We start from the raw sequence: 72,089 nt of genomic DNA, 5'->3' as shown, positions 1-72,089 counted from the left end.
TCATCCGTGGTAAGTTTTAAGTAGTCACCTTTAGTATATAATTGATAATGCCTTGATATGTATACATTAGATGGATTGTGACCTTTTGGTTCTACTTGAATTAAGTTGTGCGATAAATAATTTATGTATATGACATATAGTTGAATGGTCACTATGGGTTAAGCTTGAATGGTGAAATGGATATGTGATATTTATGTTGACTTTTGAACCGAAATGTAAATGATGATGTTCATATGGAGCTTGTATCCGAATGTAGCAAATGACTACTAATGTGATATGTTGAATGAGATGTGTTAATATATGATTAAATATGCATGATATTTGATGTATATCTGGGTTTATCCCGCAGGCTTCGTGCTGGTATTATATCTGGGTTTTATCTCGTACGCTTCGTGCTGGTATTATATCCGGGTTAAATCCCGCAGGCTTAGTGCTGGTATTATATTCGAGCTTAAAGTCCCGCAAGTTTTGTGCTGGTGACTGGATTCGGGTTTTAAACCTAGTAGACTTATCGCCGGTGATTCAAGTAAGATTATGAATTCGAAAGTTCGAGGTAAACTACTATTGATTATGCATGATACATTATGATAGTCAGGTATGTATTATGTACTCGCATGTGACTTGATTTTTGAGGTGAATTATTAGTATTAAAGAACGATATATATGTGTGAATGATTACTATATCTACAAATAAGAGCATGACCTATTCGGTTGATGTCTGTCATTATATGAAAGTATGTGACTTAAAATTTAATTGTACGAGTGTAACTCCCCAAACCCGGCCTGGAAGTTTGGCTCGAATCTGGCGTGTCATATTGAAGTGTTTTTCGAAAACCATGTTTCCATTAAAAACCCTTCTTAATAATTTAAAACTTATACCCTTTTTAAACCTTGTTAGAAAACCTCAGCTGAATAACATTCTTAACAACTTTGTAAAAATTTTGGTAGTTGCGGAAGCTTAATTTAAAAACAATTGCGGATACGTGATGTTTTGAACAACAGTAGTTGCTTTGGAAAACTGTGTTCTCATACTAGTAATTATAAGAACAATAAATAAAATTCCAAATTTGAAATCCAGAAAATTACAACGGCTTTACTACAACCCACATAAAAACATTTAAAAGTAATAATCAAAACTGTAACATAAACAATATGTGTGGCTTCCTCCGAGCCCCTGCAGCTCCGATCCATCTAAGGCTGGAAATTACCTGAAAGGTTAATAAACGGGGTGAGTTTACGAAAACTCAATGTGAAATCCACTACTATATAAAAGGAACAGTCAGTCATATAAAAGAATTAAAAGTTGGCCCCAGCCCTACTTACAGTTTCAGTATCAATTAGGCCTTAGCCCATTATAACAGACAGTACCAGATAGGCCTTAGCCCATTACAGAATAAGAAACATTATCAGAACTAGGATCAAAATGAGAATCAGAATCAGAATCAGAATCAGAATCAAGTGACAGAATCAAAATCAGAATCAGAATCAGAATTAGTTTACAGAATCAGAATCAGTATCTGGTAACAGAATCAGAATCAGAACCAGAATCAAAATCAGTATCAGGTAACAGAATTAGAATCAGAATGTGAATGCAAACCCAACCCAATCCATCCGTATACACCCCCGTACCAACCTTACACTATGTGAGGAGACAACTCGACCCACCCATCTGCTACACACCACAGAATTTGCAGCGAGGCTGCCAGATATTGTGACGAAGTCACCAGAACAGATATATGTGCCGAGGCCACCAGATTGCAGCGAGGCTGCCAGAACGCTTCCTCCATCAATATATCCCATATCACATGCAACAGATATACATGTCATGGCATACAACATACAGAATCAGAATATCATGTCCATATTTGAATCAAACAATCACAGTCAAGTCATTCATATCACCAACATATATTTACAATCAAATCCGTCAACCACACAGTCCAAGTCAGTCACTTGCCCACAAGGGCAAAATAGTCATTTAACACCCTAGGGGTAAAATAGTAATTATACCCCACAAGGGTATCTCGGTAATTCTACCCTACAGGGGTATTTCAATAATTCTACCCTACAGGGGTATTTCGGTATTTCTACCCTATAAGGGTATTTCGGTAATTCTACCCTACAGGGGTATTTTAGTAATTCTACCCTACAGGGGTATTTCGGTATTTCTACCCTACAGGGGTATTTCGGTATTTCTACCCTACAAGGGTATTTCGGCATTTCTACCTTACAAAAGTATTTCGATAATTTTGTAAATCGAGGGTAAAACGATAATTCTGTAAATCATGGGTACTTTGGTAATTTTACAAGTCGAGGGTATTTCAATAATTTTACAGGTCAACGGTATTTCAGTAATTTTACAAATTAGGGGTATATTGGTAATTTTACAAACTAGGGGTATTTTGATAATTTTACAAACTAGGGGTATTTTGGTAATTTTACAAACTATGGGTATTTTGGTAATTTTATAAACCAAGGGTATTTTAGTAATTTTATAAACTAGGGGTATTTTGGTAATTTTGTAAACCAATGGTATTTTGGTAATTTTACAAGCTAGGGGTATTTTGGTGATTTTTATAAACCAAGGGTATTTTAGCAATTTTACAAACTAGGGGTATTTTGGTAATTTGGTAAACTAAATTATTCTAAACAGGGATAACAATACGAATGGGCCTAAAGCCCTTTCTCAGCCCAAATCGGCCCATACGCTCGTGTGGCCCTTTTAGCCCAAATCTAGCCACAGATATGAGATTCACCTAGCCTAGTCCAATATTTACTACACAATCAAACAACTTATCCAATTGGGCCCGTAGGCCCATTGGGCCCACATGGCCCCTTTCGGCCCATCGCGGCCCGAACTAGCCATCCTACAGCTAAAGTAGTGAGAAATACACACTTGATAGGAGACTGGAGTTAATCCGCGCTCCGAGCACTCTTAGCCGATGTCCAACCCAAACGAGCACGCCATAAAGCGAAAAGGATCAGCCAAGAAATATACCTTTACTCTCCTCACGGTTCTCTCTATTTAAAGCCAGCTTCGCATCCACTCTTATGTTAGCTTCCCGATGTGGGATCCCTCCATCATCAGAGTTTAAATTCAACACCAACTCTTGCCGCCCCCTATTAGCAAAATAAATGCTCTTTGCTTGCCATGGGATTTGAACCCATGCCTCCCCTTAAATGCTCCACACGCTACTTGCCACTAAGCCACAAGGCTTTTTGTGTCACAATTTCTCCAACAATATTCTTAAGGCCTACCTACTACACCCAGGGTTTGATTCACCTTAAACCAAAATTTTTGCTAGAGTCCAGGTTTGAACCCAGGACTTCTCCAACACTTCTCAGCACACTTAACCACTAAAACAAGCCTTCATTAACGAAATTTACATGCACAACAGAATATTATAAGCTGCCTTCAACCGCTCCCATGCTCAAGGCCCAAAACTTCTAGGCCCAAATTTTGGGTGTTACAACTCTACCTCCCTTAAAGAAATTTCATCCCCGAAATTTCCATCTAACAGGTTAGTGTGTAACATCTACCCACTACGCTATTGCTGTGCACTCTGATCCTACTATCACCATCACACTTCAACTAGAACTTTAAACATCTCATACATACAACACTTATTCACAAAAGCAGCCACATATTTATCACACATATATACAATTTCTATATCCAAACATCACATCCACATAAAATAAATACCAAATTTAAATTCAGACCAATATCTAAAAAATCCATAGTATTTCAATTTCTAAACAGACAAAAGTATTCAGAAGACTTACGAATTTGGCACCGGAGACTCGGTGTGCCACACTTTATAAGAGAAATAATTTAAACTGAGCACGTGGTTGAAAACAATTTTCAGAACTACAACCTTTGAAAACCCAATCCACAGCCGAGTTGTTGCAACCCAGCTCTAATACCACTAAATGTAACACCCCAAACCCAGCGTGGAAGTTTGGCTCGAATCTGACGTGTCACATTGAAGTGTTTTTCGAAAACCATGTTTCCATTAAAAACCATTCTTAATAATTAAAAACTTATACCCTTTTTAAACCTTGTTAGAAAACCTTCGCTAAATAACATTCTTAACAACTTTGCAAAAATTTTGGTAGTTGCGGAAGCTTAATTTAAAAACAATTGCGGATACGTGATGTTTTGAACAACAGTAGTTGCTTTGGAAAACCATGTTCTAATACTAGCAATTATAAGAACAATAAATAAAATTCCAAATTTGAAATCCAGAAAATTACAACGGCTTTACTACAACCCACATAAAAACATTTAAAAGTAATAATCAAAATTGTAACATAAACAATGTGTGTGGCTTCCTCCGAGCCCCTCGCAGCTCCGATCCATCTAAGGCTGGAAATTACCTGAAAGGTTAATAAACGGGGTGAGTTTACGAAAACTCAGTGTGAAATCCCCTACTATATAAAAGGAACAGTCAGTCATATAAAAGAATTAAAAGTTGGCCCTAGCCCTACTTACAGTTTCAGTATCAATTAGGCCTTAGCCCATTATAACGATGGTACCAGATGGGCCTTAGCCCATTACAGAATAAGAAACATTATCAGAACTAGAATCAAAATGAGAATCAGAATCAGAATCAGAATCAGGTGACAGAATCAAAATCAAAATCAGAATCAGAATTAGTTAACAGAATCAGAATCAGTATCAGGTAACAGAATCAGAATCAGAATGTGAATGCAAACCCAACCCAATCCATCCGTATACACCCCCGTACCAACCTTACACCATGTGGGGAGACAACTCGACACACCTATCCGCTACACACCACAGAATTTGCAGCGAGGCTGCCAAATATTGTGACGAAGTCACCAGATAAAACTATTGTGGCTAGGCCACCAGAACAGGTATATATATATGTGGCGAAGCCACCAGATTGCAACGAGGCTACCAGATATTGTGACGAAGTCACCAGAACAGATATATGTGCCGAGGCCACCAGATTGCAGCGAGGCTGCCAGAACGCTTCCTCCATTAATATAACCCATATCCCGTGCAACAAATATACATGTCATGGCATACAACATACAGAATCAGAATATCATGTCCTTATTTGAATCAAACAATCACAGTCAAGTCATTCATATCACCAACATATATTCACAATCAAATCCGTCAACCACACAGTCCAAGTCAGTCACTTGCCCACAAGGGCAAAACAGTCATTTAACACCCTAGGGGTAAAATGGTAATTTTACCCCACAAGGGTATCTCGATAATTCTACCCTACAGGGGTATTTCAATAATTCAACCCTACAGGGGTATTTCGGTATTTCTACCCTACAAGGGTATTTTGGTAATTCTACCCTATAGGGGTATTTTAGTAATTCTACCCTACAGGGGTATTTCAATATTTTTACCCTACAGGGGCATTTTGGTATTTCTACCCTACAAGGGTATTTCAGCATTTCTACCCTACAAGGGTATTTCGGTAATTTTGTAAATCGAGGGTAAAATGGTAATTCTGTAAATCAAGGGTAATTTGGTAATTTTACAAGTCGAGGGTATTTCAATAATTTTACAGGTCGAGGGTATTTCAGTAATTTCACAAATCAGGGGTATTTTGTTAATTTTACAAACTAGGGGTATTTTGGTAATTTTACAAACTAAGGGTATTTTGGTAATTTTATAAACAAAGGGTATTTTAGTAATTTTACAAACCAGGGGTATTTTGGTAATTTTGTAGTATTTTGGTGATTTTATAAACCAGGGTATTTTAGTAATTTTACAAACCAGGGGTATTTTGGTAATTTGGTAAACTAAAGTATTCTAAACAGGGATAACAATACGAATGGGCCTAAAGCCTTTTTTCAGCCCAAATCGGCCCACACGCTCGTGTGGCCCTTTTAGCCCAAATCTAGCCACAGATATGAGATTCACCTAGCCTAGTCCAATATTTACTACACAATCAAACAACTTATCCAATTGGGCCCGTAGGCCCATTGGGCCCACATGGTCCCTTTCGGCCCATCGCGACCCGAACTAGCCATCCTACAGCTAGAGTAGTGAGAAATACACACCTGATAGGAGACTGGAGTTACTCCGCGCTCCGAGCACTCTTAGCCGATGTCTAACCCAAACGAGCACGCCATAAAGCGAAAGGGTTTAGCCAAGAAAGGTACCTTTACTCTCCTCATGGTTCTCTCTATTTAAAGCCAGCTTCGCATCCACTCTTATGTTAGCTTCCCGATGTGGGATCCCTCCATCATTAGAGTTTAAATTCAACACCAACTCTTACTGCCCTTTGTTAGCAAAATAAATGCTCTTTGCTTGCCATGGGATTTGAACCCATGCCTCCCCTTAAATGCTCCACACGCTACTTGCCACTAAGCCACAAGGCTTTTTGTGTCACAATTTCTCCAACAATATTCTTAAGGCCTAGCTACTACACCCAGGGTTTGATTCACCTTAAACCAAAATTATTGCTAGAGTCCAAGTTTGAACCCAGGACTTCTCCAACACTTCTCAGCACACTTAACCACTAAAACAAACCATCATTAGCGAAATTTACATGCACAACAGAATATTATAAGCTGCCTTCAACCGGTCCCATGCTCAAGGCCCAAAACTTCTAGGCCCAAATTTAGGGTTTTACAATGAGCTTCCAGAGATATCCGAGTATCCTCTTTGTTTCTGAATGGTTCAACTGGTACTCTGAGAAGTAAATGAATATATAAATGTGCATCCGATTCAGGTATATTGCAATGTTTATGAAATTGAGTAATGAAAGTGAATATGATTATGATCTATGGATATATAATTCAGGTACATGTGTTTCGATTATGAAATTCAGAAATGAAAGGTGATTATGTTTCAAGTGATAATATGTGAAATAAATGACATCAAATGATGTGAATGTATAAATAAATGGTGTTATACATATATGTTTGTTATACGAATTGTGGTCCTATATTTTGAGCATGGGAATTATGAAATGAGAAACATGGTTTTGGGAAACGGAAAGTAATATATATATGTGTAAGATAATATGTGATTTATAAGAAAATAAAATGTGAATATGTGCTCTATATATATATGAAATTGAAATGTAGCCAAATGGATAAGTTAAATATGAAGTGGTTAGTGAACCATTACATGTTTTGGTTATTCATGTAATGATTATGTGCAAACTTGATTTATATGGTTGAGTTAACGGTTGTCTTTTGAATGTGAAAATGTGATATATATATATTCATTGATAAATAAGATAAGAGAAGCTACTTAATGTGGTTATATGAATTTACGAGTACAAGATTGTATAAGTGATTGATGTTTGTTAAATTTGGTTTAATGATAATGATTTGTAAATATCATTGAAATGATTTATTTCCTTATGACTTACTAAGATTTCTAAGCTTACTCTGTGTGTTTTTCCTATGTTCATAGAGTTTCGGAGACTTGCTCGGGTTGGAAGTCATTGGAGACCACATCACACTATCTAGTTATCACTTCGGTAATTAAAAGCTTTAAGTTTTTGGTTATGTGGCATGTATAGGCTAAATTCAATGTGGTTCATTTTGATTTGTATATGTAGCCATGCGAGAATGACTTGTTAATGATGTTAATGTTTATGTATATTCAGGCATGGTATAAGCTTATTTTTGAGAAATATGTCTTCATGGTATGAATGAATGTGCGAAAATTTTATATTGTATGCAAGATTTATCTTTTGAATGTGAATGACTATTAAAATATAAGTCTGGTAATGCCTCGAACCCTATTTCGGCTTCGAATACAGGTAAGGGGTGCTACATTTTATGGTATCAGAGCTATGGTTTAGTCGATTCTAGGACTACCTTACCGTATGTGAGTCTAGCTATACATGCCATGTTTAACCTGTGATAGTGTGATATCTCCCGAATCTGACAAAAAATTTATTTTTATGAGACAGCTATGTTTTCCAACTGAGCAAATTCTGATAGTACTGAAGTAAATACTCAAATGTTTGAGTGAAAATGTGTTGATTATGAGTTGAAACTCACAAAGGTATGGATCAAATTGTATGACATGTTGTTAGTGATAAATGTTATAATTATATGAGAATATGAGTTATGACATTTGAGTGATGATGCTATATGAGAATTTCGATTGTGAATTAGTGATTTGAGTTGGCATAAGAATTACGTGTTAAGAACAAAAGTGATTACAAGCAAATGTTTATTAATTATTTGGGAATGTGAAATCAGTAATGAACTGGCTAATTGTGATAATATGTGTTATGTGCATTTATGTGTGAGTTGAATTAGAGGCTTTATTAACCTCACCCCCCTTATTAGTGAATGTTACAATGAAATCAGTAAGATTTGGGTGGAATAAGCTCATGAGTTTTGAGTTACAGAGATCTGTGTTTGAAAGATTACTAATGTGGTCAGAAAAGAGAATGAATCAGCAAATGAAGGCAGCACTAAAAGAGATATTGGATAGTTTTGAAGACTATTCAGATTATGCAAAGTCATTGTTACAAAAGAAATTAACTCCGATTAATTAACCTATTCAGGTATGTTATCTAAAGAAAATTTTAGCTAGAAGCTTTTCTAAATAGATTTCTATTAGTGAAGGGATAATGTGAAAAAAAATTATGACAGAATTAGACAGTTCAATAATGATTAAATTATAGTGATGGCTAAGTCCAATAATTATAGTCGGGCAGTTACTATGATTCCTTTTGGGCATTCTATGCGTATATTTATCCTTAGAAGTATGTGTGACTGTATAATTTATGAAGGAATTCTTATCGTATGAGAACATTAGCTAAACATATTAATGGACGGAAGCTTCGTTGGTCTGTTTGGGTTATACTCGACATTGTTATGTCTTTCTCTGGAAATTATTTCCTTGTGTGAATATGAAAGTTAACGGTAAAATTTGTATGATTCTAATACTTTATTTCTACTGGCTATTGTTCTGTTGAAAATACGTGAAGATTATATAACTTCTATTACTGTGGATTCCAGTATTTATGAGTGACATTATTCTTTTCAGAACTTATCTAGGATATCATCGGAATTGATATCATTTTATATAAGTTGTAATTTTTTGATATTCTGTGTAGCCTCAGACATTGAAATTTCACTATTTTGGTTTTCTTATGATTCCATGTGATTAACGGCAAGAGATATTTATTTGCCAGAGATGATTATGTCTATTATGACTATAATTTATGACTTGAAATGTGAGAGTATAGTGGTACCGTCATCAGAGTTATAGAAGTTGTGTTTCTGCATTGATTTCTATTTAAACCATATTGAATTCTTTTCTGTGTTTAAATGCATTATTGATAGTCGGTGTGTTATTTATTGTTACGGTTAAGACGTCGATCTTATTATGACATTATAATTTCTTTTTTTTACGGTTGTGGCTTCTGTATAATGATATGTCTGGATTATCTTTTTAGTGGGAAGAAAGGATTTCTTTGAAAAGACTGATTCAATGGTTTTGTTTGATCTGAATTATTCGATTGAAAAGTTAATTGAGTTATATGCGTTTGAATCTATCCACCGGATTGGAAATAAACTTTGAACGTACATGTGTGAATTGAAGGATAGCCTGGAAGAATGATTCGTAATCTTGAGGACTTGATACTGAATTATATATATCAGAACAATTCTATCTGAGAAAGTAGTAATGATGAAATAGAATTTTAATGAACCTTGTATTGGAATTATTTCTTATCATTAAAAAGCTAGATGTTATCTGAATTATTGTTATTTGTCTGAATAAGTCCTTCTGTACGCATAGATTTCTCTTTTGATAAATCAGCTGAGTTATTCGTCTCAGAGGCTGTCAGTTTGCATATGGTGCCAGTAATCATTATTTCAGAGAGAAATCTAAAATTTATATGGTAATTCTGGGAGAAATTACAGTAAGCTGTGAGTACGAAGTTATATAGAAATTCTCGAAATATCTATTTGTCACTGTGTTTTAAAATTTGGAAGCAACTAAGTGAGGCTATTTCTGTTTGATAAGCTATCATGTGTGTATAAAAAAATGACATTGTATGAGGTATCGTATGGTTGCAATTACCAAACTCCGTTGTTTCAGGACCGAGCTTTGTGGGAAAATGATCCACGGGATTAATATCATCAGAGAAATTAAGCAGAGAATGAAAGTAATTTAATACAGTTATAAGAAGATTCAGGTTGGTATGATGTATAGTGGAAGATAGATCATAATCTTATATTCAGGTTGGTATGATGTATAGCGGAAGACAGATCATAATCTTACTCGTGGGATTAAAGAGATAAGAAATTCAATGCTATGAGTGTATTTGAAATATACTGTATGGAAGCAAATCCTTAATCTACTTTCTAGTAAGATTTTCAGGGACGAAAATCCCTAAGGGCGGAGAGTTGTAACAGCCCAGTTTAGACCTTAATCGGAAAGTGGTTTCGGGACAACAAATTCGAGTAAACAAAATATTTTAGTATTATTCTTGGTGTTTATAGTATGTGAGTTAATATGTGTGAAATTTTCGTGTGAAAATTTTATCGTTTGTGAGCTCAATTTTATAAAAGGACTTAATTGCATTAAATGTAAAAGTAGCATGCTATAAGTTAAAAGTGTCTAAAAGCTATGGAACTTAAAAGTTAGGGTCCTCATGTGATAAATGGACCATTAATTAGTTAGTGGAAATGTTGGTTTGGCATTATTGAAATATTGAATTTGAAATAAGGTTATTTGAGTAATTTATGAATATATGTTAATATATTAATAAAATAAAAGTGAAATTATCATCTTTCATGGTTCTTTCAACTGAAAATGAGAAAAGAAAAAGGTTCATGGAAGCCATTAGGGTTCGGCAACTTCAAGCTTTAATTAATCAAGAAAAGAGGAAATCTGAATTGGATCGGAAGAAAAAAAAATCTAAATTTTTCAAATAGCCATCCCGGTTCTTTCGTCTTCGTCCGTGGTAAGTTTTAAGTAGTCACCTTTAGTATATAATTGATGACGCCTTGATATGTATACATTAGATGGATTGTGACCTTTTTGTTCTACTTGAATTAAGTTGTGTGATAAATAATTTATGTATATGACATATAGTTGAATGATCACTATGGGTTAAGCTTGAATGGTGAAATGGATATGTGATATTTATGTATGACTTTTGAACCGAAATGTAAATGATGATGTCCATATGGAGCTTGTATTCGAATGTAGCAAATGGCTACTAATGTGATATGTTGAATAAGATGTGTTAATATATGATTAAATATGCATGATATTTGATGTATATCTGGGTTTATCCCGCAGGCTTCGTGCTGGTATTATATCCAGGTTTTATCCCGCAGGCTTCGCGCTGGTATTATATCCGGGTTAAATCCCGCAGTCTTAGTGCTGCTATTATATTCGAGTTTAAAGTCCCGCAGGTTTTGTGCTGGTGACTGGATTCGGGTTTTAAACCTAGTAGGTTTAACGCCGGTGATTCAAGTAAGATTATGAATTCGAAAGTTCGAGGTAAACTACTATTGATTATGTATGATACATTATGATAGTCAGGTATGTATTATGTACTCGCATGTGAATTGATTTTTAAGGTGAATTATTAGTATCAAAGAATGATATATATGTGTGAATGATTACTATATCTACGAATAAGAGCATGACCTATTTGGTAGATGTCTATCATTATATGAAAGTATGTTTCTTAAAATTTAATTGTACGAGCTTCCAGAGATATTCGAGTATCCTCTTTGTTTCCGAATGGTTCAACTGGTATTCTGAGAAGTAAATGAATATATAAATATGCATCCGGTTCAGGTATATTGCAATGTTTATGAAATTGAGTAATGAAAGTGAATATGATTATGATCTACGGATATATAATTCAGGTACGTGTGTTTCGATTATGAAATTCAGAAATGAAAGGTGATTATGTTTTAAGTGATAATATGTGAAATATATGACATCAAATGATGTGAATGTATAAATAAATGGTGTGATACATATATGCTTGTTATACGAATTGTGGTCCTATATTTTGAGCATGGGAATTATGAAATGAGAAACATGGTTTTTGGAAATGGAAAGTAATATATATATATGTGTCAGATAATATGTGATTTGTAAGAAAATATAATGTGAATATGTGCTCTCTATATAAATGAAATTGAAATGTAGCCAAATGGATAAGTTAAATATGAAGTGGTTAGTGAACCATTACATGTTTTGGTTATTCATGTAATGATTATGTGGAAACTTGATTTATATGATTGAGTTAACGGTTGTCTTTTGAATGTGAAAACGTGATATATATATATTCATTGATAAATAAGATAAGAGAAGGTACTTAATGTGGTTATATGAATTTACGAGTACAAGATTGTATAAGTGATTGATGTTTGTTAAATTTGGTTTAATGATAATGATTTGTAAATATCATTGAAATGATTTATATCCTTATGACTTACTAAGCTTTCTAAGCTTACTCTGTGTGTTTTTCCTATGTTCATAGAGTTTCGGAGACTTGCTCGGGTTGGAAGTCGTTGGAGACCACATCACACTATCTAGTTATCACTTCGGTAATTAAAAGCTTTAAGTTTTTGGTTATGTGGCATGTATAGGCTAAATTCAATGTGGTTCATTTTGATTTGTATATGTTGCCATGCGAAAATGACTTGTTAATGACGTTAATGTTTGTGTATATTCAGGCATGGTATAGGCTTATTTTTGAGAAACATGTCTTCATGGTATGAATGAATGTGTGAAAATTTTAAATTGTATGCAAGATTTATCTTTTGAATGTGAATGAATATTAAAATATAAGTCCGATAATGCCTCGAACCCTATTTCGGCTTCAGATACGGGTAAGGGGTGCTACAATCCCCAAATAAATGAAACTTTAAAATGACCTTATTACATAAAATTTACCCATATAAACTGATTTTACTAATTTCAAAACGAAAACATAATTAGTGGTGTGGCCATCTCTGAGTCCCTCATAGCACCGACCCTCCTAAGGGTTACCTACACAGATAGGCAGAAAAGGTGAGTTTATGAAAACTCAGTGTGTAGTCCATATTTATCAAACAGTCAAACATACAGTGTTGAATAGTCTGGGCCTAGGCCCATATCAGTTGCGATATTAGTGTGGGCCTTAGCCCAATACAGTAACAGTATCAGTGTGGGCTTTACCCCATTTCAGTACAGTATCAAAAATGCCTACAGAGATCCTACCCATCCATCCTCCACACTCTACTCCATCGAGCCCTACACTCCATGTGGGGATAAAATTGACCAACCTATCCCTACACTCCATAATTTAGTACTGGTTCCAGTACTAACAGTAATTGTAGCAGAGCTGCCAGTAATAGGCTTATAGCCTTTCAGTACACTTCCTCCAATATCATGTGTCCCACCCAATGCAACGCAACAAAATATAAATGTACATACAATAAAGATGGCATGCTCAAACGTTCACATATCACATAGGGGTATTTTCATCATTTACCTCACAGGGGTATAACAGTCATAACATAAATTAGTGTCTAAGTGTAGTTATCAACCCAATAGTAGGTCCATAGTTGTCTCGTTTGACCCGTGCAACCTTAACAGTTTAACAGCAAAAATGGGCCCAAGCCCATAATATGACCCATGTGGGCCCCAACGCTAATGTGGCCTAATAAGCCCAAATAATGGCCTTGGTCGCGTACACTATACAGCCAACCCACAAAACTCCACCTATTCGTATGGTTTATCCGTGTGGGCACACGTGCTCATGGGGCTCACTCGGCCCATTTCGGCCCAACGTGGCCCAAGATGACCTATGCCCACAAGATCACTCGCGGTGGTCTCTACAATCACGTGCTCACTCTTATGCATTTAGATGACCACACGGGTACACGCACGCCCGTGTAGCATCGATGGTAATGGTTTTCTGGCTTTTGCCTTTTAACGATTGAAACAGTGTGATTACAAACATGTTATAGAGTTGTAGTCGAAATGCCTCTAAGATTGAGAACCTATGATCAACCACAACCTCTCATTAGTCTAACACCTTCGTTAACACAAAACCATATTGCAATTGAATAAAAATGTTTTAACCAAATCATCACGACTTACCAATCAACAATCGTAGCCCCTCGTATTCTCCCCAACACTTAACCCTTCACAAGAACAGTTAATCGATTCTTGAGAATCTGTAATCTCACACAAACACATCCAGAACTTAACACTTACCAATAAAGGAGTTATCACTTGTAAAGGAAAAGTAATCGGCTCTACACCTTGTTTTAATAGATTGAATCCCTAGCAACATTCATACAAAAAGAGAAGTATTAAGAAGGATATCTTTTGATGACAAAAAGAGGAAAAGTAGCCATTCGGCCTAAGAGGTACATAAGCCTAACCTTTAAGAGAAAAACTGAATAAGGTTCGGTTAAGGAACACTTACCAGTACACAAGGGTATTTCGACAGTCCCACAACAAGAACAGTCAAGCATAGAAAAGAGAAGAAGAGAAGAACAGTATCTAGGCTTTGATAGGGTTCAGCCAAAGTAGAAGCAAAGAGCAATCGATCAACACAAGTTCATAGAGAGCAAGAGAGCGAAGAAGAAAAGAACCGGTTCCCCAAGCAAGGCTCAAAACCAAAGCGAATTTGAGAGAAAAGGGACCAAAGATATTCGGCCAAAAGGGTAAGTTACCCAAAAGAGAAAAAGAATTGATGAACAGAAATCAGTGCACTAGGGTTAAGGAAAAGAGTAGAACCGATGAACCAACAAACCCAAATGCAATTCAAGCAAAGAATGGCTTTAGAAACAAAGGTGAAAAACAAAACAAAAGTTTCCAAAACTGAAAATGAAAAACAGGAGTTCCCCAAACTCAAAGCCAAATTCTCTTCAGTACCAAGAGTCCACCAACGACACTAACACTTCCTCTCACCCATCACTCCTCCTACAAACTCTCCCCACATCCTCAAACTGATTACCATTCAAATTCCCCCTTCATCTCCTAACTTTCGGCTATACACTCCCCTACACACTTCAAACTCCTCAATTGTACCAAGCCATAGAGTTCCATTGACACCCAAATTTCTACATGGCAATAAGCAAAATAAAACACCCTTTTGCATGCAGTAAGACTTGAACTCGAGTCCCTTGACAATAGACATATGCCATTAGCCCCTGGACCAACAGGTTATCAATGCCATGCTTAACCCACACTAATTTAAAAATCACACTAACAGGAGACAGGGTTTATTTAAGCCAAAAATCAAAATTTTGCACAAGCCAAGGCTTGTAAGCCCTTATAAGGGACAATGTGATTGTGTTGAATGATTTATGAGAATAATTGCTTTATGTTTGAAAAATGTATGCTATATGTTGTGAATTGATTGGTAATACCTCGTAACCCTACTCCGGTGATGGAAACGGGTTAGGGGTGTTACAAGACCAATTTGGGGTTAAGATGTTTATGGATAGGCCATACCAAATTTAGGTTAATTCCTACCTTGATGACTTCATAGGGTTGTTAGGCCTAGGGTTTAGGTTCTTCCTTTCCTGAACAACTGATCTGTGAGGAAATCCCTACAAAACAGTTGATTATTCAAACCTTCACTCGCTAATCCCCGGTAAGAGGATTAGTTCCTCATGGAATCAATAAACATCATAAACTTGATGTTGAATATATGCATAAAGAATAAAACAAGAGTAGAGTTTAAAGAATCTTATTTTTATTTGATATATGAAGTGCTGAAATCCTTAAACGTTTGATTGCATCTACAAATAAATTTTTCTGAAGAACATGAACGAAAAGAACTGAAAAGAAGCCTAAACCCTAAAAGAAAGAAAAATAAATTGAAATATAAATTTTTACAAAGGAAATCAATAATATAAAAAGCTATCCTTTAACAAGTGTTTAAGAGCCTATTTATAGAGTTAGGGTTTTCATCATCGTCAACCCTAGTTCAACTGATGCTCTTGTATTTAACCTTTCATTGTGTAAACTAAAACACCCCTAGATCATAAATGTTTCCCATACAGGACCGATTCGTGACACCCCCTAGTGCCTATGTCGCTATGTTGCAACACGGATGACTCGATGTCATAACATAAGCAGTAGAAAGGAGAAAACCTGAGACTACCTTCAATGTCGCGACACAGACTGAGGGTGTCACGACATACCCTTAAAGATAGCTGCAGATGAGTATATTAATTGCTATGTCTCGACACAGGCCCTTATGTGTTGCGACATCGACTCTGTGACGGGAATAAAACACGAAGTAAGGATGTTTTGGTCTACATAATCAAAGATTAAGCTCGAGAATATCAGCTAACTTAGGGTTAAGGATAACAAAAACCTGAAGGCAATAAATAGCCTCATTTGTAACCTATTATAGACACCATTCCATTGGCTAGATTCTCTCCTTAGATTCAGTTTTGTTTTCTTTTTTTCTTAGGTATTTTTAGAGTTTAGTCTTTTTTTTGTTTTCTTTCAAGAGATCTGATTTGTGAAGAAGATCAACTTTTGTGGATTTGTGCTTATTATTAATATCAAATTCTTAAACTCTCTACTTCAATTCATTCACTATGATTAATTTTTCCATCTATTCCATGTTGTTTGTGAAAGCCATGAGGAACTAATCCCTCTCTAGGGGTTAGCTAGTGGATGTATGATCTATTAATTACTTTATTGGTAAGTAAAATTGGTATTGCCCATTTATGAACACCTTTACCCCAAGCCAGTCTAGACAGTGAGGTTGGAAGATAAGTAGTTCTTGCTGACTCGTTATGTTAATGGAAGATCGGAAGATCATGCTAGGTAGTGACTAGTTGATTAACAAGGAACCCAAAGTAATAGTTGATGGGATTACTGAAGTGAGCTAATCACCCTTAATCGAGATTTGATTTACTCTACTCTTCTATGTCTTAATTTTTATTTATTTTATGTTATTTTGTTACTCTAAAAACTTTAAAAACCTTTATTTTATGTTCTCGTAGTATAATCTATTTAAAGTACTAATTATATCTTTTAATGTTTAGGTTAAAATTGATCTAGTGCTCACCTCCATTGGGTACGATTCTCAGAGTACTCACCTACTTCGTTGTAAAACCATATTACAACTCGACCCATATACTTCCGGATATCGCCTTGTTGCTCTATATTTTATTGCAGTATTCACACTCTGGCTGTTCGTACATCTAGAAGCGGTCAATAAGGTTAGGCTATATTCAACATACATCATATTTGTGAGATACTTCCCTCTTAGTTCTTGATTGAACTATCGAACTTATCAAGCCATAAGGTTTGTGGCGCTCACCCTTGTTGTATCACTCCATTAGTCTATCCCAGAGTGTGGCGACTTCACTTCAGGTTTATCCATGTAGGGTTTTATTTTATTAGTTATTCTAGAATAAAATATGTGAGTCAAATAGGGACAGAGAAATTTTGCAATATTGTTCTTGATGGAACGCGAAGAATCGATAAGCATATATGCCGATAGTGATGGCACAAATCCGATCTCAACAAATCGGCGCGAGACCGATGGTGGTTCAGAGGTGAATATCAATGGCAATGCCTGATGATGATGGCAAATAATGGTCTGACAGTGGTTGGTAGTGGTCCAGTAGTGGCTGGTGGTGACAGCAACACGAAATCTACAGTGAAAAGATGGCAATGAAAAAATGTGAATTAGTACCGTCGAAAAAGTCCGTGTTGGAAAACTTGAAAACCTATAGTATGGTTTAGGGTGAATTTAGTAATTTATAATTTATAATTTAATTTTTCTAGGATGGAATCTAAAAGCACAATGAAGCAAACAGAAAATGCCAAGAGGGGGGTGAATTGGCCTTTAAAAAATTTGGTGAAAGTAAAGGCAAGAATGAAACAAAGAACACAAAGAATTTAGAGTGCCTAAGCCTCAATTTTCTACTCTACTACCTTAGCTCTCCACCACTAAATATTTTCCCCAAATTCACTAATTTCTACAACATTTGAGGATAATGTTTAACCTTACAAATTTTGAAGATTTCTATCCCAAATCTTAAGTTTGTTTGCAAATTGAAGCACAAACCCAATGAAATACACTTGAGCAAAATAAGGGAAATAAGGTTCACAAGTGTATGTAAAAAGAATATGAAAATTTAAACTCTAAAATTGTTTGATTGATGATTTTTGCTTGAAGTACTTTTCTTGGATGTTGTATGTTACAACCCGTTTTTAGTCAAATCAAAATAGTAGTTTCGGGACCACAAATTTGAGGTTGAAATTTTATTTTAATATTATTTTAAGTGTTTACAGTATGATAGTATGTATGTGTGAAAGTTTCGTAAAGAAATTTTAATGTTTGAATGGTTAATTCGGTAAAGAGGACTAAATCACATAAAGCGTAAAACTTGAGTTCTATTAGTTAAAGGTATTAAATAGCTATGGATATTTAAATTCAAGGTCCTTATGTTGTAATTAGACCATGGTTAATGTGAGTGGACATATTTGGACACATTATTAATTGATTTTAATGTTTTAATTAAAGGTTAAAAGGGTAAATTAATAAATTAACTTAAGTAAACTATAGAAAACAAAATAGTCATCTTCTTTCATGCATTCATCCACTGAAATTGAAGCAAGAAGAAACCATATTTAGGGTTCCTTGGTTCGGCCACTTAATTGTTAAATTGGTGAGTGATTTTTGTCCCATTTTTAATGATTTCTATGTTTTTGAGATCGTTGCTTCATATTCTGGCTAGCCTATACCCTAGATTTTGAAATTGTTAAAGATTTAACATGTTTCCATTGTTGAATGTTTGAGTAATTTGATGGTCTGTGATAGATTTGGAAGGTTTAATGTTAGATTAATAGTTTTTATAAAGTGATTTTTGACAAAAATGTCAAAACAGGGTTAAATTGAGAAAATGTGAAATGTAGTGGTTACAAGTGTGAATAAATGAAGATTATGGGTTACTAGGGGCATTATGGTAATTCCCCTAGCATGCGCTAGTCTTGAATTTTATTAATTTGTGATTTTGTGAAATAAGGACTAAATTGTAAAAAATGTGAAATTTGTGAGGCAAAAGTGTAAATGTGTTTTAAATTGTATTTTGGACTAAATTGAAAGAATAAATGATTGAATAAGTTAATTTTGAATATAATTAGATCAGGAAAAGCGTAATACAGACTTGGATCAGGAAAAAGATAAAGTTATCAACTAATCGACTCGATTCGCTGTTTTAGCATCCGAGGTAAGTTTGTATGTATTAAGCATTATAATAAATATGCTTTACTGCTTTGATATTGCATAAATTGTATATACGGGACAACAGATATGTTCGACGATAAATCGGTTATTTGTGGCACTTAGTGTGCGATACGACATAGCTTCGGCTATATATGGCACTTAGTGTGCAATTCGACATAGCTTCAGCTATATATGGCACTTAGTGTGCGATTTGAGATAGCTTCGGCTATGTACGGCACTTAGTGTGTGAGATATCGAGTATGACATTTACTGTGTGAGACATTGAGTATTCGGTGCCATTCCGTGTATGTGTAATCTTGTTATGGATTGGTACAGGTATGTACATGTATATTATGAGATTAAAATCAAAGAAGTTACAAAGTTTGTATATAAGCTTATGACTAAGCAGTTGAAAGGTTTGTTAGTAATCATAAAGTACATGATAATTGTTTATATTGATGAATGTTGTATTTGTGATTAGTTAGATTTATATCATACGAACTTACTAGGATATGAAGCTTGCTTTGTGTTATTTTTTCTATGTTTTATAGTGAATCAAGGCTAGCTCAGATCCGGGAGTCATCAGGAATATCATCACACTATCAAACATCTAAGTTGGTACTTTTGGATTGTACATTTTTGGCATATGGCATGTATAGGCTAGATGTGGTATTTTGGTTGTGATTATAGCCATGAGATTTGGCTTGTAAATTGTATATGTTTTGGTTTGTATATATAGCCATGAGTGATGGCTTATTTTGGTATGTTTGGTATGAATGTGGTTATGGTTTTAAGTTGCTCAAATGGTTAATTGATTTGTGGAGTATAAAATGCTTGAGAAATGCCTTGATGAGGTATGATTTTAGATGTTGTGTGGTTATTTATAAGGAAGTTATGTAAGTGTGAATTATGGTAAATGAACTATATAGATTGATATTATTTTGGCATGAATTTGGCTAAGTAAATGGTAGTGATTTGAGATTTGGAATAGATGAAATTATAATGGCATGAATTGTGCATTTGGTTGATGATTTTGGCTACCTAATTGTATGATGAAATGGTACCATTTTGGTTGTTTAGGTGAGCATGAATAAGGGTGGAAAATTGGCCTTGTAAATGACCTATTTTTGTCCACACGGTCAGAGACACGGTCATGTTACACGATTGTGTGTCCCCTGATAATGAAATTGAATTGAAGTCAGTATGCTCTACACAGTCTAACACACGGGCGTGTGACTGGCTATGTGGTACAAGTCAGTATACTCCCTAATTGGCACACGGCCTAGCACACGGGCATGTGAGTTGGCCATCTTGCATAATTTAATATACCCTACAGTTGTGGCACATCCTAGCACACGACCTGGCACAAGGGCGTGTGTGGCCACTTCGAAGGGCACACTGGCTAGACACACGGGCGTGTGGTTGGTCGTGTGACCCAAGTCAGTATGTATGCCCTGTTTCCACATGGCCTAAAACACGGGCGTGTCTGGAGCCGTGTGAGGCACACTACCTGTTCACACGGGCGTGTGACCCCTGTATGATTGAAATTTTTCTAAGTTTCCAAAATTTTCATATATTATCAATTTAGTCCCAAAACACTTCTGAAGCATGTTTAAGGCCTCAGGCCCTTATAAGGGACAATGTGATTATGTTGAATGATTTATGTGAATGAATGCTTTATTCTTGCTAAATGTATGTTGTATGTTGTGAATTGATCGGTAATACCTTGTAACCCTACTCCGGCCACAGATACGGGTTAAGGGTGTTACATTGTAGGACTTTAAAAGATGGTATTTATATCCCGTAATAGATTTCCAGCCGTTGATGATGTTGGAGAAGTTAATATGGCTGTTGGGGATGCAAAACTAGAGGATTTATTTCACCCGCAACTTCGAGTATCGATACCTACAAAAACAGTATTGATATTTATTTTCATAAATGCTAATTCAGTGACCATTGGAATGAAAAAACTGATACTTCAAAAATATTTTATCGATACTTCCTAGAATAGGTATTGATACTGGACCGATATCGAAAACATGGTATCGATAAATTTTAATGTTTTGACAGAGTGCCTTTTTGGTTTGAATTTTACTAAGGGTATCGATTATTTTAAAAACTTATCGATGCTTGGCCAAATGGTATCGATACTTTTTAGCCTAGAGCATTTTTGACTTGTTTTAAAATCATTTTGACACATCAAAATGATTTGACTTAATTAAGGTCATTTTGACTTGGTTAAAAACATTTTCACATGGTTTGAAAATTGTTTCAAAATTTTCTAAGAGTTTATTATAACTATTAAAAAAATTATTTCTTAGAATTTAAATTTAGAAATTATTTTGTCAATTTCAACTTATATTCAAAAACACCTTTAATTTGTTATATCAAAATCTTTTATTAAAAAAAACTTAGTTTAACAATCTCCTCTTTTTTATATAACAAAACATTCGGTAAATTTATTTTTTGAATAATTGCTCCCCCTTAATAAAAGACATTTTAAATTTGAGGCCAAAATAAAATTTGTCATTCATATTGGCATTCATTCTTACAAAAAAACAATTTGGTCATAAAAATTTGCATTTAGTTATGAACAAAGAATAATCTCAATCCATTTACATTTTTTTCTCCCCCTTTTTGTTATATCAAAAGAAAATAAAGCTTAAAGAGAAAAAAAAGTTAGCTCATCAAAAGATAGAAAAAGTGAATTGAGCATCTAAAAAAAATATCGTAAGATACAAAAAAAACAATAAAGTGCAAGAACAAGTTATAGGCATAAGCATAAAAATAAATGTGCTAATGTCATGAAAATGAAATGTATGGCCTAGAGCTAGTCTAATCATCATGATGAGGGGAGAAAGGAGGCATCAAAGGGAAATGAGCTAAGAGAGATGTCATGTGCATCTCCAAGGTCGAGAGACGAGAGTTAACATCTTTCGTAAGACCTCGAATGTTGTTGCTCAAGGAATAAATAGCATCGAGAATAGCACTATTAACCTCGGAGGAGGGTTGAGCAGCATGCGACGAAGAAGGCGGTGGAGTAACGGTATTGATACGTGATATTTGTGACAGGTTTTAAATATTTATAATGAATCGTTCTTGAAACTAACTATTATCACGATGAAGGCAAGTGTACCTATCGAATAGTAGTATAGCTTTAGCAAGACCGGATTATCGAACCCAAAGGAACTAAAAGTACTAGTATCAACTTTCTTTTTATTATCTAGTATAACACCCCTATCCCGTATCCGTCGCCAGAATAGGTGAAGGGGCATTACCAGACTTGAAACTCATATCAGAACAGTAAATTTTTTTTTGAGAACATTCCTTTAGATAAATACTAAAGACAGTCAAGGATACAAATTTAAACTTCTATAAGTACACATTCAAAAGATGCCATTTTCGCATGGCTTATATACATTAACCAAAATATTCTTCGGCCACTGGTCTATTCTATACATGCCATAAAATAATTCAAAACATAACAGTAACAAGCAGTGGATAGTGATAGTGTGACTAGTTGCTGACGATCCCCGAGTCTGTAGCTTCCAAATGAGATCTATAAAACAGAGGAAACAAAGTAAACGGACTAAGCATTACAATGCTTAGTAAGTTTTAAGCAGTGTCAACAGATAACAATCAAATTATAACATAGTTGTTCGTATTTTTATTTCACTCTTCCTTCGGGCAAACCATCCCTTTACCGAATATGCACATCTCATCATATACGGTAGGCAGATAAACTTTCACATAAAAGTGAGCTCATGTGACATAGATATATTGTATAATTTCACATAACCTCTCACACTGATCCGATGTCACATAATCATAGGAATAGTCTCATAGATTGCTCACGTATGCATCACATAATTACCTTGTGATTCAGTTCAAATCAAGCTCACATATAAACTTGGAGTACATACCTGTTTAACCTTTCGCATTGAATATATTTATAAGCAATTCTTATTGCAAAGTCTTATAGCTTTAAACTCTACTCGGATTATCGGCGAGACCTTTAGCTCAGATGAAATCTCCACACGAGTCAGCGGGTCTTAACCCAGACATAGTCACCACATATGGTCATCTGGTCTTTAATCCCGGGTTTACATCATAGAGTTTCATGCATATTTATTCACATGTTACAACATTCACATCGACTATCATATTTGTAATTCATTTACCTCATATCCATCTCATACACGTTTCACATTAGCCATTCGGCTTTACCTCATATCCATCTCATACACGTTTCGCATTAGCCATTCGGCTTTACCTCATATCCATCTCATACACATTTCGCATTAGCCATTCGGCTTTACCACATATATACACATCCACGTTCATCACATTGGCAATTCGGCCTTATCACATATATGCATGTTCACATTCATCACATTGGCCATTCGGCCATATCACATATATGCATATTCACATTCATCACATTGGCCATTCGGCCTTTTCACACATATGCATGTTCACATTCTTCACATTGGCCATTCGGCCTTATCACACATATGCATGTTCACATTCATCACATTGGCCATTCGGCCTTATCACACATATGCATGTTCACATTCATCACATTGGCCATTCGGCCTTATCACACATATGCATATTCACATTCTTCACATTGGCCATTCGGCCTTATCACATATATGCATATTCACATTCATCACATTGGCCATTCGGCCTTATCACACATATGCATGTTCACATTCATCACATTGGCCATTCGGCCTTATCACATATATGCAAGTTCACATTCATCACATTGGCCATTCGACCTTATCACATATATGCATATTCATCACATTTGCCATTCGGCCTTATCACACATATGCATGTTCACATTCATCACATTGGCCATTCGGCCTTATCACACATATGCATGTTCACATTCATCACATTGGCCATTCGGCCTTATCACACATATGCATGTTCACATTCATCACATTGGCCATTCGGCCTTATCACACATATGCATGTTCACATTCATCACATTGGCCATTCGGCCTTATCACACATATGCATGTTCACATTCATCACATTGGCCATTCGGCCTTATCACACATATGCATGTTCACATTCATCACATTGGCCATTCGGCCTTATCACATATATGCATATTCACATTCATCACATAAAATCCTAAATCAAAATATAAATTTTCATGTATTCACATCACAATTATCCAAATATACTTCACATACCACGTATACTTTCATATATACACTTTGTCTTGGCTGAATCTACATCTATCATTTTGCCAATGAATAATTCAATTTCAAGCCATACTATCATTTCAGATTCGAATACTTATAAACTTACAATTTCACAAATTTTAATATCAAAGATCCATCTAACACTCATATATCATTTTATAATATCACAATTTAGAATTCACGTATGGGTTTAATCAATAGCTTATGAGCAACTAAAACAAGTTTTATCCATGTTTACAACATAACCACAATTTCTCTACAAGCTGTTTTCCTGAGCAACAGTCGTTAAATTATTTGTAACTAGGGCTACAAAATTCCAAATTATGTGCCGTTAATTTTCCATGAAAATAGACTCGTATATCCTCTATCCACAAAATGTTCAGAATTTTTGGTTTGGCCAATCAATACCAGATTTTTCTTAAAGTTTCCCCTATTTTACTGCTTGACTACTCTGACTACTCTTCACTAAGAATTTAATTTCTCAATGTACAGGATTCAAAATATGTTTTCGTTTCTTTTGTTTGAAACTAGACTCATTCAGGAGTCAAAACATATAATTTTATCTTAAAATCATTTTTGTACGATTTATAATGATTTTCCAAATGCTGAACAGGGGATTTCGGAGCCGTTCTGACTCTGTCTCACACAACTTTGAAAATCTCATTATCGGCAACCCCTTTACTTACACGATTTCTTTTATACGAAACTAGACGCATCAAGATTTAATTATATAATTTATTCAGCCTTTAACTCAACTCCCAAAATTTATGGTAATTTTTCCAAAACACGCTACTGCTGCTGTCCCTAGCAGATTTATACAATTTACTCTGTAAAGTTCTCATTCACATATTTAAAACATAATATCATATATGCCGTCCTTTAGAAAAGTCATTGACCTTAACGTATATACATAATTCATATTCATCCCATTTTAAAACTTAAAACTTACAAAGGAATCAAACTCAAATACTTAAGAACTTACTTAGTATCTTTCTGAGTAGTTACAGGTCGGCTATTTCGTCACTTTAGCTTTCACCTTATCCGAAGTTGTCCCTATGTGCTCTTAAGCTTAATTGAGTAAATTAAGTATATCAACTTCATATACTTCACTTAATCAAAGCAAGAAATACAATTATCCTCACTATCTCACACATATACGTTCAGTCAATCATTACTCTGTTACAAGTCAAGCCTAGCTTAGGCTAGATCGAACATATATAATCTTTTAACTCAATTTACGAATCAAGACATACTAGTTATCAATGGTTGACCATGATACACATAGTGAGCTCCATTTTTTTTTAACTCACACTCGGCACATAAAAACATACACAAAATTTTCCACACAAGCTAGTATTTTATACCAAATCTAATAACTAAATGTTATTAATGAGATTCATACCAAGACCGAATATTCATTAACAACCAAAGCATATATTCAACAATTTAACAATGTGTTTAACCTCCATGGCCGAATAGATCCTTTCTATTCCATTTAACTACCATAAATTTAAAGTATTTAAATCAAGTTCATGAGTTTCTAATTTCATTACTTCAACCATTCAAAGCCTATCTAATTTCTCAAATAGATTTCTAATACAAGAATTAAGCCAACCTACTAACCTTAACACCCACTACTTATGTACAAAAATTTATCCACCCTAGCCTATAGTTCATTCGGCCATTCTTCACTCAACCAAACAAAATTTCATAGCAAACTCCTATGACTGAGCACACACATATACTTACATCCCAATACTCATAATATTCGAAATTCACATTTTAATAAATTATCTTCAACAATGCCGAATCCTTAAGTGATTAAACATCAAATTTTACTCAATTCAAAACATATAAACAACATTTATTCATGACATCAAGCATCTTATTTCGGCTATTACTAGTATAAGCATTAACCATTCATGTTTTTAGAATGACCAATTTCTTTCCTCAACACATTCATCATCAAAATTCAAATAAAACAATCAAAATTCCTTCCTTTATAGCCATAACCGAATGCTCCATTCACCCATCATTATTGAAAATTTTAGCATGGGCTAAGCAAGAACCATGATAATTTACCTAAAACAAGTAAACATTTCACAAATTTAACACAATATACTAGCCTCCCTAAAGATTCAAGTGACCGAAATTCCTCCCCTCCTTTCTTTCTTCTATTCGGCCAAGTTGAACAAAGAGAGAACTTTGTTTTCATCACCAAATTTCCTTATTTTTATTTAAAGTATAAAACCATTTAACTAAAATTAATACATATTTTAATATGAGTCCATCATCTTGGCCGGCCACTACTATCAAAAGGGGTTATTTGACATGCAAGTCCAAGCATTTTTATAACATGCATTAATAAGCTACTTCAACATTTGCCTAACACATTTCTAAATTTTCTCACAGAAGTCCTATTTAATAATTTCGCATACAAATGATAAAATTAAAGTATGAAACTTCCACACATTCATATTCACATATAATAAGCATCGAATATGACTGTTAATTATTTTTATGACTCAGTTTCGTGGTCCCGAAACCACTTTCCGACTAGGGTAAAATTAGGGGTGTCACAACTCTCCCCCCTTTAGGGATTTTCGTCCCCGAAAATTTCTACTGATGAATAGTTTAGGATAACGTCCTCTTATTGTGACACCCCTAATTTGACCCTAGTGAAAAGTGGTTTCGGGACCACAAAATCGAGTCATAAAAATAATTAGCCGTCATATTTTATGACTATTATATGTAAATACGAATGTGTGAAAGTTTTAAGCTTTGATTGAGTAAATTGCATGTGAATTTTGTCAATGGGACTTATGTGTGACACTTTTAAAATGTGATAGTTAATCTATAAGGCTCAATTAGTGCATGTCATATGAATAAAGGGTTTGCATGTCAAATATCCCTTATTAATGAGTAGTGGCCGGCCATGGATGGGTCATTGATGATATTATGAATTCTTTTATTAGCACTATGAGTTTAGAAAATAAAAGAATGAATTAAGAATGATAAAACATGAGGTGAGTGGGAGGAGAAACCAAAGTTGTCTCCCCCTTACTCCCCATTGCCATGACTAGTGAAAGAGGAGAAAAACAAAGTTCTTTCTTTGTTGTTCAACTTGGCCGAATAGAAGAAGCAAAGGAGGGGAAGAAAATTCGGTCACTTGAATCCTTAGGAAGGTTAGTACATTGTGTTGAAATTGTGAAATAATTACTTGTTTTAGGTAAATTATCATGGTTCTTGCTTAGCCCATGCAAAAATTTCCACTAATGATGGGTGAATAGAGCCTTCGGCTAAGGTTATAAGGGAAGAAATTTTGATTGCTTTACTTGAATCTTGATGATGAATGTATTGAGGAAAGAACTTGGTCTTTCTAAAAATATGAATGGTTAAAGTTCATACTAGTAATAGCCGAATTAAAGAATGCTTGATGTCATGAGAAAATGCTGTTCATGTTATTTGGATGAGAAAGGGTAGTTGGGTGAAGTAGAGTCTAGCAAATGAGCACATATGTGCACTAGTTGCTAAATGAAGAAAAAATCGGCTAACAAGGGAGTACTAAGGCTGAATATGATTTTGAATATTAGTGGTGTAGTTGCCGAATTTGAACTATGTAGTTATTGAGTAATGTGTGTGTTTTAAGTGATAGAATTGAGTGAATGCTTGGAATGTGATATGTATGAATTATGTGTTAAATTAAGGTTTGCTGAGCTAGCTATTAAGATGAAGTGCAAATGTTAGTATTTGATTGCTAATGTATATATGTGTACTAGCCGAGCTTTGAATTTAAATAATGGTTGGAGCACCATGTGTTGTAATAAGATTATTTGAGTGAGATCATAGATATTTATATGATGAATTCGATTGTGGATATACATGCTTAAACAAGATGCACACATGAATGAATAGATAGCTTGGTGTTGCATGTATTCGGTCATAAAGGTGCACATGAGGAAATGTTAGATTAATTGTATTAAATTGCTCAATGTGATTAAAAATGCGTATGACCATTTTGTGTTTGAGCTAAAGGTGGCCATATGACCTATCAAACTCCTTGTCATATTCGGCCATAAGCTAGCATAATGAGACTTTAATAAGTTAAATTTGTTTGAATTAGCTCAAGAGCTTAGAGGACCAAAGTTGGATAAGGGAAGGGAAAAAGTGATCGAATAGCCGCCGAGATCGTTCGACCACATCCGAGGTAAGTTTTAAGTGATTAAACGTTCAGTAAATTCAATTATAATAGGACATGATGAGTTGATTTAATAAGATATGATGTGGCCATGATATGTTCTAAGTTCAAATGGTAAGTTCTTAAGTGTTTGAGCTTGGGAATTTAAGGGTAATTTGAAATAGTCTGCTTAGGACAGCAGCAGTAACGTGACTTTAGAAAATCACCATAAATTTATGGATTTGAATTAGAGGCTGAATGAGACATGAAATTAAATCTTAATGAGTCTAGTTTCTTATAAAAGAAACCGTGTAAGAAAAGGAATTTCCGATAATGAGATATTTAAAGTTGTGTGAGACGGTGTCAGAATGACTCCGAAATCCCCTGTTCTGTTTTTAGAAAATCATTATAAATTGTACAAAAAATGGTTATAAGATAAAATTTATATGCTTAGACTCCGTAATGAGTCTAGTTTCAAATGAAATCAAATACAACACATTTTGAATTCTATAAAATGAGAAATTTGATTCGTAGTGAAGAGTGGTCAGATTAGTCAAACAGTGAAACAGGGGAAACTTTAAGAAAAATCTGGTATTGATTGGCCAAACCTCAAATCCTGGAAATTTTATGGGTGGAATATATACGAGTCTATATTCAGGAAAAATTAACGGAAAGTGATTTGGAGTTTTGTAGCTCCAGTTATAAATAATTTAGTGACTGTTGCTCAGGAAAAACAGCTTGTGCTGAATTTGAGATTATGTTGTGAACCTTGATAAACTTGTTTTAGTTGCTCACAAGCTATTGATTAAACCCATACTTGAATTCTAAATCGTGATATTGTAAGTTCTTGAGTAATAGAGCTTAAATTATGATTTGATTAGATCATGTTTTAAACAAATCAAAATCATGCTCTTTGTGTGTGGCTATTGAGCCGAAATTGCAAGAATGATAAGTGTCTTGTGTTTGAGTTTTGCTAACGAAAATGAAATACGAATGTGCCATGATTTATTGTTAAATGTGCATGGTTATTTGAATGATGTCTGGGCTAAGTCCCGAGGGCTTTGTGCTAAGTGACCATATCCGGACTAAGATCCGAAGGCATTTGTGCGAGTTACTAAATCCGGGTTAAGTCCCGAAGGCATTTGTGCGAGTTACTATAACCGGGCTATGTCCCGAAGGCATTTGAACGAGTAGCTATATCCGGTTAAATTCCGAAGGTATGTGATTTGGGAATGAATGATCTTGCTGTAAAAAGTTCAGTTAATACGCTTGAAACATCCCAACATTGAGGTATGTTTCGTATGTGCTTTGAATTAGTTGAGCCCTTACAAATAAGTATTCGCTCAGTTGATAAATGAGCTACCGGCCTTTGGCTAAGTTGATCTTTGTGTATGAATAAAAGGGTTGGTAATGTGAAAGTGTATATATGTGATAAGGTCGAATGGCCAATGTGATGAATGTGAAAGTGTATATATATGTGATAAGGCCTAATGGCCGATGTGATGAATGTGAAAGTGTATATATGTGATAAGGCCGAATGGCCAATGTGATGAATGTGAAAGTGTATATATATGTGATAAGGCCTAATGGCCGATGTGATGAATGTGAAAGTGTATATATATGTGATAAGGCCTAATGGCCGATGTGATGAATGTGAAAGTGTATATATGTGATAAGGCCTAATAGCCGATGTGATGAATGTGAAAGTGTATATATGTGATAAGGCCGAATGGCCAATGTGATGAATGTGAAAGTGTATATATATGTGATAAGGCCTAATGGCCGATGTGATGAATGTGAAAGTGTATATATGTGATGAGGCCTAATGGCCGATGTGATGAATGTGAAAGTGTATATATGTGACAGGGCCGAATGGCCAACGTGATGGATGTGAAAGTGTATAAATGTGATAAGTCCCGAAGGGCAATTGTGTCAGTACTATATCCGGGTTAAAACCCCGCTGGCTTTATGCGAGAGTATTATCCTGATTAATGTCCGTAGGCTTCGTGCTCGTACTATATCCGAGCTTTAAAGACCCGACGGCTAAATGCTAGGATTCAAGTAAGACTTTGATATTGAGTATCTGCATTAAGTTACCATCAGATAAGTATTATGTATTCAAGATGTTCAGGTACGTATTACTTACTCATCGGTGGAGTGATTTCGAGGTGAATTATCAGTATCAAAGAGGTAGGTAAATGTGATTAATATTATAACTCCAAATGTGAGAATGTGCTTTGGAAATATTTGACCATCTAGGTCATTATTATTCGAAAGTATATATGTGGCAGCCAAGTGTTGCGTTTAATGATATTATAGATCGAGATGAAGCTCTAGATTAACTTCATCGAACAGTTGAAATGAATGACCAATAATAGTGATTGAGAACACTTTATCTTGCTTAAAACTTACTAAGCATTAAATGCTTACTCCGTTCTTTGAATCTCTGTTTTATAGATTTTGGTTCCTCAGCTATCGGACACGGGATTATTGAAGTCGAAGTCGCCCACACTATCAAAGCCCTTTTGGTACACTTTTGGTTGAACTCTGAAAATGGCATGTATAGGACTACCCTTTTGTAGTGGGTCATGGACCCTTTGGATTTGTATAATTTTGGATAGCCATGCGAAAATGGCTTATATATGTTTGAGCATAATGTTATAATCATTTGGTATGGATATGGTTATTGAGAGGTGTGGATATGCTTAACAAGGATTGGCCATGGGAATGGTTAATCACTATCATAATTTGTGCTATTTATGCTAAAAGGGCTAGTTGAATCATGGAAACTATGAAATAGGTAAAGTCTACCTTAAAGGCAGATGCTGACAGCAGCAGTGATGTAGATTTGGAAAATCACTAAAAATATTAGGAATAGAATTAAATAGTGAATAAATTATTTAAATGAACCTTGATGAATCCACTTTCATATGGAAGAAACGAAACGGTCATATGAGTGGTATGTTAAGAGATAGTTAGGTTTTCGTGAGACAGGGCCAGAACGGTTTCTGGATTCCCTATTCTGACTTTGGAAATTCATTATAAATTAACCAGAGATAATTAGGAGTCATGCCATATATGTATAGATTCCTCTTTGAGTCTAGTTTCTATAGAAATAAACGGCATCAGTATTGAATCCCTAAACAGGGAGATATCCAAATCGTAATACATGAAGGTCAGTGTAGTCGCACCCTGTAACAGGGGAGACTTTAACTAATAAACTGTGCTAATTGGCCCGACCAAAAATTCTAGAAAAAAATATGTAGATGGACATGTGAGTCTAGTTTCAGGAAAAATTACAAAACTGATTTTTGATTTTTAGAACTCAAGATATGATTTTTAAGGTGACAGTGACACAGTTAGCCAACTGCCTGGAAATTTTTAAATTGGACTGCAAAGAAGTGATTTAAGTCTGCAAACCCCTCGTGTCCGACTCCGGCGACAGACTCGGGTACGGGGTGTTACACTTATTGAATTATATCCATATAACCATTAGCTCATCGATAGCAATTGTAATTCATTACTGATTTCGCATTGATCTATAAATTCATTTTCTTATCTTACAACAAATACATAAACATTTCTACAAGTATGCACCTATATCTCATTTTCTTGATTTCATAAGCAATAATCACTTAATTTAATTCACAAATGCATTTCAAACACATATTAAGCACATATTAACATGTATAATTCACATCATCAACCCACATATTTGTAACCCACATTTTCATTCATGTATAAGCTGTAACCTGACCGAAAGTACACATATACTCAAACATCCCAATAAATATCCTTTATAACTCCACCATATCTCACTATTCAACTTAGCCTATTTCCAACAGAAAATCAACTTCCACATACCTGAACATTGAATTCATTTAGCACATTCAATCACCGTTAACGATACCCGTATACAATCGATTTGGCATAAAGCCTCATATAGTATACCGGCATGGGATTTATTTTAGCACATAACCCATATATCCAAAATTATCAGCATTCATCAAAAATTCTTACAGATTTTCAAGTGTCGAACTTAATCGAAATAATTTCTTGAACATGATTAACAAAAATAAAGGGTCATTTAGCAATAGCACATATGACTTCATATACCATGCATCCCCTAAACTAAATCCATAACACATTCATAACATGAATTCATTTCTTAACAACATATCCACCATCTTAAATCAATGCCTTCGTTCCATACGAGGTCTTACATGAATCTTGTTTTACTCGCTTAATGTCTACTGACCGATCTCGCACGCATAGTGCTCGGTTGAAGAACTTGCACTCTCAGTGCCTCTAATCATTTGCATACATAGTGCCCCAATTCATTTGTTGTTACACATTGAAATGACTTAACCAAGTCTATAAACATCATGTATGTACACTTTTAAACATATCCTTTCCTTTAACTTTGAATTCGTATAGTAATGAACACTTAAACTTTGTTCAAATTACCAGCACGAAGCCTACTAGGCACGAAGGCCCGAATACACATCATCAGCATGAATGCTCTTCGGGACTTAGCCCGGATATAACACCAGCACGAATGCTCTTCGAGACTTAGCCCGGATATAACACCAGCACGTATGCTCTTCGGGACTTAGCCCGGATATATCACTTGCACGAATGCTCTTCGGAACTTAGTCCGGATATATCACTAGCACGAATGCTCTTCGGGACTTAGCCCGGATACATCACTAGCACGAATGCTCTTCGAAACTTAGCTCAGATATATCACTAGCACGAATGCTCTTCGGAACTTAGCCCGGATATATCATTAGCACGAATGCTCTTCGGGACTTAGCTCGGATACATCACTAGCATGAATGCTCTTCGGGACTTAGCCCGGATATATCACTAGCACGAATGCTCTTCGGAACTTAGCCCGGATATATCACTAGCACGAATGCTCTTCGGGACTTAGCCCGGATATATATAACTCTCAATTCTCATGTATATATACACATATAACAATACACATTAGTATATCATTTACATTACTTGAATACAAACACAACATGCTTATCGACCATTCAACTTTCAGTTCCATAACCACATACAAAGATCACATTTATAGTCATAACACTCTTTCAAAATTGCATCACTTATACCCTTATAATTCAATCCAAATCAAAATTCAAATGCGAGTACATGATACGTACCTGATCAACTTAATAATTCGAGCATGTCCAAGTGAAGTTATATCACAAATTCTCATAGTCAGAAGCTTGCTACAGCTCGATCGGGATCAAGATTCATTACAATACAACAAACACATTTTAATAGTCAAAAATCATCACACTATCATTTTATCACTTTATGGCATGTATAAATAGACTCACGCGTGCTACGTTAGTCCTAGAATTGACTAAATCGTGGCTCTGATACCAAATAAAATGTAACACCCCTATCCCGTATCCGTCGCCAGAAGAGGTGAAGAGGCATTACCAGACTTGAAACTCATATCAGAACAGTAATTTTTTTTTTTTGAGAACATTTCTTTAGATAAATACTAAAGACAGTCAATGATACAAATTTAAACTTCTATAAGTACACATTCAAAAGATGCCATTTTCGCATGGCTTATATACATTAACCAAAATATTCTTTGGCCACTGGTCTATTCTATACATGCCATAATATAATTCAAAACATAACAGTAACAAGCAATGGATAGTGATAGTGTGACTAGTTGCTGACGATCCCCGAGTCTGTAGCTTCCAAATGAGATCTATAAAACAGAGGAAACAAAGTAAACGGAGTAAGCATTACAATGCTTAGTAAGTTTTAAGCAGTGTCAACAGATAACAATCAAATTATAACATAGTTGTTCGTATTTTTATTTCACTCTTCCTTCGGGCAAACCATCCCTTTACCGAATATGCACATCTCATCATATACGATAGGCAGATAAACTTTCACATAAAAGTGAGCTCATGTGACATAGATATATTGTATAATTTCACATAACCTCTCACACTGATCCGATGTCACATAATCATAGGAATAGTCTCATAGATTGCTCACGTATGCATCACATAATTACCTTGTGATTTAGTTCAAATCAAGCTCACATATAAACTTGGAGTACATACCTGTTTAACCTTTCGCATTGAATATATTTATAAGCAATTCTTATTGCGAAGTCTTATAGCTTTAAACTCTACACGGATTATCGGCGAGACCTTTAGCTCAGATGAAATCTCCACACGAGTCAGCGGGTCATAACCCAGACATAGTCACCACATATGGTCATCTGGTCTTTAATCCCGGGTTTACATCATAGAGTTTCATGCATATTTATTCACATGTTACAATATTCACATCGACTATCATATTTGTAATTCATTTACCTCATATCCATCTCATACACGTTTCACATTAGCCATTCGGCTTTACCTCATATCCATCTCATACACGTTTCGCATTAGCCATTCGGCTTTACCTCATACCCATCTCATACACATTTCGCATTAGCCATTCGGCTTTACCACATATATACACATCCACGTTCATCACATTGGCAATTCAGCCTTATCACATATATGCATGTTCACATTCATCACATTGGCCATTCGGCCTTATCACATATATGCATATTCACATTCATCACATTGGCCATTCGGCCTTTTCACACATATGCATGTTCACATTCTTCACAGTGGCCATTCGGCCTTATCACACATATGCATGTTCACATTCATCACATTGGCCATTCGGCCTTATCACACATATGCATATTCACATTCATCACATTGGCCATTCGGCCTTATCACACATATGCATGTTCACATTCATCACATTGGCCAGTCGGCCTTATCACATATATGCATATTCACATTCATCACATAAAATCCTAAATCAAAATATAAATTTTCATGTATTCACATCACAATTATCCAAATATACTTCACATACCACGTATACTTTCATGTATACACTTTGTCTTGGCTGAATCTACATCTATCATTTTGCCAATGAATAATTCAATTTCAAGCCATACTATCATTTCATATTCGAATACTTATAAACTTACAGTTTCACAAATTTTAATATCAAAGATCCATCTAACACTCATATATCATTTTATAATATCACAATTTAGAATTCACGTATGGGTTTAATCAATAGCTTATGAGCAACTAAAACAAGTTTTATCCATGTTTACAACATAACCACAATTTCTCTACAAGCTGTTTTCCTGAGCAACAGTCGTTAAATTATTTGTAACTAGGGCTACAAAATTCCAAATTATGTGCCGTTAATTTTCCATGAAAATAGACTCGTATATCCTCTATCCACAAAATGTTCAGAATTTTTGGTGTGGCCAATCAATACCAGATTTTTCTTAAAGTTTCCCCTATTTTACTGCTTGACTACTCTGACTACTCTTCACTAAGAATTTAATTTCTCAATGTACAGGATTCAAAATATGTTTTCGTTTCTTTTGTTTGAAACTAGACTCATTCAGGAGTCAAAACATATAATTTTATCTTATAATCATTTTTGTACCATTTATAATGATTTTCCAAATACTGAACAGGGGATTTCAGAGCCGTTCTGACTCTGTCTCACACAACTTTGAAAATCTCATTATCGGCAACCCCTTTACTTACACGATTTCTTTTATACGAAACTAGACGCATCAAGCTTTAATTATATAATTTATTCAGCCTTTAACTCAACTCCCACAATTTATGGTAATTTTTCCAAAACACGCTACTGCTGCTGTCCCTAGCAGATTTATACAATTTACTCTGTAAAGTTCTCATTCACATATTTAAAACATAATATCATATATGCCGTCCTTTAGAAAAGTCATTGACCTTAACGTATATACATAATTCATATTCATCCCGTTTTAAAACTTAAAACTTACAAAGGAATCAAACTCAAATACTTAAGAACTTACCTAGTATCTTTCTGAGTAGTTACAGGTCGGCTATTTCGTCACTTTAGCTTTCACCTTATCCGAAGTTGTCCTTATGTGCTCTTAAGGTTAATTGAGTAAATTAAGTATATCAACTTCATATACTTCACTTAATCAAAGCAAGAAATACAATTATCCTCACTATCTCACACATATACGTTCAGTCAATCATTACTATGTTACAAGTCAAGCCTAGCTTAGGCTAGATCGAACATATATAATCTTTTAACTCAATTTACGAATCAAGACATACTAGTTATCAAAGGTTGACCATGATACACATAGTGAGCTCCATTTTTTTTTAACTCACATTCGGCACATAAAAACATACACAAAATTTTCCACACAAGCTAGTATTTTATACCAAATCTAATAACTAAATGTTATTAATGATATTCATACCAAGACCGAATATTCATTAACAACAAAAGCATATATTCAACAATTTAACAATGTGTTTAACCTCCATGGCCGAATAGATCCTTTCTATTCCATTTAACTACCATAAATTTAAAGTATTTAAATCAAGTTCATGAGTTTCTAATTTCATTACTTCAACCATTCAAAGCCTATCTAATTTCTCAAATAGATTTCTAATACAAGAATTAAGCCAACCTACTAACCTTAACACCCGCTACTTATGTACAAAAATTTATCCACCCTAGCCTATAGTTCATTCGGCCATTCTTCACTCAACCAAACAAAATTTCATAGCAAACTCCTATGACCGAGCACACACATATACTTACATCCCAATACTCATAATATTCAAAATTCACATTTTAATAAATTATCTTAAACAATGCCGAATCCTTAAGTGATTAAACATCAAATTTTACTCAATTCAAAACATATAAACAACATTTATTCATGACATCAAGCATCTTATTTCGGCTATTACTAGTATAAGCATTAACCATTCATGTTTTTAGAATGACCAATTTCTTTCCTCAACACATTCATCATCAAAATTCAAATAAAAAATCAAAATTCCTTCCTTTATAGCCATAACCGAATGCTCCATTCACCCATCATTATTGAAAATTTTAGCATGGGCTAAGCAAGAACCATGATAATTTACCTAAAACAAGTAAACATTTCACAAATTTAACACAATATACTAACCTCCCTAAAGATTCAAGTGACCGAAATTCCTCCCCTCCTTTCTTTCTTCTATTCGGCCAAGTTGAACAAAGAGAGAACTTTGTTTTCATCACCAAATTTCCTTTTTTTTATTTAAAGTATAAAACCATTTAACTAAAATTAATACATATTTTAATATGAGTCCATCATCTTGGCCGGCCACTACTAGCAAAAAGGGTTATTTGACATGCAAGTCCAAGCATTTTTATAACATGCATTAATAAGCTACTTCAACATTTGCCTAACACAATTCTAAATTTTCTCACATAAGTCCTATTTAATAATTTCGCATACAAATGATAAAATTAAAGTATGAAACTTCCACACATTCATATTCACATATAATAAGCATCGAATATGACTGTTAATTATTTTTATGACTCGGTTTCGTGGTCCCGAAACCACTTTTCGACTAGGGTCAAATTAGGGGTGTCACATCTAGCCTAAAAAATAAAAGGGTTTTGTTTATCTAACTAATTAATTAAACTAAGAAATCACAGAAAAGAAATTTGGGGAAAATACTCTTTGGAAAACTTAATTGATTAAGACAATACCTAAGGAAAAATCCACCTAGACTTCACTTGTTAGTTGACTCTGAATTGGACGATTTATTCATTCAACTTGTTCCGTAGAGATCCCTAAGTTATATTATTATCTCTCTCGAGACTAACAACGTCTAACCCTAGATTGAATAATTGAAATCTCTTTCTAATTAACGCCCTAGGGTTGCATTAACTCGATCTATGGATCCCCTTATTAGGTTTCACCCTAATCCAGCAAAATCTTGTCACCCTATCTCTAGGCGTGCAATCAACTCTGCTTAATTATGACAAATTTACTCTTAGACAAGGTCTATTCCTCCTCTGAATAAGAGCTTAACTTGAATCAATATCCTAGAATATCAAAACAAGAATTAAGAACACATAATTAAGAACAAGTCAAATATTTATCATACAATTCAGATAATAATAACAAGATCCATCTTAGGTTTCATTCCCCTTAGGTATTTAGGGGTTTTAGTTCATACTATGAAAGAAAACATCTTAAAAGAATAAAAATAACAAAACATAAGAAAACCCAAAACTCCTGAGGGAATTTGAAGGGAGATCTTCAATCTTGATGGTGAATCCGGCTTTTGAGATGGATCGATCGACTTTCCTTGAGCAATTCCTTGCTTCGTCCTCTGCTTCCCCTATCTAAGTGCCTCCTCAGGTATTTAAATAAGCTTTGGAGTGCCTAAGAGCCCTCAAAATTGGCCTTTTCCGAATTGGACTAAACTTGGGCTCAGTAGGGACACGCCCGTGTGACACGCCCATGTGCGATTGCTTAAGGCCGTGGTCAAGGCTGTTAAATGGGCACGGGCGTTTGATCTACCCGTGTAAATCGTGCTTTGACCTTGCCAAAGGGACACGGCCGTGTGGTCTGCCCGTGTAAGGAAGTCCAGGCTGTGCTAATTTCATATGTTGGCCCATCTTCTTCATTTTTGGCCCATTTCTCGTTCCTTTCACTCTCCTATGCTCACCTAAGTATAAAACATGAAATTAAGGCATTAGGAGCATCAAATTCACCAATTTTAAGGAAAAATCATCCATAAAATGTGCTAAGCATGGGATAGAAATATGTATAAATTACGGTTTATCAGGTATCGGGTACCAGAATGTCGTCAAAGGTAGCATCAACGTCATTATCTTCATTATCCCCTGGTTGGTCATGTTTTATCCAAGTGTTGGTGGTAGCATCGAAGTGATATTCCGCATGATGGAAAGCCCAATAACAAATAGGTTTATTAGAGGAAACGGGGGTGTCTCCATAAGTGCTAATGCCTAATTGCCTAAGAGCATATGAAAAATACGTACCATGGGGGAGACTGATGTCTATATTCATCCCTTATCCAATAGCTTTCATAATTTCATTAAACAAGATAAGTGAAAGGTCAGGGCACCTATCGGATTTAAAACAATCAAGCCACCAATAATCGGTGTTTTGAAGCTTGGCATGTTTTTTGATAGGTCTTAGATTCCAAGTAACAATTAAATGGAAGACATGATCATGGAGATTTAGTTCATATATTGATCTAGACTGGATAAAAAGGGGAGGAACAAAATGCACTTATTTATTGGACGAACCTTCAGAAGGTAAGTGAAGATAATCGCCAAACTCTTCGAGAGCGAGGCGAATAGGAGTTCCAATTAAAAAAAAGGTGATGGCAGTAATGAAGTCACCTAACTCATTATGTTCGAGTTTGGCATTCGAAAAGAAAGATCGAACAAGATTTAAATAAGTTTGCAAACAAATATTAAAAGAAATCCATCCACCCCCAATTTCGTAAAATAGAGAGATGGGTAAAGCTAATGGCTTTTAACATGACTATATCAACTTTCCTAACCTCCCATACAAGTTTTGATGCAAAATACGAATTAAAAATATATCGAGAGTGTGAATCTTGAAAACAAGTGCTAAACGATGACTCTAACTTACTAGATGGATTAGAAGATGATGCACTAGTCCTAGAACATTTCTTTGGGGTAATAATTGCTATTAACAACTTAGAAAAACACTAAAACCAAAAAAAAAAATCTCTTTGAGGAATTTTGTCAAACACTTGGTAGGTTAAGGATTGAAAAAGAGTTTAAAAAATATCTTTAGGAATAGGTGACCTCCTACAATAAAACATGATATATATTATTCAAAAATATCCCAATAACCATCAACAAACACGATTTCAACTTACATTTGTCAAAATCAACAAGTTGAAAATTTTATAAATTTACCTCAAAATTATTGAAAAAGGAATAATCTTCAAGCAATGAGGATCAAATCTTGTGAAAAAGAAGTTTGAAGATGGAAAAGAACCAAGATTTATCAAAAAATTAAAGAAATTTGAAAATTTTTTTAAAGGAGATGAGAGGATTTTCAGTGGAAGGAAAAACAACTTAGGGTTCTTTGTGTTTAAAACTGCTGTAGGCACCTTTAAAAGCCCTGTGGTATCGATATTTTTACATGAGTATCGATATTTTTTAGTTGGTATCCATACCAATTTAGCATTCTATTTTTCAACTGTAGTAAAATAAAAAAAATGAGATTTTTAGGTTGTATTGTTTCCTAAGTGTCCTAAAATGACTCCAAAACAGTTCCTAAACATTTCATATGCATAAGGATATGTAGTTAGAGTGAAATGCATGAAGCAAGAATATGTTAAAAAAATGACTAATTTAATACCACTTCTTTAAAATGTGAAAGGAAATGAAAAAAAAAATAATACAAATTTTCACAAGAAACTTCCCTTGCCTTTTTTGCTTATAAGAGCCATGAAATCCATATTCAACAAGTTTGTAGTAATAAGGTAATCAAACATGGTACAAGAAGATTGTAACACAAAGTTAAGGCAAGGTTGTTAAACCTTGTTCTCCCCTAAGTGTCCAAAATCTTTCTTTGTCTAATGGATTTGTGAAAATGTAAGCTAATTGGTTTAAGGTTCTATATTCTCTAGAATTATTTCACCCTTTTGGACATGATCTCTAATGAAATAATGTTGAATTTCATTGTATTTAGTTGTAGAATGTTGGATGGGATTTTTAGTGAGACAAATGGCAATAGTATTGTCACACTTGATAGGAACGGTATATATATCAATTCCATAGTCCTTAAGTTGTTGTTTCATCCAACATAATTTTGTTTCTTTGAAAACCATGAAATTAGCATGTTGCCTAAAAATTGACAAGTACCGGAGGTGCTTTTCCTATCTAATTTGCATCCTCTAAAATATGAATCCAAGTAAGTATGCAAGCTGAAGGATGAGCCTCTAGAGTACCAAAGACCTAAATTTTGAGTATCTGTAGGGTATCTAAATATTCCCTTAATGGCTTGTAAATGTAATTCCTTAAGACAAGATTGATATCTAGCACGCAAGCATACACAAAACATAATGTCGGGTCTACTTGCAATAAGGTAAAGCAAAGAACCAATCATTCACCTATATAATTTTAAATCAACGTATTCACCTTCCTTATCTTTGTCAAGCTTTGTAGAATAGCTCATTGGAGTAGGTTGTGGTTTGAGAGTGTCCATCCCAAAATTTTTGAGCATGTCCCTTGTGCACTTAGCTTGATTGATGAATATACCATCCTTTCTTTGCTTGATTTGGACACCTAAGAAGAAATTTAGTTCTCCAATGATACTCATCTCAAACTCACCTTGCATTAGCTTATAAAATTATTAACAAAGAATGTCATTAGTAGAACAAAAAAGAATATCATCAATACAGATTTGAACTACTAATAAATCTTCGTCTTCTTTTTTAAAAAAAAGTGTTGTATCAACCTTCCCTTTACAAAAATCTTTTTCAAGAAGAAAATTTGATAATCTTTACCAAGCTTTAAGAGCTTGCTTCAAATCATACAATGTAACACCCCTTACTTGTATTCAACATCGGAATAGGGTTACAAAGTATTACTAGAATTATAACACAAACGAACATACATTTCACATACATATTTCATTTTCATGTAATTATCATTAGACATCAACCACATTGTCCCTAATACGAGCCTACGAGGCACAAAACATGCTTTAAGAGTTGTTCAGGACTAAACTGTTAACTCATGAAATTTTTGGAAAACTTAGAAAAGTTTGTAAACTACAGGGGACACTCCCATGTGGCCCGACTGTGTGTCTCACACGGCCAAAGACACACCCGTGTCAAAGGCAGTGTGGACATTCAAAATGGAAGCACATGGCCGTGTTCCAGCCTATGTCCTCCCCCATGTAACTCACTGACTTGGGTCACAGGGCCAATGCTCATGCCCGTGTGCTAGGCCATGTAATAGCCTGGTTTTAGCTAAATCGAAGCGTGGTTTCGAAACCACAAATTCAAGGTCAAAAAATTATTTTAATATTATTTTTTGTGATTATAGCATGTGATTATATATGTGTGAAAGTTTCGTGTGCTAATTTTACTGCTTAACTAGTTAATTTGAGAAAAATACCTAATTACATAAAATGCAAAAGTAGCATGCTATAAGTTAAAAGTGCTTAATTGCCATGGCTTATTAAATGTGAAAGGTTAGGGCCAAAGTGCAAATTGGCTTAAATGATGTGTTTATGGATGAAATTTTTTGAATTGGTGATTAAATAGATTAATTTTGAATACATATAGATCCTAAAAGAAAGAAATCAGATCTAGATCGGCGGAAAATGACAGATATCGAATAGTCAACCCCGTCCGTTTATTTCGACTACGAGGTAAGTTTATATGCAAATAAATGCTTTTAAATTAAATTATTTGTGTTTACCTACCATTGAGTTGTTATGAATGTTGAACGAGTAATTATAAGCAAGAATCTACGAAGTTACGACATCTGAAAGTCCCGTACAAACCTTAGGAATAGCAAAGGATACGGATGTTGTAACACCCCTAACCCATATTCGTCGTCGGACTAGGGTTATGAGGCAATACCGTAAATATCTGAATATTACATAATCATTTCATAATCAAAAGTCATATATCCTCATATCATATTCAAACATCATTTCAAAGTCCCTTTATTAGGTCAACGAGGCCTTAAACCTGCATTAGGAAGAGATCAGGACTAAACCGAACACATAAATAATTTTTCAAAGTTAAACAATTTTTCTAAGTTACAAAGGTCACAGGCTCATGTGAATAGGCCGTGTGCCTCACATGGCATTAGACACACCCATGTGTCGAGGCCATGGTGAAATAGAGCATGCATACTGACTTGTCCACACGGCCATAAGACACGTCCGTGTGGTAGGCCGTGTGAAAATTAGGGAGGCTACTCACTTGGGTTACACGGCTAGTCATATGCCTGTGTGTCTAACCTGTGCTCAAAACTGACTTAGCCACACGGCTTGGGACACGCCCGTGTGTGCGACCATGTGGTCTACCCAGGCTCATTTCAAAATGGTCCTTGAGCAACACAGCAGAGACACACACCTGTGTCTCTACACGTGTGGGAAAAAATAGGCCATTTACATGGCCAATATACCACCCATTTAGGGTCCTCCCTACAAGTATCAATTGCACCATAGTTTTATCCAATTTCAATCCCAAAACATACATCATTCATGTCATATTATTATCAACCTATTTCATGCTTATAATCCTTACCAAATCATGCCAAATCAGAAGCCAAAGTCATACCAAAACATATGCTTATAATCCTTCAATCTCATGCCATAATCTTACCAATTCCTCAAATAAGCACATACCAAAATCTTACCAAATTGACCAATTCTATTTGGCCATCCATGAACACATCATTTTGGCAATATTGCAACACATATTTTATACTCTAAAGTCATTCATAAACACAACCAAAACCAAGCCATATCACGTGGCTAAATATTTTTAACTCAAAAACATATCTCAATTTAACTAGACTATACATGCCATACTTATACACTTTCAAAAGGTACCAAAATAGAGTTCAATAGTGTGGTGATGATCCTCGACGATCCTCGAGCTCTCAGTAGCTTCGATATCTAAAGAGTAGTTGAAAAAAATTACAAAGTAAGCTTTCAAACGCTTAGTAAGCCATATACAAATAAACTTGTCATATAACACAAATTTTAAGTAAATTCATTCATTTAACTCATGGCAAAATATATATTCACATATCCATAAGTCTCATATAACCTATTTGACCATAATTCACTTAAATATATCAGATGACCATAATACAAATACACACCTTTCATTCTCAATCATGTCATACATTTCAAACGTACCTGAATCGGGTACTCATTTATATAGTTACTCATTTCTCGGAATGCCCGTTGAACCGTACAAGATCAAATAGGATATGCGGATAGCTCGGAAAACATGTACAATGCCAACATCCTAGACGTGGTTTTACATGTAATCAAATATCGATGCTAGTGTCCTAGATAGGGTCTTACACGAAATCAAATACGATGTCGATGTCCCAGACATGGTCTTACACGTAAGTCTCAAATCGATGCCAACGTCCCAGACGTGGTCTTACACGAAATCACATAGCGGAATCCTATGTCATGACATATGTATCATAACTATTCCTATGGTTCGTACGGGACTTTCGAACATTGTCGCAATATTGAAACTTTCTCAATTTCACATATTCAACTTCTATAACCATTCATCTCCATTTAATATCATATAAACATAAATAAATCGATTCAAACACGTTTATTTACATATATACTTACCTCGTACGAAAATAAACGGAAACGAACGACTATTCAACGACTTTCGACTTTCCCCGATTTAATTCCGTTTTCTTTGGTTCTTGATCTATGTAAATTCAAATTTAACTCTTTTATTCAAAAAATCATTCAATTTAATCCATATACACATATTTAGGGCATTTTACAAATTAGCCCTCACATTTTTACACTTTAGTCCCTATTTCATAAAATCACAAAATATGCATAATTTCCATTCACACATGCCTAGTCGAATTTTCCTTTAGCTTATATAAGCCCACATAGTTCATTTATTTCACATTTTAGCCCCTCAATTTCACATTTTCACAATTTAGTCCAAACTACTCAAATTCATCAAAAATCCCAATATAAAACATAGTAATCTAACATATAACTTTCATTTTCTATCATCAAACTTCATAAAGCTCACATTTTCAACAATGGCACATCTTAATATCATAATCAAATTCAGAAATTGAGGTATAGGCTTGAAAGATTACTAAGTAGCGATCACAAAAACGTAGAAATTATCAAAAACGGATCAAAAACCATACCTTAATCACCAATTTCCTTAGCCGAACCCTAGGAAGCTTATTTTCTTTTCTTTTTCTTTGTATTTTCAACAAAGATGATGAATATATCACCAAATTCATGTTTTTTTTATTTAATCAACTTTATTACATAATTTACCATTTTAACCTTCGTTTAAAACATTAAAATTCACCCATTTTTAGGTCATTTATGACCAATCCCGCTAACCATGGTCAAATTACAACATAAGAACCTTTCCTTTAATAAGACATAGCACTTAAGTACTTTGAACAAATAGCTAGCCACTTTTACATTTTACGCGATTAAGTCATTTTATCAAATTGGGCACACAAACGATAAAAGTTTTCACACGAAATTTTCACAGATATCAATTCACATATTATAAGTACAGAAAATAATATTAAAATATTTTTCTAACTCAGATTTGTGGTCCCAAAACCACTATTTTGACAATGGTCTAAACAGGGCTATTACAACTCTTTCCCCTTTAGGGATTTTCGTCCCCGAAAATCTTACCATTGAATAGATTCGGATATTGATGTCTCATAGCATCTTTAGGTTCCCACGTAGCTTCTTCGGCCCCATGTTTATGCCATAACACTTTCACTAAAGAAATTTTCTTATTTCGTAATTCTTGAACCTTGCGAGTCAAAATACGGATCGGTTCTTCATTATATGTCATATCATATTAAATTTCTATTTCAAACGGGGAAATCACATTCGAGGGATCAGATCTGTATCGTCAAAGTATCGATACGTGAAATACATTATGAAACTTTTCTAACTCAGTGGTAACAACAATCTATAAGCAACTGGCCTGATACCCTCGATAATCTCATACGGTTCAATGAATCTCGGACTTAACTTGACTTTTTTGCCCAATCGGAGTATTTTCTTCTACGGAGATACTTTCAGAAACACTTTGGCGCAGATCTCAAATTCAATATCTTTTCGTTTCGAATCTGCATATGATTTCTGACTATCGGAAGCTGCTTTCAAACTTTCAAGAATCACTTTTACTTTCTGCTTAGTTTCTTTAATCAAATCGACCCCGTGAATCTTATTCTCACTGAGCTTAGTCCAATATAAAGGTGTACGGCATGTTATACCATATAAGGCTTCGTACTGTGTCATTTTAATGCTCGATTAAAAACCATTATTATAAGCAAATTCAATCAATGAAAAATACTATTCCCACGTACCTTCAAACTCAAGAATGCAGCATCTCAACATATCCTCGAGAATCTAAATAGTCTGCTCGGATTGACCATCCGTCTATGGGTGAAAAGCAGTACTGAAGTGTAATTTCGTACCTAAAGCCTCTTGTAGTTTCTTCCAAAATCGCGAAGTGAATCTCAGATCTCTATCTGACACAAAAGACAATGGCACCTCGTGCAATCTTACAATATCAGAAATGTATAACTCAGCTAATTTATCAAGCAAGTAATCAGATCGTACCGGAATAAAATGAGCTGATTTCGTCAATTGATCAACCATAACCCAAATCGTATCTTTCTTTCTCAAAGATAAGGACAAACCCGAAACAAAATCTAACGTTATTCTATCCAATTTCCACTTTGGAATCATAATCGATTGTAACAAACCAAATGGCACCTAATGTTTAGCTTTAACGTACTGACATATCAAACATTTCGAAACAAAGTCAAAGATATCTCTTTTCATTCCAGACCACCAGTAATGATGTTTTAGATCATTATACATTTTTTTACTACCCGGATGTACAGATAAACGACTGTTGTGAGCTTTGTTCAAAATCATCTGAATTAACTCTGAATTTCTCAGAACACAAATTCGACCTCGAAATCTCAAACAGTTGTCATTATCAATTTGATATTTAGAATCAAAATCCAAATTATACTGAGCTCGTTTTGCTATTATCTCATTATCAACTTTCTTAACATCAATAATTTGTTGTAAAAACAACGGTCTCGCTTTCAATTTGGCTAAAATCGGACCATCATTGGATAAAATTAAATGAGTATTCATCACACACAATACAAACAATGATTTTCAACTTCAAGAATGAGCAACAACATTTGCTTTTCCCAGATGATAATCGATAACAAGCTTATAATCTTTTAGTAGTTCTAGCCATCTTCTCTGTCACAGGTTCAAGTCTTTCTGAGCCATAAGATATTTCAAACTTTTATACAGGTAAATGACTATTGTGAGTTTTGTTCAAAATCATCTAAATCAACTCTAAATTTCTCATGACACAAATCTAACCTCGAAATCTCAAACAATCATCATTATCAATTCGATATTCAGACTCAAAATCCAAATTATACTGAGCTCGTTTTGCTATTATCTCATTATCAAGTTTCTGAGCATCAATAATCTGTTGTAAAAATAGCAGTCTCACTTTCAATTCAGCTAAATTCGAACCATCATTGGACAAAATTAAATGAGTATTCATTGTACGCAATACAAACAATGATTTCCGACTCAAAGCATCAGCAACAACATTTTCTTTTCCCAGATGATAATCGATAACAAGCTTATAATCTTTTAGCAGTTCTAGCCATCTTCTCTGTCACAGATTCAAATCTTTCTGAGTCATTAGATATTTCAAACTTTTATGATCAGAATAAATATGACATTTCTCACCAAACAGATAGTGGCGCCAAATCTTCAAAGCAAACACAATAGTCACCAATTCCAGATCGTGTGTTGGATAGTTCTTTTCATGCGACTTTAACTGTCTCGAGGCATAAGCTATGGATTTGCCTTCCCACATTAAGATGCAGCCCAGACCATTTAACGATGCATCACTATCTATTACAAATTCTTTACCTGATTCTGGTTGTACTAACACCGGAGCTTCTGTCAATAGGGCCTTCAACTGATCAAAGCTTTTCTGACAATTTTCGGACCATTCAAATTTCACATCTTTTTGAAGCAATTTCGGTAACGAAGTAGCAATCATAGAAAAACCTTTCACAAATCGTCTATAATAATCGACAAGTCCCAGAAAACTATGTACTTCAGAAACATTTATCGGAGGCTTCCAATCTAAGATAGCTAAAATTTTCTCGGATCGACTCGAATACCTGATGCTGACACAATATGTTCCAGAAAATCAACATTGCATAACCAGAATTCACATTTACTGAACTTCGCAAATAACTGCTTATTACGCAAAGTCTGTAACACTATTCTCAAATGCTCAGCATATTTATTTTCATCACGTGAATATATCAATATGTCATCAATGAATATAACAACAAATCAATCTAAATACAGTCTAAAAATTCTGTTCATCAAATCCATAAAAGCAGCAGGTGCATTCGTTAATTCGAAAGGCATACGTAAAAACTTATAGTGTCCGTACCTTGTTTCAAAAGCAGTTTTTGGAATGTCTGAATCTTTTACTCTCAACTGATAATAACATGATCTGAGATCTATCTTTGAAAACACGGTAGCTCCTTTCAACTGATCAAACAAATTGTCAATTCTAGGCAGAGGATATTTGTTTTTCATAGTCACTTTGTTCAACTAACGATAATCAATGCACATTCTCATCGTACCATATTTCTTTTTCACAAACAGAATACGAGCACCCCAAGGTGCGAAACTCGGTCTTATGAATCCTCTAATAGTTAACTCTTGCAATTGAGACTTTAATTCTTTTAACTCAGTCAGAGCCATTCTATACGGAGTTATCGAAATTGGAGTAGTCCCTGGCACTAATTCAATGCCAAACTCAACTTCTCGAATCAGAGGCAATCCCAGAAGTTCTTCAGGAAACACATCAGGGAATTCACAGACAACAGGCACTGATTCAATTTTCTTTTCTATCATTTTTGAATCAATCACATAAGAAAAGTAGGCTTCACAAACCTTTCTCACATATTTCTAAGCTAACATAGAAAAAGTCACTGCCGGTAAACCATTCAGATCATTAGACTTAATCCGAATAATCTCATCATTCTGACATCTCAAATCAATAGTCTTCTATTTGCAATTTACAATAGCATCGTTCAAGGTTAACCAATCCATACCCAGAATTATATCAAATTCACCGAATAGTAATAACATTAAGTTAGCCAGAAAACATGAATCTCGAATCATCAACGGACAATTCTTACACACTTTGCAAACAAAACACACCAACCTAAGGGGTTCGATACTTTAGTTACAAATTCTATAGACTCTAAAAGTAAAGTCTTACTGCTCACTAAATTCATGCATATATAAGAATGTCTTGATCCCTGGTCTATTAATGTAATCACAAAAGTATCGTAAAGTGTAAAAGCACCAGTTATAACATCAGGAGACGAAGCTTTCTCTTGAGCTCGAATGGCGTAGGCTCTGGCAAGTGCACGAGCCTCAGATCTAACAGTCGTATCTTTAGTTCCCTTCTAGCTTCCACTCATATTACCCATATTTATGGGCAGTCTATCTCAAGCTGTATTGCCACTCGGCCTCAGATTTTGCGCAATCTCTTACTCTACAGAAAAAGGGCATTCATGGATAAAGTGATCTAAGGATCTACATCTAAAGTAAGCTCGATCATTCAATCTAAAACTTCCCGGATGTCTTTTACCACAATGTCTACACTCAGGTAGATCAGATCGGACATTTCCAACACTTGCAACAGAACTAGTTGGAGTTTTGAAACTCGAAGGCGATTTTTATGATCTCTATTAGAATGTCCCACATTAACCTATGAATGATTATAATCATCTCGGAATTTCATTGCCGCAAACTAAAATAATTTACTTACGAATCTCTTTCTCATATCTCTAGCTTCTAATTCAGCTTTTCTTTTCTCTTTCCCAAGCTCTTCAGCTTTACACGCTCGTTCAATAAGTACTACAAATTCTTTTATTTCCAGAATCCCGACTAACAACTTGATGTCTTCATTCAAGCCATCTTCAAACCTTTTACACATTATTGCTTTAGTCGAGACACATTCTCGTGCATACTGGCTCAATCTTACAAATTCTCGATCGTATTTCGTAATAGACATACAGCCTTGTTTTAGCTCAAGAAACTCTTTGCATTTCTGATCTATAAATCTTTCACTTATGTATTTATTTTGGAATTCGGCTTGAAAGAAATCCTAGGTACTCGTTCTCTCAGAACCACTGATATCAACGTCTTCCACTAATGATATGTTGTATCTCTTAGAAGTGAAATCACACATTTAAGACATTCATCCGGAGTACATGAAATTTCATCAAACACTCGTATTGTATTCTCTAACCAGAATTTAGCTCTCTCAGCATCATCATTAGTAGTAGCATGGAACTCTTCGGCCCTATATTTTCTAATTTTATCAATAGGTGGCTTACTCAACTGAATTAGATTAGCTTGTGGCATGACAGGAACTTGTGGAGGATTTAGCGGGGGTAAAGGTTGTGGAACAGCTGGATTAGTTCTCATATACTGAGTGAACCAATCATTCATCATTTGGTAAAAGGCTTGCTTAGCCTCTCCTTCGTGGCTACTAGTAGTAGGTTTAGAATTAGATGGCACTGTCCTTGAGCAGGAGCAGGTGCATTACTTTCAACATCGTCACCTACAACTCGTTTGGGATCCATTTACTATATAAAAACATATTTTTATTATCAGGGTTCATCACACTATCGCAGTTCGTATATATAGCATGTACAGCTAAACTCATACATGCTACATTAGTACTAGAATCGACTAAATCATAGCTCTGATACCAACAAAATTTAACACCCTTAACCCGTATCCGTCGCTGGACTAGGGTTATGAAGCATTACTGGACATATCAGAATATTACGTAATTATTTCACAATCGAAAGTCATACATGGTCATATCCTAGTCAAACATCATTTCAAAGTCCCTTTCTTAGGTCAACGAGACCTCAAACATGCATTAGATAGAGATCGAGACTAAACCGAACACATACAAAATTTTTCAAAGTTAAATAATATTTCTAAGTTACAAAGATCACACGCCCATGTGAACAAGTCATTTTCCTCACACGGCATTAGACGCACCCATGTGTCTAGGTCGTGGCGAAACAGAGCATACATATTGACTGTCCAGACGGCCACAAGACACACCCGTGTGCCAGGCCGTGTGAAAATTAGGCAGGCTACTGGCTTGGGTTACACGGCCAGTCACAAGCCCGTGTGTCTAACCCGTGCTCGAAACTAAATTAGCCACATGGCTTGGCACATGCCCGTGTATGCGATCGTGTGGTCTACCCAGGCTCATTTTGAAATGGTCCTCAAGCAATATGGAAGAGAAACACGCCCGTGTCCTTACCCGTGTGGGCAAAAATAGGACATTTACAAGGCCAATATACCAACCATTTAGGGTCCTCCCTACAAGTATCAATTGCACCATAATTTCAACCAATTTTAATCCCAAAACATTCATCATTCACGCCATATTATTATCAACCTAATTCATGCTTATAATCTTTACCAAATCATGCCAAATCATAAGCCAAAGTCATACAAAACATATGTTTCATAACCTCAATATATTTCCTTCAATCTCATGCCATAATCTTATCAATTCCTCAAATAAGCACATACCAAAATCTTACCAAATTGACCAATTCTCTTTGGCCATCCATGAACACATCAAATTGGAAATATTGCAACACATAGTTTCTACTCTAAAGTCATTCATAAACACAAACAAAACCAAGCCATATCACATGGCTAAATATTTTTAACTCAAAAACATATCTCAATTTAACTAGACTATACATGCCATACTTAAATATATACACTTTCAAAAGGTACCAAAATAGAGTTTAATAGTGTGGTGATGATCCTCGACGATCCTCGAGCTCTTGGTATCTTCGCTATGTAAAGAACAGTTGAAAAAAAACATACAAAGTAAGCTTTCAAAAGCTTAGTAAGCCATATACAAACAAACTTGTCATATAACACAAATTTTATGTAAATTCATTCATTTAACTCATGGAAAAATATATATTCACATATCCATAAGTTTCATATAACCCATTTAACCATAATTCACTTACATATATCATACGTCCATAATAGTACAAATACTCACCTTTAATTCTCAATCATGTTATACATTTCAAACGTACCTGAATCAGATACACATTCATATAGTTATTCATTTCTCGGAATGCCTATTGAACCATACGAAATCAAATAGGATATGCAAATAGCTCAAAAAACTCGCACAATGCCAACGTTCCAAATGTGGTCTTACATGTAATCAAATATCGATGACACTGTCTTAGATAAGGTCTTACACAAAATCAAATACGATGTCGATATCGTGAACATGGTCTTACATATAAGTCTTAAATCGCTGCCAACGTCCCAGATGTGGTCTTACACAAAATCACATATCGAAATCATATGTCATGACATATGTATCCTAACTATTACTATGGTTTATAAGGGACTTTCGGATATCGTCGCATTATTGAACTTTCTTAGTTTCACATATTCAACTTCTATAACCATTCATCTCAATTCAATATCATATAAACATAAATAAATCAATTCAAACACATTTATTTGTATATAGACTTACCTTATGCGAAAATGAACAGAAACGAACGGCTATTCAATGACTTTCGACTTTCCCTGATCTAATTCCATTTTCTTTGGTTCTTGATCTATGTAAATTCAAATTTAACTCTTTTATTCAAAAATCATTCAATTTAATCCATATACACATATTTAGGGCATTTTACAAATTAGCCCTCACATTTTTACACTTTAGTCCCTATTTCATAAAATCACAAAATATGCATAATTTCCATTCACATATGCCTAGTCGAATTTTCCTTTAGCTTATATAAGCCCAAATAGTTCATTTATTTCACATTTTAGCCCCTCAATTTCACATTTTCACAATTTAGTCCAAACTACTCAAATTCATCAAAAATCCCAATATAAAACATAGTAATCTAACATATAACTTTCATTTTCTATCATCAAACTTCATAAAACTCACATTTTCAACAATGGCACATCTTAATATCATAATCAAATTCAGAAATTGAGGTATGGGCTTGAAAGATTACTAAGTAGCGATCACAAAAACGTAGAAATTATCAAAAACGGATCAAAAACCATACCTTAATCACCAATTTCCTTAGCCGAAACCTAGGAAGCTTATTTTCTTTTCTTTTTCTTTGTATTTTCAGCAAAGATGATGAATATATCACCAAATTCATGTTTTTTTTTATTTAATCAACTTTATTACATAATTTACCATTTTAACCTTCATTTAAAACATTAAAATTCATCCATTTTTAGGTCATTTATGACCAATCCCGCTAACCATGGTCAAATTACAACATAAGGACCTTTCCTTTAACAAGACATAGCACTTAAGTACTTTTAACAAATAGCTAGCCACTTTTACATTTTACGTGATTAAGTCCTTTTATCAAATCGGGCACACAAACGATAAATTTTTCATATGAGATTTTCACAGATATCAATTCACATATTACAAGCATATAAAATAATATTAAAATATTTTTTGACTCAAATTTTTGGTCCCAAAACCACTATTCTGACTAGGGTCTAAACCGGGCTGTTACAAATGTCATGACATTAGGTTATCGAGATTCGATTACATGTAAGACCATGTTTGAGACATTGGCATTATATTGAGATTACGTGTAAGACCATGTCTAGGACACTGGCATCAAGACCATGTCTAGGACACTGGCATCGTATTATGATTTCGTATAAGACCCTGTCTGGGACAATGGCATCGATATGTATTTACATGTAAGACCAAATCTGGGATATGGCATTGTATGAGCTTATGTGATTTTCAAGTATCCTTAACAATTCTGAATGGTTCAACGGGCAAAGTCAAGTCGAGAAAGAATATGTGAATGAGCTAAGTGACTCAGGTATGTACGAGATTCATACGAGTATTGAAAAGAGAAGTAATTGATGAATTCAATTGTGAAATTGAATATGCGTATCAAGAGAATGGTTTGTGATCATATATGTGACTAACTATGCTTAACATATTTGAATTGATATGAAAATGTTGATATGATGTTTTTATTTGTATATGGCTTACTAAGCTTTTAAAGCTTAGTTTGTATGTTTTTCTATATATTATAGACTTTTGAATCTAGCTCAGACATCAGGGATACTTGGGAACCATCATCACACTATCTATTATTTGTTGGTACATTTGGAGTTTTGTATATATAGTAAATGGCATGTATAGGCTATTGTGATTTTGATATGTTTTGAGCTATGATATTAGCCATGTGATTTAGCTTGTTATTAATGTAAATGTTGATGTGTTTTTAGCCATTTAAGTTGGCTTGAATTATGTGCTTGATGAGTAATATATGATGTATAAGTTGCCTCATGTTTTGGTATGGTTATATGGTTGCTCAAGTAGTTAGGTGCTATTTGGTAAGTTAGTGATTAAAAGATGATATGTTGTGGATTGATTTTGAGGCATAAAATAGATTATTAGTTGAAGAGTTAATGGATTTGAAATTTATACAAGTTGTGATGATTTTAGGTATATGGATTTGGTATGTTTTGAATTTGGAATTTAGTAGTTGTATTGGTTGATGATAGATATCTTGATATGTGATTGATTTGGCATGTTTTGGCTGCCTATATATGAGTTGAAATGATACTATTTTGATGGCTAGGTGTGCTTAAGAAAAGGATTGAAAATTGGCTTTGCAAATGGCCTAATTTTGTCCACACAGGCGTGTGTCTCAGCCATGTGTGACATACGGTTATGTTACACAGCCATGTGTCCCCTGGGGTACCAATTTGAATTAAAGCAGTATACCCTACAATTTTGACATGGCCTAGACATACAAGCATGTCTACTGGCCGTGTGAGACACACGGGCTGACACATGGGCGTGTAGCTGGTTGTGTGACCCAAGTTAGTAACCTCCCTAGTTTTCCCATGGCCATGGCATGCGGGTGTGTCTCTGGCCGTGTGGTACAAGTCAGTATGTATGCCCTATTTTCACACAGCCTGTGATACGGGCGTGTCTGGTGGTCGTGTGAAACACATGGCCTGTTCACACGGGTGTGTGACCCTTAAATGTTGGAAAATTTTCTCTAAGTTTGTAAATGTTATCGGTTTAGTCTCGAACCACGTTGAAGCATCTTTTAAGGTCTCTTAGAGCCTTATAAGGGACATTGTGCATGATTTGTATGGATTTTAGATTATGAATGTATAAATGTACGTGAATAAAGTGTATTATCCAGTAATGCCTTGTAACCCTATTCAGGTGTCAGATACGGGTTAAGGGTGTTACATTTATTGGTATCAGAGCTATGGTTTAATCGATTTTAGGACTAACATAGTGACTGGGAGTCTAGCTATACATGCCATATATATAAACTGTGATAGTGTGATGATTCCTGAAAGTTAAAATGTATTTTTTCGTATAGCAAATGGATCACGATTGAGCCGTAGCGGACGATGTTGAAAGTAATGCACCCGATTTTGGGCCTAGTCAAAATAGTGGTCTCAGGACCACAAATTTGAAGTCAAAGAAATTATTTTATTATTATTTTGAAATTATAACATGTTTTCAAGAGTTTATGAAAAATTTGGTAAAGTAATTTTAGCATTTGTGTGCTTAATTGCGTAAAAGGACTAAATTGCATAAAATGCAAAGTCCTATTTTGATAGCTAAAAGTGCCAAATATCTAAAGAACCTAAATTAGGGGTCTTTAAAGGGAAATTAAACCCTTTAGGGAGGCATGGCCAGCCATAGGAGACAAAAGTGGTCAAATTTTCAAAGTTTGGTGAGTTAGGTGACTTATTTTGGCTAAAATATGAGTAAATAAAGAAAGATGATATCATCCCTTTTTCATCTTCTTTCTTCACCGAAAATCAGCCATTGAAGGGGGTTTGAAAGCTTGAAAATTTCAGTAACTTGTAATCCTCACTAGTAAGTGATTTTGATAATCATTATTGATGATTTTTACATTTTTGAGACCCTTGAAGCATGAGCTTTTAAATGAGGGTACTATTTTGCAAAATGATTAAGAGTTTAGGGTTTTGCCATGAAAAGATTTGTAATTTTTACTGAGTTTTTAAGGAAGAAAATGAGTCTTGGATGTCTAATAAATAACTTTTGTGAGCTAGGCTATGATGTGAAGAAATTCGATAAAAATCGATTTTCAGGCTTAAGGGTAAAATGGTCATTCTGCAAAAGTCTAGGGTCAAATTGGTCATTTTGCCCAACTATGAATTTATAGAGTGCCGATGTTGATAAAGTGATTAAAAAAGTGCATTTTGTTATTCAAGAAATACCAAATTCGAACCTAGATAGTGGGAAAGCCAAGCAAATCGACTTAATCGACTAGTCGCCACATTTTGTAATCCGACATTAGTTGTATGTAAATAGTACAACTACATTAATAATATATGTATTTGAATTGTATTGAAATTAAAATAGCATAAATTGTTTGATTGTGGAAATAAGAAAATGTGATGAGAATACAGATAGTAGAATACTTGGTTGAACCTTAGGAAATAAATCGAATATTCTTGCCATGACGTTTGGGTCAGTTGTGTGAGCTATTGCAAGACGTGTCTGAGACATGAATTGGCCACATTATGAGAGCTAGTGTAAGACTATGTCTGGGATATGGCATCGGCATTGAGACGAGTAGTAGTATAAGACATGTCTGGGACATGCATCGGTTTGGAGACATAAGCCAGTGTAAGACATGTCTGGGATATGCATCGACTACAAGAGGTGTCAATGTAAGACCATGTCTGGAACATGGAATCAGCACCTGACCCCATGTTTGAGGCTAAATGAGTATCCGATAATGTTTCAAATGGTTCAACGGTGAAAGTATGATTTCAAGTTATCAAGGAAAGTATAACCGGGTTGTGAGTGGTACAGGTACCTATATGGTATGTATGAAATGTAAGCTCAATATATACTATATGAGTTGTATTGAATATTGATGAGTAAGTTTTGCTTAGCCACTTGTGTATTATCATACGTGTTAGTGAATGGTAAAGTTATGTTGTATATTTATTTATATGCAACTTACTAAGCTTTATGCTTACTCCCTCTCTTTTTTCATTTTCTTATAGTACCACTTATCTAGCTCAAGGACCAAAGGAAGTCAGAGATATTGATCATATGACAGCCCTAATGTGACCCTAGTCGGGAAGTGGTTTCGGGACCACTAAACCGAGTCATAAAAATAATTAACCGTCATAATTGATGCTCATTATATGTACATGTGCATGTGTGAAAATTTCGTGTTTGAATTTTGTTAATTGTAAGTGAATTTTATCAAATAGGGCTTATGTAAGAAAATTTAGAAATGTGCTAGGCAAATGCAAAGTGGCCTATTAATGCATATTGTGAAAATGATGGGTTTGCATGTCAATTTACCCAAATTAAGGCATAGTGGCCGGCCATGCTATGAGTGGAAACATGTCACAAACATGTTATGTTAGTGATGTATGTTAGGAACAATAAAATAAGGAGTATGGGTAATAAAGAAATGGAAAAAAGAAAGAATGTGTGTGATTGATTCTCCCCCCCTCCCCATTGCAGTGAATGTAAGAAAGAAAACAAAAAAAAAGTGTCCATCTTTTTCATGTCTCTTGGCCGAATGTTCTAAGGAAGAAAGGAAACAAGTTGTGTTCTTTGGTTCTTCTTGGCCGGATTGAGAGGAGGAAGGAAGGAGTGAAGCAATCGGTCATCTTAGGTCGATATTAAGGTAAGGAAGTTGATACTAGTTCTTGAAATCCTAGTTGATTTTGAGTGAGATATCAAGTTATTGTTGGTAACCCATGTTGAAATTGTGATTTTGGAATAAGTAAGGTTTTCGGCTATGGAGATTAATAAGGGTGATGGTTGTGTTTCATGCTAAATCTAGATGAAAAATGGTAGTTGCTTACAACTTGATGATTATGAGTTTCTTTCTTGGTTCTATCTTAGATCCATGAAGTATATTTTTATTTGGTGTTGTTGGAAGTATCGGCCATGGTATATCCATAAGTGTGATTTATGCTTATTGCATGGTAGGTAAGATTTATGTTTTGGATATATGTTTAAATTTGGTTATAATCAAATTTGTAATTCGGCTCTTGCACATATATATATATGATTGCACATGATGTATTGGTGTGACCTATATATTATCTCAAGGTATATACTTGCACATGATGGTGCTTCGGTTATGGATTAAATGATGGATGCGTATTGAGTTATAATCTGTAATGCATTAGTTAGTAAAATGTATGCCATTTATGTGTGGTATTAAGTATATAATCGGCCTCAACATAGACATGCATATTCGGCCATAGGAAGAAGAGTGGTGTTGCATGTATTCGGTTAGAGGGAAGCATATTGATGCTTTTGTCTTGGCTTAGAAAATTTGGCCAAGGGGGAAAATTAGCTAAAATGTTGAGTTTGATTCATGATTCCGTACATATGTGACTTTAATGTCTAATGTATAAATATGGGCTAAGTGCCTTGTGTTCCTCTTTTCGATGCTCAAATGATTAAATCAATTTATTTGTTTAATTAAGCTCAAGAGCAAAGGGGAACTAAATCCGATAAAGGGAAGGAAAAAGTGGTCGAATAGCCATCGGAATCGTTCGACAACATCCAAGGTAAGTTCTTGAGTAATAGAGCTTAAATTATGATTTGATTAGATCATGTTTTAAGCAAATCAAAATCATGCTCTTTGTGTGTGGCTATTGAGCCGAAATTGCAAGAATGATAAGTGTCTTGTGTTTGAGTTTTCCTAATGAAAATGAAATACGAATGTGTCATGATTTATTGTTAAATGTGCATGGTTATTTGAATGATGTCCGGGCTAAGTCCCGAAGGCTTTGTGCTAAGTGACCATATCCGGACTAAGATCCGAAGGCATTTGTGCGAGTTACTAATTTCGGGCTAAGCCCGAAGGCATTGGTACGAGTTACTAAATCCGGGTTAAGTCCCGAAGGCATTTGTGCGAGTTACTATAACCGGGCTAAGTCCCGAAGGCATTTGTGCGAGTTACTATAACCGGGCTATGTCCCGAAGGCATTTGAACGAGTAGCTATATCCAGTTAAATTCCGAAGGTACGTGATTTGGGAATGAATGATCTTGCTGTAAAAATTTCAGTTAATACGCTTGAAACATCCCAACATTGAGGTATGTTTCGTATGTGCTTTGAATTAGTTGAGCCCTTACAAATAAGTATTTGCTCAGTTGATAAATGAGCTACCGGCCTTTGGCTAAGTTGATCTTTATGTTTGAATAAAAGGGTTGGTAATGTGAAGTAAGTATGATATTGAAAATTTGTGCATATGAAATTATCCGTTTAGCTATATGAATGCTATACTTTTGTTGTGCTGGAATCCCTTGCTCAAAACTTACTAAGCATAAATTGCTTACTCCGTTTCTTTGATTCTCTGTTTTATAGACTTTGGTTCTTCAGCTATCGGACTTGGGATTTTGAAGTCGAAGTCGCCCACACTATCAAAGCCCCCTTTTGGTACAATTTTGGGTGAACTTCGAAATGGCATGTATAGGACTACCCTTTTTGTTGTGGGTCATGGACCCTTTGGATTTGTATAATTTGGATAGCCATGCGAAAATGGCTTATATATGTTTGAGCATAATGTTATAATCATTTGGTATGGATATGGTTATTGAGAGGTGTGGATATGCTTAACAAGGATTGGCCATGGAATGGTTAATCACTATCATAAATTGTGCTATTTATGCTAAAAGGGCTAGTTGAATCATGGAAACTATGAAATAGGTAAAGTCTACCTTAAAGGCAGATGCTGACAGCAGCAGTGATGTAGATTTGGAAAATCACTAAAAATAGTAGGAATGGAATTAAATAGTGAATAAATTATGTAAACGAACCTTGATGAATCTATTTTCATAGGAAAGTAACGAAACGATCATATGGACAGTATGTTAAGAGATATTCAGGTTCTCGTGAGACAGGACCAGAACGGTTTCTGGATTCCCTGTTCCGACTTTGGAAATTCATTATAAATTAACCAGATATAATTAGGAGTCATTCCATATATTTATAGATTCCTCTCTGAGTCTAGTTTCTATAGAAACAAACGGCATCAGTATTGAAGCTCTGTGCAGGGAGATATCTAAGTCGTAATGCGCAAAGGTCAGTGTAGTCGATCCCTGTAACATGGGATAATTTGACTAATAAACTGTACTAATTGGCCCAACCAAAAATTCTAGAAAAAAATATGTAGATGGGCATATGAGTCTAGTTTGAGGGAAAAATTACGAAACTGATTTTTGAGTTGTGAAACTCAGGATATCATTTTTAAGGTGACAGTGACGCAGTTAGCCAACTGCCTGGAAATTTTTAAAATGGATTGTGCAAAGAAGTGATTTAAGTCTGCAAACCCCTCGTGTCCGACTGCGGCGACGGACTCGGGTACGGGGTGTTACAATTTTATTGGTATCAGAGCTACGGTTTAGTCGATTCTAGGACTACCGTAATGCGTTGGGTCTAGCTATACATGCCATTTTATGTGATTATTTGATAGTGTGGTGATTTCTGACATTTGCAAATGTGTTTATTTATAGTAATGGATCCCGATCCCGACCGAGCGGTAGCTGATGGTCTTGAGAGTGTAGCGCCTGCTCCCGCACAAGGGACAGCGCCGGTGGACTCTCAACCTAATGCTAGTAACCCGAATGATGAAGCTAGAAAAGCTTTCTATAGCGTGATGAATGATTGGTTCAACCAATACATTCGAACTAATACGGCTGTTCCACAACCTCCATTCCCGACAAATACCACCCGCGCACCTACAATACCTCCGGTAACTGACCAAATAAGGTCAAATAAGCCCCCAGTTGACAGAATCCGAAAACATGGGGCTACTGAATTTAAAGCTACGGATAGCGACGATGCCGAGCAAGCTGAATTTTGGTTGGACAACACTATCCGGGTACTCGATGAGCTATCTTGTACACCCGATGAATGCCTAAAGTGTACTATCTCCTTACTACGCGATTCTGCCTACTATTGGTGGAGTACTCTTACTTCTGTTGTGCCCCGAGAGCAAGTAACTTGGGAGTTTTTCCAAACTGAGTTTCGGAAAAAGTATATCAGTCAGAGATTTGTTGATAAAAAACGGAAGGAATTTCTTGAGCTTAAGCAAGGTTCTATGATTACGAACGAAAATTTGTTAGACTTAGTAGATACGCTCGGGAATGTGTTTCGTCCGAGGCTATCATGTGTAAACGCTTCGAGGATGGGCTGAATGAAGATATAAAAATGTTCGTTGGCATTCTTGAAATACGAGAGTTCGTAGTACTTGTCGAGCGAGCTTGTAAAGCCGAAGAGCTTAGAAAAGAAAAACAAAAAGTTGATGTGGGAACTGGAGAGTTTCGTAAAAGATCCTCGGGAAAGTCTCTTCAACAGGCATCGAAGAAATTTCGAGATGATATGGGCCGGTCTAGAGGCACTTCGGGCCTTTTTAGACGAGATCGTGATCGACCCCCTGTGGGTACACGAGGCACTTCGGTCGCCAGTGTTGGGAATGAACGTTGAGACAGAACGAAATGTCGATATTGCGGTAAATGGCATTCGGGGAGTTGTAGATTCCCTGACCGCTCCTGTTACAAGTGCAGATCAGTTGACCACTTCATTAAAGATTGCCCGAGGTCGTCTAAACAGAATGTAAATCAGAGTGGGAAACCGGGTGCTACCACTGCTCGAGGTAGACCATCTAGAAATACAGGCAATGCTAGTGGTGGTCAGAGAGGATCTAGAGATGCTACGACCAGATCCGAGGCTCGTGCGCCTGCTAGAGCTTATGCTATACGTGCCCGCGAGGATGCTTCTTCGCCTGATGTTATTACCGGTACTTTTACTCTCTTTGATTCTAATGTAATTGCTTTGATTGACCCCGGTTCTACTCATTCTTACTTATGTGAAACCTTAGCATCCAGTAAGACTTTACCTATTGAGTCTACTGAGTTCGTAATTCGGGTGTCAAATCCCTTGGGTCGTTACGTGCTTGTTGACAAAGTGTGTAAGAAATGTCCCCTAGTAATTCGAGGTTCCTGTTTTCCGGCGGACTTGATGCTTTTGCCGTTTGATGAATTTGATGTTATTCTTGGTTTGGATTGGCTGACCGCGCATGATGCGGTTGTGAATTGCAAAAGCAAGACTATTGATTTGAGGTGCGCAAATAACGAGATAATCCGAGTTGAGTCTACGGACTTAAAGGGGTTGTCAGCTGTAATATCCTCAATGTTGACCCAGAAATATGTAAGAAAAGGGTGCGAAGCATACCTTGCGTATGTACTTGATGACAAAGAATTAGAAAAGAAACCCGAATCTGTGCCAGTGGTTTGTGAATACCCGGATGTTTTTCCTGAAGAATTACCGGGTTTACCACCTGTTCGGGAGATAGAGTTTGGTATTGAGCTTGTACCTGGGACTACGCCGATTTCGATAGCTCCATATCGTATGGCACCAACCGAGTTAAAAGAGTTGAAAGCTCAGTTGCAAGAATTGACGGATAGAGGTTTCGCTCGACCAAGTTTCTCACCTTGGGGTGCACCAGTATTGTTCGTGAAAAAGAAGGACGGAACCATAAGGTTGTGCATTGACTATCGTCAGCTGAATAAAGTGACAATAAAGAACAAATATCCGTTACCGCGTATCGATGATTTGTTCGACCAACTGAAGGGAGCCTCAGTGTTCTCAAAATAGATTTGAGATCGGGCTATTATCAGTTGCAAATTCGAGATTCGGACATACCCAAAACTGCCTTCAGAACGAGATATGGTCACTACGAGTTCTTAGTGATGCCGTTTGGGCTCACTAATGCCCCTGCGGTATTTATGGATTTGATGAATCGGATCTTCAGACCATATTTGGATCGGTTCGTAGTTGTGTTCATTGATGACATCTTGGTCTATTCAAGAGATGAGACCGAACATGCTGAGCACCTAAGACTAGTGTTGCAAATTTTGCGGGATAAGCAGTTATATGCTAAGTTCAGTAAGTGTGAGTTCTGGTTAAGAGAGGTTAGCTTCTTGGGTCATGTGGTATCCGCATCGGGTATTCGGGTTGACCCAAACAAAATTTCAGCCATACTTAACTAGAAACCTCCGAGAAATATTACTGAGGTTCGGAGCTTTTTAGGACTCGCCGATTATTACCGACGATTTGTCAAAGGTTTCTCAATGATAGCCACACCAATGACGAAGCTACTTCAGAAGGATGTTAAGTTCGAATGGACGGAGAAATGTCAGAAAAGTTTCGATCAACTGAAAACTTATTTGACTGAAGCTCCAATTTTAGAGCAACCCGAATCAGGCAAAGAGTTTGTCATTTATAGTGACGCATCCCTACTTGGGTTGGGTTGCGTATTGATGCAAGAAGGTCGAGTGGTGGCCTATGCGTCGAGACAATTAAAGCCACATGAGAAAAATTATCCGACCCATGATCTTGAACTAGCTGCCATCGTATTCGCTTTAAAAATATGGCGACATTACTTATTTGGTGAAAAGTGCCATGTATTTTCGGATCACAAAAGTCTCAAATATTTGATGACTCAAAGAGACTTAAATCTGCGACAAAGGCGTTGGCTTGAGTTGTTGAAAGATTACGAGCTTGTCATTGATTACCACCCGGGAAAGGCTAATGTGGTTGCGGACACCTTAAGCCAGAAATCACTGTTTGCTTTACGAGCGATGAATGTGCACTTGTCTGTTCTACCCGACAATGTGTTAGTAGCTAAATTAAAGGCCAAACCATTATTGATTCGTCAAATTCGTGAAGCTCAGAAAGTCGACGATGAATTGGTTGCAAAACGGGCTGAATGTGTTCCGAATATGGAATCCGAATTTCAAATTGATGATGACGATTGTTTGAGGTTTAGAAGTCGGTTGTGTGTTCCAAGAAGTTTAGAACTCATTTCGATGATTCTGAACGAAGCCCATTATAGCCGAATGTCAATTCACCCGGGGAGTACGAAAATGTACAACGATTTGAAACGTCGGTTTTGGTGGCATGGTATGAAACGAGACATCTCCGACTTTGTTTCGAGATGTTTAATATGTCAACAAGTGAAAGCGGAACATCAAGTGCCTTCAGGATTACTTCAGCCGATCATGATACCTGAGTGGAAATGGGATCGAGTCACAATGGACTTTGTGTCCGGACTGCCATTGTCAGCAAGTAAGAAGGATGCGATTTGGGTTGTTGTTGATAGACTGACTAAGTCGGCTCACTTTATCCCCGTGCGTACGGATTTTTCATTGGATAAACTAGCTGAATTGTACGTTTCTCAGATTATGAGATTACACGGGGTACCTATTTCTATCGTGTCGGATAGAGATCCGAGATTCACCTCGCAATTTTGGAAGAAATTGCAAGAAGCTTTGGGTACCAAGTTTCATTTTAGCACCGCTTTTCATCCCCAAACCGATGGTCAATCCGAGCGGATAATTCAGATACTCGAGGATATGCTGAGATGCTGCATCCTTGAGTTTAGTGGTTCATGGGAACGGTATTTACCTTTGATTGAATTCGCTTACAACAATAGTTTTCAATCAAGTATTAAGATGGCACCTTACGAGGCTTTGTACGGGCGTAAATGCCGCACACCATTGTTTTGGACCGAGCTCGGTGAAAGAAAAATTTTCGGAGTTGATTTGATTAAAGATGCCGAACAGAAAGTAAAGGTAATCCGTGAAAGTCTGAAGGCAGCCACAGATCGTCAGAAATCGTATGCGGGTTTGAAACGAAAAGACATTGAATATCAGGTGGGAGATAAAGTGTTTCTTAAAGTTTCGCCTTGGAAAAAGGTACTCAGATTTGGCCGTAAGGGCAAGTTGAGCCCGAGATTCATTGGGCCGTACGAAATCTCCGAACCAGTTGGTCCGGTTGCGTATAGATTGATTTTGCCCCCTGAACTTGAAAAGATTCACGATGTCTTTCATGTTCGATGCTTCGACGTTATAGATCCGATCCGTCACATGTGATTAATCCCTCAGAAGTTGAAATTCAATCTGACTTGAGTTATGAAGAAGAACCGATTCGTATCCTAGCTCGCGAAGTGAAAGAGTTGCGAAACAAAAGGGTTCCGTTAGTTAAGGTGTTATGGCTCAAACACGGGATCGAGGAAGCTACTTGGGAAACCAAGAGCTCGATGAAAGAACGATACCCAAACCTATTTATCGGTAAAATTTTCGGGGACAAAAATTTCTTAAGTGGGGGAGAGTTGTGACAGCCCTAATGTGACCCTAGTCGGGAAGTGGTTTCGGGACCAATAAACCGAGTCATAAAAATAATTAACCGTCATAATTGATGCTCATTATATGTACATGTGCATGTGTAAAAATTTCGTGTTTGAATTTTGTTAATTGTAAGTGAATTTTATCAAATTGGGCTTATGTGAGAAAATTTAGAAATGTGCTAGGCAAATGCAAAGTGGCCTATTAATGCATATTGTGAAAATGATGGGTTTGCATGTCAATTTACCCAAATTAAGGCATAGTGGCCGGCCATGCTATGAGTGGAAACATGTCACAAACATGTTATGTTAGTGATGTATGTTAGGAACAATAAAATAAGGAGTATGGGTAATAAAGAAATGGAAAAAAGAAAGAATGTGTGTGATTGATTCTCCCCCCCTCCCCATTGCCGTGAATGTAAGAAAGAAAACAAAAAAAAAAGTGTCCATCTTTTTCATGTCTCTTGGCCGAATGTTCTAAGGAAGAAAGGAAACAAGTTGTGTTCTTTGGTTCTTCTTGGCCGGATTGAGAGGAGGAAGGAAGGAGTGAAGCAATCTGTCATCTTAGGTCGATACTAAGGTAAGGAAGTTGATACTAGTTCTTGAAATCCTAGTTGATTTTGAGTGAGATATCAAGTTATTGTTGGTAACCCATGTTGAAATTGTGATTTTGGAATAAGTAAGGTTTTCGGCTGTGGAGATTAATAAGGGTGATGGTTGTGTTTCATGCTAAATCTAGATGAAAAATGGTAATTGCTTACATCTTGATGATTATGAGTTTCTTTCTTGGTTCTATCTTAGATCCATGAAGTATATTTTATTTGGTGTTGTTGGAAGTATCGGCCATGGTATATCCATAAGTGTGATTTATGCTTATTGCATGGTAGGTAAGATTTATGTTTTGGATATATGTTTAAATTTGGTTATAATCAAATTTGTGATTCGGCTCTTGCACATATATATATATGATTGCACATGATGTATTGGTGTGACCTATATATTATCTCAAGGTATATACTTGCACATGATGGTGCTTCGGTTATGGATTAAATGATGGATGCGTATTGAGTTATAATATGTAATGCATTAGTTAGTAAAATGTATGCCATTTATGTGTGGTATTAAGTATATAATCGGCCTCAACATAGACATGCATATTCGGCCATAGGAAGAAGAGTGGTGTTGCATGTATTCGGTTAGAGGCAAGCATATTGATGCTTTTGTCTTGGCTTAGAAAATTCGGCCAAGGGGGAAAATTAGCTAAAATGTTGAGTTTGATTCATGATTCCGTACATATGTGACTTTAATGTCTAATGTATAAATATGGACTAAGTGCCTTGTGTTCCTCTTTTCGATGCTCAAATGATTAAATCAATTTATTTGTTTAATTAAGCTCAAGAGCAAAGGGGAACTAAATCCAATAAAGGGAAGGAAAAAGTGGTCGAATAGCCATCGGAATCGTTCGACAACATCCGAGGTAAGTTCTTGAGTAATAGAGCTTAAATTATGATTTGATTAGATCATGTTTTAAGCAAATCAAAATCATGCTCTTTGTGTGTGGCTATTGAGCCGAAATTGCAAGAATGATAAGTGTCTTGTGTTTGAGTTTTCCTAATGAAAATGAAATACGAATGTGTCATGATTTATTGTTAAATGTGCATGGTTATTCGAATGTTGTCCGGGCTAAGTCCCGAAGGCTTTGTGCTAAGTGACCATATCCGGACTAAGATCCGAAGGCATTTGTGCGAGTTACTAATTCCGGGCTAAGCCCGAAGGCATTGGTACGAGTTACTAAATCCGGGTTAAGTCCCGAAGGCATTTGTGCGAGTTACTATAACCGGGCTAAGTCCCGAAGGCATTCGTGCGAGTTACTATAACCGGGCTATGTCCCGAAGGCATTTGAACGAGTAGCTATATCCGGTTAAATTCCGAAGGTACGTGATTTGGGAATGAATGATCTTGCTGTAAAAATTTCAGTTAATACGCTTGAAACATCCCAACATTGAGGTATGTTTCGTATGTGCTTTGAATTAGTTGAGCCCTTACAAATAAGTATTTGCTCAGTTGATAAATGAGCTACCGGCCTTTGGCTAAGTTGATCGTTGTGTATGAATAAAAGGGTTGGTAATGTGAAGTAAGTATGATATTGAAAATTTGTGCATATGAAATTATCCGTTTAGCTATATGAATGCTATACTTTTGTTGTGCTGGAATCCCTTGCTCAAAACTTACTAAGCATAAATTGCTTACTCTGTTTCTTTGATTCTCTGTTTTATACACTTTGGTTCTTCAGCTATCGGACTTGGGATTTTGAAGTCGAAGTCGCCCACACTATCAAAGCCCCCTTTTGGTACAATTTTGGTTGAACTTCGAAATGGCATGTATAGGACTACCCTTTTTGTTGTGGGTCATGGACCCTTTGGATTTGTATAATTTTGGATAGCCATGCGAAAATGGCTTATATATGTTTGAGCATAATGTTATAATCATTTGGTATGGATATGGTTATTGAGAGGTGTGGATATGCTTAACAAGGATTGGCCATGGAATGGTTAATCACTATCATAAATTGTGCTATTTATGCTAAAAGGGCTAGTTGAATCATGGAAACTATGAAATAGGTAAAGTCTACCTTAAAGGCAAATGCTGACAGCAGCAGTGATGTAGATTTGGAAAATCACTAAATATATTAGGAATGGAATTAAATAGTGAATAAATTATGTAAACGAACCTTGATGAATCTATTTTCATAGGAAAGTAACGAAACGATCATATGGACAGTATGTTAAGAGATATTTAGGTTCTCGTGAGATAGGGCCAGAACGGTTTCTGGATTCCCTGTTCCGACTTTGAAAATTCATTATAAATTAACCAGAGATAATTAGGAGTCATGCCATATATTTATAGATTCCTCTCTGAGTCTAGTTTCTATAGAAACAAACCAAATCAGTATTGAAGCTCTGTGCAGGGAGATATCTAACTCGTAATGTGAAAAGGTCAGTGTAGTCGATCCCTGTAACATGTGAGATTTTGACTAATAAACTGTACTAATTGGCCCGACCAAAAATTCTAGAAAAAAATATGTAGATGGGCATGGGAGTCTGGTTTCAGGGAAAAATTACAAAACTGATTTTCGAGTTGTGAAACTCAAGATATAATTTTTAAGGTGACAGTGACGCAGTTAGCCAACTGCCTGGAAATTTTTAAAATGGATTGTGCAAAGAAGTGATTCAAGTCTGCAAACCCCTCGTGTCCGACTCCGGCGACGGACTCCGGCGACGGACTCGGGTACGGGGTGTTACAGATCACACTATCAATCGAAGCATTCGGTATAGTTTGATTTATATTTTTGAATATGGCATGTATAGGGCTTAGACTTTACTATTTTTGTGTCATTGAGAACTGGCCAAATGTGTTGGCTTGGGTTGGAAATCCTTCATTTTGTACTAAGCCTTGAATGATGGCAAATATTCATTTTGATTTATATGCAAATGAAGTTACTCTCATGAATGAGTAATTACTTAATTAATATGTAGTCTATTGTGGCTGATTGGTTTAAAAAGTTATTCTTGTATTGCTTCGGTTGCTTTTGTTTTGTAAGTAAGGGTGGCAAAGAGGCTCGGTAAATAGCCTTCTATTGTCCACACGAGTAGACACACGGGCGTGTGTCTGGGCCGTGTGTGACACACAGTCTGCCTTATGGACGTGTGACCTGGTTTTGTGTCCCCTGCACATAAAATTTTCAAGTCAGTATGCATGGTAGTAAACACACGGGCAGAGACACGGCCGTATGTCTCAGCCGTGTGATGAACACGGCATAGCACACGGGCGTGTGCCTTGGCCGTGTGACATTTTGGGGATGCTGACGTCAGAAATAGAATGTCCATGTTTAGGACACGGGCTAGGACACGGGCGTGTCATGGCCGTGTTAAGGCCCATGTCCCAGGCCGTGTGAAAACCTGTGTAGGTGTGTATTTAAAATTAATTCTACATGGGGAAAGGACACGGGCGTGTCCCTAAATTTCTTAGGCCGTGTGAGACACACGGTTTATCAGCACGACCATGTTGAATTGGTGACACGGGCATGTTGCCCTTCCACACATGCGTGTGCCCTATTTCTAAGACAAATTTTCTATAAATGGCTTAAGGGTCGGGTTAATCCTGAGTAGTTTCCAATGGTAGATTTTGGGCTCGTAGGCCCATGATAAGAATTTTAAAGTAGAAATTTGAAAAATTTTCAAATTGAACAGAGTTTTGGTGACTCAGAAAGGTTTGAAAGCATGAGTTTTAGGTTAGATAATGCCTCGTATTCCATCCTGACGAAGGATAGGGGTGTGGGGTGTTATATTTAGTGGTATTAGAGCTATGATTTAGTCAGTTCTAGGACTAACCTAGTGAGAGTACGAGTCTAGCTATACATGTCATAACTGTATATTGATAGTGTGATGACTTCTGATGATTATAAACTGTATTTTTTTATATAGTAGATGGACCCGGATAGAGCCACGGCGGATGACGTGGAGAGTAACGCACGGGCTCCTGCCGAAGGGATCGCACCAGTTGAGAGTGAACCCGTGACTATGGGCCAAGGTGGAGGGCTAGAGAAGCCTATCTCCAAATGATGAATGGTTGGTATATGGAGTTTGTTCATGCGAATTCGAACACTCCACCTCCCCCACCTCCTCTGATTCCTCAGCATGCCCTGGTAGCTCCTCAAGGCGCAGACTTGATCAGGAGGGAGAAGCCTCCGGTAAATAAGATTACGAAGTAAGGGGCCGAGGAATTCCGAGCTAACTTAGATGACGACCTAGAGAAAGCAGAGTTTTGGTTAGAGAATACCATCAGGGTATCTGATGAATTGTTATACATGCCTGAGGAGTGCGTGAAGTGTGCAGTGTCACTCCTACGGGATTCGACTTATTAGTGGTGGAATACTCTTGTGTCTGTTGTATCGAGAGAGAGGATCACTTGGGAATTCTTCCAGGAATAATTCTAGAAAAAGTATATTAGCCAAAGGTTTGTAGATCAAAAGAGGAAGGAATTCCTTGAGCTAAAGTAAGGCCGAATATTGGTGACAGAATATGAGTCTGAATTTGTGAGGCTCAGCAAGTATGCTGGGAGTGCGTGTCTACAGAAGCCACTAGGTGTAAGAGGTTCGATGATGGTCTTAATGAATATATTTGAGTATTTGTTGGCATCTTAGAACTAAGAGAATTTGTAGTGGTCGTTGAGAGAGCATGCAAGGCAGAAGAGCTAGTAAAAGAGAGGAGGAAAGCGGCTACTGAGTCACGAGATTCAAAGAGGAGATAGATGGGAAAATCATATCAGTCCTCATCTAAGAGATCGAAGGAATTCACTACCCGATTGAATGCTTCGGTGAGGTTTTCGAATATAGACAAGAACCAGGAGAACACAACTTTTAGAGCCCAGACCATTTCTGTCGCGAGCGTCGGTAGTGCTCGGCCGAATAGGCTAGAATGTTCACAATGTGATAGGCATCACTTCAGTGAGTGTCGAGGGAATGAAATGGGTTGTTTTAAGTGTGAATCATTAGAACATTTCATCCAAGACTGTCCTGAAATGGAAAAGAGAGAGAAAAAGCAAGAAGCGAAGGCAAGTAGTGCTACTTTGAGGGGTAGACCACAAAATAACCCCAGAAGTAGGGATGCTAGCAGAGGTGTGCCAAGAGATGTTGCAGTGAGGTCTGAGGGCAGAGCACCTACAAGGACTTACACTATTTGTGCTTGCGAAGAGGCAGGGTCTCCCGACATGATCACAGATACCTTTTCTATCCACGATATATCTATTGTTGCATTAATTAACCCAAGGTCTACCCACTCCTATATTTTTATGGAAATAAGTCTAGTATGAACATGTTATTAGAGCCCACAGAATTTGTGATAAAAGTATCCAACCCCTTGGGTAGATATGTGCTAGTAAACTAAGTGTGTAAAAATTGTCCTTTGACAATTAGGGGTCATTGTTTTCCAGCCAACTTGATGTTGTTGTCGTTTAATGAATTTGATGTAATCCTTGGGATGGATTGGTTGACTTCCCATAGTGTTGTAGTGGACCGTGGGAGAAAAGTTATTGAGTTGAAATGTGAAGACGGAATTGTTCTTTGGGTTGGACCAGATGAGTCGGCTAATTTACCGTATTAGTATCGTCTTTGACTGTTGAGAAATATTTGAGAAAAGGATATGAAGCTTACCTAGCATTGGTGCTGAATACTCAAGTGTCTGAGTTGAAGATTGAATTGGTACTAATGGTTTGTGAGTTTACAGATGTGTTTCTGGAGGAATTACCCGGATTACCTCTAGTGAGGGAAGTTGAGTTTGGAATCAAGTTGGTCCCCGGTACGGCACCTATCTCGATTGCTCTGTATAGGATGGCTCTGACTGAATTAAAGGAG

Source organism: Gossypium hirsutum, chromosome A07, assembly GCF_007990345.1.
Source record: "Gossypium hirsutum isolate 1008001.06 chromosome A07, Gossypium_hirsutum_v2.1, whole genome shotgun sequence".
In the NCBI taxonomy this organism is placed as follows: Eukaryota; Viridiplantae; Streptophyta; class Magnoliopsida; order Malvales; family Malvaceae; genus Gossypium; species Gossypium hirsutum.
The sequence above is the reverse complement of the archived record's forward strand: the minus strand, read 5'-3'. Positions refer to the sequence as shown.